Below are 72,089 nucleotides of genomic sequence, written 5' to 3' on the forward strand. Positions count from 1 at the left end.
GGAATGAAGAAGGATATCGCGCAATACGTGGAACGATGCCTGACGTGTCAACAAGTTAAGGCAGAACATCAAAGACCTGCAGGGCCTTTACAACCTCTCCCTATTCCTGAATGGAAATGGGAACGTATTTCGATGGACTTTGTGTCTGGTTTTCCCAAGGCTCAAAGTGGTCAAGATGCGGTTTGGGTCATTGTTGATCGGTTAACTAAAACTGCACACTTTCTACCGATCAAGATGAATTACAGTATGGATCGGCTCGCAGAACTCTATGTCAAGGAGATCGTACGACTACATGGAGTTCCCGTATCCATTGTGTCAGATCGAGATCCAAGATTTACCTCAAGATTTTGGCGGAGTTTACAAGAGGCAATGGGTACAAGGCTAACTTTCAGTACAGCATTCCACCCTCAAACCGACGGGCAGACGGAACGAACAATTCAAACTTTGGAAGACATGCTGCGATTGTGTGTTCTTGATTTCAAGGGGAGCTGGATCCAATATCTTCCGTTGATAGAATTCGCCTACAACAACAGTTATCACGCAAGCATCGATATGGCACCTTATGAAGCCTTGTACGGGAGAAAGTGTAGGTCGCCACTATATTGGGACGAAGTAGGAGAGCGGAAACTACTTGGGCCAGAAATCATCCAAGATACGTGCGAGAAGATAACAGTAATAAAGCAGAGATTAGCAGCAGCTCAAAGTCGACAAAAGAGTTACGTTGACGCGAGACGACGAGAGCTAGAATTTGAAGTTGGCACAAAAGTCTTCCTCAAGATTACTCCTATGAGAGGAGTAATGCGATTCGGAAGAAAAGGGAAGTTGAGTCCTAGGTTCGTTGGTCCTTTTGAAATTCTTGAGAGAGTTGGGGCGGTAGCTTATCGTTTGGCATTACCCCCGAACTTAAGTGAGATTCATGACGTATTCCATATATCAATGTTGAGGAAATATGTTCCGGATGCAACACATGTTTTAGAAAGCGAACCCCTTCAAATCCAACCCAACATGACTTACGAGGAGACACCAACAAGAATACTCGACAGAAAGGATCAAGTCCTTAGAAACAGAAGTATATCAGTAGTGAAAGTCTTGTGGAACAATCACTCAACAGAGGAAGCTTCATGGGAACTGGAAGAAAGCATGCGTAACAAATACCCTCATTTGTTTGAGTAAGTTTCCTGTAAAGTCTTATTTTATGGTTGAAGTACGTAGAATAGCATAATTATTATTTGATTGATGAATATGATAGAATCTAAATTCATGGATATAGTGATAATTAAAGTTTTAATTTCGAGGACGAAATTCTAATAAGGAGGGAAGATTGTAGTGTCCCAGAATTTTCAAAGCTATTTAAATAGATTATTTTGATAATGATGTTATTTTAATATCCATTGTAGCTAAGGGTTTTAATTCTTGGAAAATTTATGAGAGTGGTAATTAGAGAATGGTAATTGGTAAAATAGTATAGGGTTGGTGAAATAGTAAAGTGAGGGTATAATTGTAAATTGAAGATAGAATGAGGGTATAATTGTAAATTGAAGGTAGAATAGTATAGGGTTGGTGAAATAGTATAGGGTTGGTGAAATAGTATAGGGTTGGTGAAATAGTAAAATGAGGGTATAATTGTAAATTGAAGATAGAATGAGGGTATAATTGTAAATTGAAGATAGAATGAGGGTATAATTGTAAATTGAAGATAGAATGAGGGTATAATTGTAAATTGAAGGTAGAATAGTATAGGGTTGGTGAAATAGTATAGGGTTGGTGAAATAGTAAAATGAGGGTATAATTGTAAATTGAAGATAGAATGAGGGTATAATTGTAAATTGAAGGTAGAATAGTATAGGGTTGGTGAAATAGTATAGGGTTGGTGGAATAGTAAAATGAGGGTATAATTGTAAATTGACGATAGAATAGTGTTTGATTTTCTCCTATAAATAGAGCTCTTCTCCTTCAGAATTTTCACCACTCATCTCCTCTCCCATCTCTTGCATATATTCTTCCTTCTTCCGCTTTTTACTCGGTCTTTCTTCTTTCTAAGAGTGTTTACTCAGAACAGAGAGAGAAAGGGCGAGACCAAGCGCTACAAGAAAGAAAGAACACAAGAGATAGCGGACTTTAGAAATTAGTTTCAAAAGTTATACTAGTGGTGTTAGTCATATTGGAGCAACTAGATTCCTTCATACCACTTCTAGTTTCAGTCTAGAGGTAAGTAAATTCACTACCCCTTCTAAAGTTACTTCATGTCATGCTATTTATTCATTCTTTAGTAAATTGTAAATGATTATTTTATTTACGTATTATGAAGTTATGTTGCATGCATGAAGGATTTCTAAATGAATTATCTAGAAAGTTTCTATTTCTTTAAACGCTTTCTAAGTACAACAAGTTTATATTTGGAAAAGTTTCCATTTTAAGAAAAGAAAGTTGAGAAATGATGATGATTATAAGAAAGAAAAAAGATGATAAACCCTCCTACATGTTGCCCTAAGATGCATCAAAAGAAGTACAAAGAAAAGTACAAGAGATGAGATAAATGTTTATGAAATGAGGGCACATGTATGGAGGAGAGTATTTTTTGGCCCCAAGATAAGATAAGATGAGAGTTCGGTACCGATACTCGGATGGAGGCGAAACCACTGAAGGAGGCTATGCCAGAAGGTGGTATTCCATCAACTAGACCGTTGAGTGCACCAAGAAAGAGTTAATTGACGGTCGGGCATGGCTGAGGCCACAGTTCAGTGCCATGGTCACAAGGACCCGCAACCCTCGTGCACAGGGGTAATAGTGTACATGGGCCTTATTATGAGAAAATGATACTATATTTTCAACGATGATATGCTATGATGATTTACAGAGATTATTTATAATGATGCATTATGATGATGATTTATAAAGATGATTTACAACGATGATCTATTACTAGATGTAATAGTATGTATATGTTACGGGAGATGCAACCGTACATACAGATATTATTATGGCTAGAATTATATTTATTTGCGAAAATGATTTTCAAAAACTGAGAACAAGGAGTAAAACTATTTATGGTTGTGGATTTTACTTGCTGGGCCCCCTTTGGGCTCATTCAGTTTTATTTCTTGTTTTCAGGTAGAAAGGATGCTGGAATAGGAGGCCGGAATGGGGACGGGAATAATTATTAATTTTCAAAGTTTTTTCATATAAGTTATTGTAATAATATGATATTCTGCAACTCAAGTTTAATGTTTTCTAATTTCGCTTGTAATAAAATCTCTTGAATAATGTTTTATACATTTATCGTATCCTTTAAAATCAAGTACTCTGATAGACCTTATAGATCTTTGCAAGAATTTTGTTGTAAAAGAAGAAAAGTGGCAAACTCAGCCTTAACGGGCTGGGGATGTTACAAAATCTGTCAAATTGTCACTTGATCGTATCTGTTTGACATCAATATCACCACTCTTCTAGAGCTCATGTGTATAAAAGAACTTTGGTGAAATATGTTTGGTTCTATCACCTTTAATATCCTCATCTGATCTGTGTGATACAAGCAGCATTATCTTCATATAATATTGTCGGGCTATCATTGATTGGGGATAAACCGCATTTTTCTCGAATGTGTTGAATTACTGATCTTAGCCATATGCATTCCCTACTTGCTTCATAAATTTCAATAATCTCTGAGTCATTTGAAGAAGTAGCAACAAGTGTTTGCTTGAAAGATCTTCATGAAATAGCAGTACTTCCACATGTAAATAGATATCCTGTTTGAGATCTACCTTTATGCGGATCAGAAAGAAAACCTGCATCTGCATATCCAACTAATTGTGAATTTGAACCTTTTGAATAAAATAATCCCATGTCAGCTGTTCCACGAAGATAACGTAGAACATGTTTGACCCCATTCCAATGCCTTTGAGTTGGTGCAGAGCTGTATCTTGCTAATAAATTAACTGAAAATGCTATATCAGGTCGTGTGTAATTTGCAAGATACATTAGAGCACCAATTGCACTAAGATATGGTACTTCAGGACCAAGAATTTCTTCGTCATCTTCTCGAGGGCGAAAAGGGTCTTTTTCACATCAAGTGACCGAACAACCATTGGAGTGCTCAAAGGATGAGCTTTCTCTATATAAAAGTGCTTCAGGACTTTTTCTGTGTATGTTGACTGATGAACAAGAATTCCATTTGGAAAATGTTCAATTTGTAAACCAAGGCAAAATTTTGTCTTTCCAAGATCTTTCATCTCAAACTCATTTTTTTTAAATACGTGGCAGTTTTTATGAGCTCTTCTGGAGTCCCAACAAAATTTAAATCATCTACATAAACTGCAATGATAGCAAATCCGGATTCTGATTTCTTAATGAAAACGCATGGACAAATTGAATTATTCCCAAATCCTTCTTTCAATAGATATTCACTAAGACGATTGTACCACATGCGTCCGGATTGCTTTAACCCGTATAAAGATCTTTGTAGCTTGATAGAGTAAATACTTCAGGATTTCGAATTATATGCTTCAGGCATTTTGTATCCTTCAGGGATTTTCATATATATGTCATTATCAAGTGATCCATATAAATATGCTGTAACCACATCCATTAAACGCATATCCAAACTTTCTGTAACTACCAAGCTAATCAAAAATCTAAATGTAATTGCATCCACTATAGGGGAATACGTTTCTTCATAATCAATACCAGGTTTTTGCAGGAAACCTTGTGCAACAAGTTTTACTTTATTTCTCACAATTTCATTTTTCTCATTACGTTTTCGTACAAATACCCACTTGTATTCAACAGGCGATACACCTTCAGGTGTTTGGACTACAGGTCCAAATACTTCACGTTTTGCTAGTGAGTTCAATTCTGCTTGAATTGCTTCCTTCCACATTGGCCAATCATTTCTACGTCGACATTCTTCGACGGTTTGTGGTTCAATATCATCATTACTTCTGGTAATGTCAAATGCAACTTTAAATGAAAATATGTTGTCGACAACAATTTTGTTTCTATCCAATATTTCTCCTGTACTTACATAATTTATTGAGATCTCATTATTTTCAGGTACCTGTTCCTCTTTAGGAGGTTACTCTTCAGGAGATTCCTCTTCAAGAGGTTCCTCTTCAGGGGATTCATTTTCAAGAGAATTTTGTACAGAAAGTTTGGATGAATCAATTTTCGTTGCCTGTTTTGTGGGTAAGGCCTCTTCAAGAGCGCCGATTTCATTTCCTTGTGCTTTTCTCTTCCGGGGAATCTTATCCTTTGCACCAATAGGTCTTCCACGCTTCAGGCGTGCCTTAGACTCATTTGCTGCTTTATTAATTGATTGTCCTACAGGGACTTCTATCTTCGCTGGAGTATTAGCAGCTGGAATGTGAGACTTAATTATTTTCTTGTTGTCATTAAATGCATCTGGCAATTGATTTGCAATACTTAGCAAATGAATGATCTTCTGAACTTTTAGTTCACATTGATTTGTACGAGGATCAAAATGAGATAACGTCGAATTATTCCAAGTGATTTCTTGTCGTGCTTCTGGCAACGACTTTTCTCTCCCTAGTGATGGGAATATGTTTTCATCAAAATGATAATCTTCAAAACGTGCTTTAAAAATATCACCAGTTAAAGACTCAAGGTATCTAATGATAGAAGGAGAATCAAAACCAACATAAATTTCAAGTCTACGTTGAGGCCCCATCTTAGTGCATTGAGGTGGCGCAATTGGAACATATACAGCACAACCAAAAATACGAAAATGAAAAATATTTGGTGGTTGACCAAATGCAAGTTGCAAAGGGGAATATTTTTGGTAAGCTGTTGGTATGATCCGAACTAATGATGCAGCACGTAATATTGCATGTCCCCAAGCAGAAACTGGTAATTTTGTTTTCATAAGCAAAGGTCGAGCAATTAACTGAAGTCGCTTAATAAACGATTCAGCTAAACCATTTTGAGTATGAGTATGAGCAACAAGATGTTCAACATTAATTCCAATTGACATGCAATAATCATAAAATGCTTGAGATGTAAATTCACCCGCATTATCCATTCGAATAGATTGAATTAGATAATCAGGAAATTGTGCTCGTAATCTAATTATTTGAGCAAGAAGTCTAGCAAATGCAACATTACGAGTAGAAAGCAAGCAAACATGTGACCACCTCGATGATGCATCTATTAAAACCATAAAATATCTAAATGGCCCACATTGAGGGTGAATCAGCCCACATATATCCCCTTGAATTCTTTGTAAAAATAATGGAGATTCAAAAATTACCTTAGAAAGAAATGGTTTGATAACAAGTTTAACTTGAGAACATGCAGCACAAAGATAATCACTTGGTAAAGGAATCTTCTGGTTCTTTAAGGGATGCCCATGAGAGTTCTCAATTATTCGACACATCATAATTGTTCCCGAATGTCCAAGACGATCATGCCAAAGCATAAACATCTTTGGATTAAAGCACTTCTGGTGCATCACAACATGTGATTCAATTGTTCTTATTGTTGTATAATACAACCCGGAAGAGAAAGCAGGCAGTTTTTCCAATATGAGCTTCTGGCCTAAAATTATTTAAGTAATATAAAGATATTCGTCACTGCCTTCATTAGTGGTTTCAACATGATATCCATTTAGACGAATATCCTTAAAACTAATTAAATTTCTTCTAGATTTAGAAGAATACAAAGCATCGTCAATACAAAATTTTGTTCCTTTTGGCAATATAATATTCGCTCTTCCAAAGCCTTCGATAAGGTTTGATGAACCTGATATTGTATTGACACTAGCTTTGTTTAATATTAAGTATTGAAAATATTTCTTATCTCTAAGAATTGTGTGTGTTGTACAGCTGTCTGCTAGACACAAATCTTCACCAATCCTCTTGGAATTAATCATTCCATCAATATGACCCATACCTCCATATATAAACAAAATATACATTAAATTTTATTAATAAAAAAGAAAATAACAAAATACAATTAAATTTGACAATGTAAACATATTGTGATTAAGACACAATGAAAACATTTTAATTGTTGTAGGCATATTCATCACCAATCAAAATGTTAGTTTTTGTGTTAGAGTCTACAAAGAAATCATAAACATCAAGATAAATGTTACCCTTTTCATTTAGAGTATTAAGAAAAATTGAAGAATCTTCAGGATTACTGTGATTAGCAAAATTCATTTCAATCTCCTTTTCTTTTATGGAGGCTTGATATAGGTCTACCAGATGTTTAGGCGTACGACAGGTACGTGACCAATATCTTTTCATATCACACATGTAACATTTATTTTCATAGTACTTTGTAGGTTTATTCTGTAAACCTTTGTTTTCATTTTGTTTTGCCTCAGTGTGGTTCCACTTCTGGTGGTATGAAGCATTTCTTTTGTAAAATTTATGAGTACGTTCCTCTTGACCTCTATATTTTTTTTTTTACCACGTCTACGTCCACGACATTGTTTCCTTTATTACCATGAAATGAGGTTCCATTTGCTTCAGGAAATGGTGTAGAACCCGTCGGACGAGATTGATAATTTTTCTTTAATAACTCGTTGTTTTCTTCAGCCACTAGAAGACAAGATATCAGTTCAGAATATCTTGTGAAATTACGCTCTCGATATTGCTACTGCAAGAGCACATTCGAGGCATGAAATGTGGTATATGTTTTTTTTATAACATATCCATATTAGTGACTTTTTCTTCACACAATTTTAATTGTGAGCTGATTTTAAAGAGTTCATAGTTAGTCACTCTTGAAATCTTGCAACTTCAGGTACATCAAATCATAACGAGCTTTTGGGAGGATAACTATCTTCTGGTGCTCATATCACTCCCTTAAATTATTTCACAAGGTCAATGGATCATTTACCGTAAGGTACTCAATTTTTATATGCTTCAGGCATATAAAATTATAAGATATCATATTCATAGCGTTAGTATGATAACATTCTAGTTCATATAAATCTCACATGATCATAATATGCAAATGTTATAATGTGATTCTTAAAACACTAAAAATTTCTAAATAATTGTTAGAATATTAATTAACAAAATACATAATAAGATTACTAAATGTTAAAGAAACTTACAATAAATTGAGAATACCTTACGGGTAGCTTTTGATGTTGAAGATCAAAAGAACACAACAATTAGCTAGAGCTTCGTGCTGATAACGTGTTGTAAAATTAAAGAAAATAACAAGACAAGATAAAATATTGCAATATGTGAAACTAGTTCTTCAGGAACTATGTATTATTCTTCTTTCTTATTGTGTGATTTACATACAACTCAATACTCGCTTTTATAGGCATAGAATCATAATGGGAGGTCAAGGAATATGAAAAGGAGAATATGAAACAAGAATGTACATTAATGTATTATATGGATGTTATAAGAATTCTAAAAGATGATATGAATGTGTAGAATTCCAAGAGATGGAACTAAATGGTCATCTACCAAATACATGAATGCATTCATAACATAATGCTCTTTTATGAAGCTACCTAGTGATAAAAGAAAAAAGAAAAAAGAAAAAGAAGAGAAAGAAGAGCTAGCGGGTGTGGAATGCAAAAGGCAAGACACACCTTTGTCTTATTGAAGCCTACGAAATGGAACATATTCAGCATGCAATGCATAGGAGCCAAAAGAGAAACAAGTCAAGGCTGAAGCAAACGAACATAAAAGGGAAACAAAGCAAATCCTGTCACGAGAAAACGTTATAGGACTGCAAAGAAGAAGCAAAATCGGCCAGCTCTTTGTTACAGAAAATCAAGACAAAGAAGCCAAAGAGGAAGCAAAACTTGTTCTTTCAAATGCTTTTATACTGACAATTTCATTGGAAGTATGTTGTTATGCAAGTTTTATAAAAAAAACCTAAACCCAATGCCTCCAAAATTTCATACAAGATGAAATATGCAAAAAAAAAAACTTGCTCTTGCCTCTTATTCAATAACCATATGGTTCTTATCCAAGACCCCTTACAAAGCTCTTGGGATAATCAAGGATAATTAGGAAAAATATTACATGGAGAAGAAGGATATTCTCCCCATATTTTTCCTAATTAGAGATTACATAATTACTTAATGGAAAAATACTTTATTCTTGCCAACTAAGCATACTTCTCACCAAAATAGACTGTCTTTATTCTTCTTGCTAAATGAGCTGGTGAATAGCTGATCATGCCTTAAAGGGCAAGTGAAGGACTAAAAGAAGTGGGAATCAAAAGCAAGTGGTTTTTCCTTTCGACAACACCACCAAAGGCTTCGGTCATGTCTAAATCCTCTGGTTTCATCTTGTCTGGGAGTTCCCAATCAAACCAGTATAATAGTTGAGCAAGAGGAAGTTCAACATTGGCTATACCAAATAAAATTCCTGGGCACATCCTCCTTCCTGCCCCAAAAGGGATAAATTCAAAGTTAGTCCCTTTATAGTCAATTGAACTACTATCAAATCTCTCTGGTATAAAACTCTCTGCATCATGCCAATATGCAGGATCTCTTCCAATGGCCCATGCATTTACAAAGACTTGGGTTTTGACAGGTATCTCATATCCATCAATTTCACATGCCTCTCTACATTCTCTTGGCATTAACAAAGGAGCAGGAGGGTGTAACCTCAGAGTTTCTTTGATCACCGACTTCAAGTAACTTAGATTCTGAAGGTCTTTCTCCTGGATTTTTATCTTCCCCTTGAAGGCTTGTCTTATCTCAGCTTGTACCTTCTCCAGCACTCTAGGGTTTCTCATCATTTCTGACATAGCCCACACTACAACAGTTGATGAAGTATCAGTTCCACCTGTAAATATGTCCTGGGAAAAAAAAATTAGAAAAATGGTTAAATAATTATTTTGGTAAATTTTTATAAGCTTATTCTTTTTGAACAACTAAAATTTAAGTTACATGTTTCATGGTAGGGCTGATATTGAACAAAGCTAACTGTGAATTCGCTCGGGTTCGGCTTGTGCGTGACTCGGTTATTAAATGAGTCATTTGTGGACACAAAATTAAACTCAATTATTAAATGATACAAATCCATATAAAATTCGACTCGTTTAATTAATAAAAATAGTTTGTATGGTAAAAATCAATATATATTAAGTATAAACGAATATATATTAAGAAACATATAAATATATATGAATTATATACATAAAAATATATTTAAAACAAACAATACACATCCATTGTTATCCGTGTAGTTGTTCACTTTAAATTTTAAATGGTTTCCGTGTTGGCAATCAATCATCCAAGGGTCATATTATACCAAGCTACAACTACCACTCATCTTTCAGATTCTCAACCACTAGATAACTGACACGTAACACTTATGCTGCATAACAAGGGTCCAAGGCAAGCTTCATACTTTCTCACACGGCTAACATTATCTTTTATCTTTTCTTAAGTAAATCTAGAAGGCCACTCTTAGTACACCGCGTGGACAAATTAAATCTGATATGAGGGAGACCGCTTCGGGAGATGGAATGGAAAGAAGTCTTGCGCAAAGTTATCTCTCTTTCTCACTTTCTGATTAGCAGAGTTGAGCGAAGCGCTTGATAAGGTACTCGGCTTGACTAATGGACAAGTTTAGTTCGTACAAGTCTTTTTCCTTAGCAAGCCGAGCCAAGTCAAAATTCTTAAACTCGGCACGTTTATGGCCCAAGATAAAAGAAAGATTCAATACGAGCCACTTTGTAGGTTATATGAATTCTATTCTAATCTACGGCAACTAAGTAAAAAAAGAAAACAAAAAACAAAAACCTTAGCCGGCCATCACATAAATTTTCCTGCATCAGTTAATGGAATAGGACACCATTTTGGGATTGTGGAGATTTATCAAGAAACAGTTATAGCAGAAATTAAAGAAAATACGATGATGAAAACATAAGGGATTGATGATCCCAAGGATTAATCGTAGCAGCAGAAATACTCACAAAAATGACGCCCTTGATGTTGTTGGTCGTGATTGGCAACTCCAGTTTATCACTCTGCTGAAGGCCTAAAAGGACGTCAACAAGATCTTCCGTCTTTGCTGATGAAGTACTCATCCGGTTCTCCCTGTGCTCACAGATGATGTTCTCCAGGATCTTATCCAACTTCGCATGAATCTTCTGTAGCTCAGATTTCATCCGACTAATCAAATGAACAAATTTATGTGAAGGGTACAAATCAGCCAAGTCAAAGCCTGCTGTGTAGGCTACTATTTTTTTGGCCAATGATAGAAATTCATCTTGGTCTTTGCATTTACTGCCGAATGCTGTTCTACATAAAACAGTTGTGGTGGAAGTGAAAATATGTTCACTAAAGTCGATTACAGATCCTGAAGATGAGTGGATGGAGTCAAGGAGATTGTGAACCTCTTCTTCTCTAATAGAAGAGAAGGATTGGACCCTCTTGGCACTTAAGAGTTCCGAAACGCAAATTTTTCTCAACTGTCTCCAGAGCTCTCCATATGGAGAAAAGGAAATGTCAGTGCCACCATTGCTTATAATTTTAGGGGCAAGAAGTAGTGGCCTTTGCACAAAGGCAAGGTCATGAGTTTTCATGAGTTCGCTGGCCATCTTGGGGGATGACACAAAAAGCGTAGAAACTTCACCCAATTTTAGGTGCATAAGGGGTCCATGCTTCAAGGCTAGGTCTCTTAAAACATGGTGTGGTAGTGACTTACCTACCAAGTTGTGCAAGTTTCCTATAATAGGTAACTTCCATGGCCCTGGAGGCAATTTCTGAACTTTGGATCTTTTCCATAACTTTAACAACCAGGCCAAAGAGAGGAGAAGAAGGAAAGTGGTGATAGCTAATGAATATTGGAGCGCCATCAAAGAAAGGATAGAAACAAGTGAGTGTTCCACAAATTTAAGTTGCAAATTTATAGGGGTGAAACATTCGACTTTTCGTACCACCTCTTCACCATCCATTGAAATGAGTCATGCAACACCATAAAAAAACCAAGAAAAAAGGTGACATTGATAATGATAGAGATGTTTTTAGAATAGTAATATGATAGAGAAAACATCTCTATCATAGTAATATCATTTATGTTCAAATGATATTATTTATAGAATAGTGACATTTTGCACGTAAATAGTATTATTATTTATACGTTGACTTTTATGTGTAAATAGTGATGTATAAACAGTAAAACATCTTTAAATTTAAAAATATTGACACCTAAAATTTACATTTACAACAATCATATCATTTAGACGTAAAAATTATAAAAAAATTTCTCTTTCACTCGCACACATAAAATATTTCTTTTAAAATAAATAAATCATTTGGGGGTTTGCTGTCATCCTAGGTGATTTATTTATTTTAAAAGTCATTAAGTCGGATTCCGGTCCGAGTATTTTTTTTAAAAATTTATTATTCAAACCTCGCTATTCATTTAACCTGATTTTTTTTTTAAAAAAAAAAAAGTGATGGGTGACTAGTTAGAGTTACTGAAACTGGTCTAAGTTCTCTTTGCGCGTGATAGTGATATTTCTAGGGCAGTGATGTATAGTAGCGTGACTAGCGTCCAATATTGGAAAATGCAGTGGCATAAATCACGGAAAATCAGTTGAAGATGTTTAATGGCTTTTCAAGACTAGTTGAATAATATTCATATCATGTCAAACTGTCAACTACACCATTGGGGATCTTTCACTTTTCTTAGAGACTCTTCTATTAGCGGCCTTGAATTTGGGGTGGTCAATCCATGTGCTAGGAATGAATTGATCATGTTCGAGTAATTATTGAATCACTCCCAAATAATTTTTGGGGGTGACTTGACCACCCCCATTAGTTTTGGGGTGGCTGATCCACCTCTTGATGGTAATTTAATCACTTTTAATTTAGATATTTAGGGTGACTGATTTATCTTTCAGTGGCAATTTGACTATCTCTGATCTAATTTTTTTTTTAATAAAAAAACAAATTAATTTTGTTTTTTTTTTTTAATATTTTAATATTTTTTTAATTATATATAATGGAAGAAAGAAAAGAAACATATACCTTGGAAAATGCAGTGGTATAAAACATGGAAAATCTGTCAAAGATATTTGATGGCTTTTCAAGACTGGTCGAATAGTATTCATATCATGTCAAACTGTCAACTAACCATTATGATCTTTTACTTTTCTTAGAGACTCTTCCATAAGCCGCCAATTTTCACTTCGGGGTAGTCAATCCTTGTGCTAGGAAGGAATAATGACTATGTTCGCTTAGTCTGAGCTACCTAAGAAATTTTTGAGGTGACATAATCGCTGTTAGGGAGGCTCGACCATTTTCATTAGTTTTCGGAGTGGTTGATCTATTTCTGATTGTGACTCAGTCATCTTTAGATATCTGGGGGGTGACTGATCTACCCTTCGGTAATAGTTTGGCTACCCTAAAGGTTGTTCAAAATTTCTCATAATTTTTTTTTAAAAAAATTGATTAATTTTTTTAATATTTTTTTTAATTATATATAATTTTATAATTTTTACTTAATTTTATCAATTACTATTCAAACATAATTTCAACTCTTTTTTCTCCTTGATATTTACACTAAAAAAAAAACTCATTCAAAAATGAATTGAATTCAAAACCAAAAAATGGCATTTCCAAACAAATAAATCTTTTGAAATATGTATGCATCAGGAAAAGTTGAGAGAAATAAAACAATATGCAAAGCCCTATTTTCTCATAACGCGGACACGTGCTTGGACTAGAGACTTCTGTAAAAGACACTTTTTTTTTTTTTTTAATCTGTAAAAGACACTTTCTATGATCATGTGATGTCCAAATCCTTTGGTTTCATCCTGGATATATGGGAAAGAGACTCCCCACCATACGGTTGGTGCGTAAAATGCCTATTTTATAGTTCTTAATACATTTTTGACATATAAGCTGAACTCATCTTAAATAATAGGATTGAAAACACAGAATTATTTTACAGCCGCTTCTTCTTCAGACGTTCTCAAAACAGCAGCCCTTTTCTTTTTTATCGCTGGCCAAGCCCAACCAAAAAACGTAGCCCCTTTTTTCTTCATCGCAAGCCAAACCCAACAGGAAACGCAATCGAAAAACGTAAACTCAGTCTAAAAATCAGATTTTAATGCCTAAAAAATAGATTCTAATGCCTCAAAATTTATTTTTTGATTCAAAACTAAATCTTAGAAGGAAATGTTAACCCTTTAGGCCTTTAGGAATTTTATCAGCTTAAAGAGATCCACAAAATCTCATTTTCTCTGTTAAATGACAAGGATAAGGAAGAAGAAGGAAAAAGAAGAAATGGGAGAGAAGAAGAAATGGAAGGAAGAAGAAAGAAATAAGAAAAAATTTAGTGTTTTACGTTGTACGATAGTTTTATGCATTTTTTGTGCTTTAAGTGATGTGTCAATCTCCTATCGGCGGCTACAAAAGACTACTTTTATGCCATGACTACATTAAAGTTAAATTCCTCCAATAATGCCTAAGCTAAATAATATTCTGCATGACATCATCCTTTCTGTATATCCCAGAAGGGTGGGATATATTCAAACAACTCCCTTTTTTTTTCTAGAATTTTTTTTTTCTTTTCTAGAAAACCTCCGAACCATAACAACATGCAAGAGTTCTTCCAATTGGGGGGGGGGGGGGGGGGGGGGGGCGGTTGGGATTGAGCAACTTATGTAAATATAAAAAACCACGTAAATACATATAATTTCTTTATACGTGTTTGTGCGTGTTTATATAAAATAAAGCATAAAAGTCTTACATTTAATCTTATATCATCGCAAGTACACAATAGTATAAACAAGCAGCAAAATAGCTGAAAAAAAAAAAACAAAAAAAACAAGCAAAATAGATTAAACACAATCTATAAAAGGTCTTAAAAAAAAAGGTATATTTGAGTGTAAACTTTTTTTTCCTACCAATCAACTAGAGCCCAAATAGCAACAATGTTAAGAGTCAACCCAAACAATTTTGTAATCATAAATGATTAAACCATTTAACTTGTGATGTCAAAAAAGATATTGTAAATCTAAATGATGGCAAAATAACCACTGAAAAAACTGATTGTTAGGATTGTTGATTAGAAGCCACTGAAAGAACTCAAATCTTTTAACTTTTCCTTTCACATATTCAATGAGAGTCCCAAACCAAATTAAGTTTTTGATTAGAAGTGAATTAGAATATAGAGTGAAACTAAATGAATTGGGTTTTTTTTTTTTTTTTTTTTTTTTTTTTTTTTATGTTGAAAGAGGGGGCAAAGTTAAAAAAAAATAAAAAAAATAGAAGGGGACACAAGTAATTTTTTTTTTTTGGGGGGGGGGGGACACAAATATTATTTTGGGGGGTAAAACTAAAAAATTAAAAAAATTAAAAAGGGGCACAAATGAGGGACAAATATATCATTTTTGGAGGAATAAATTTATAAAATTAGTATATTTGAAGGGAATTTATGAAAAATTGAAAAAATTTGGGGGGACGAATCGCCAACAATGGGTCCGCCCCTACTTCCAATTGCCCATGCATTTAACTTTGATTTTGATTGGTATTAATTTCTTATATATCCATCAATTTTGCGTATAGCTCCTTACATTCTCTTGGAAGTAACATAAAATTAGGAGGGTACTATAATTAACCTTAGAGTTTCTTTGAACACTAATTTCGAGTAACTAGATTCTAAAGATCTTTCTCATGGATTTTTTTTTTTTTTTCTTTCCTTTGAAGGCTTGTCATATTATACCACCTAGCCCATTTAAATTCCGTGTTTTCTCACCGTTACACTCTTCTCTCTCCAACTCTTGACAACAAAAAAAAAAAAAAAGAAGAGAAATACTACCCACTCTTATTCTCACAGTCCCAAATGCACATTCTTCAACGTGGTATAGTAAAAATCACCATTGAATACAAAATTCAATAGTCATTCATCCAAAATATATCTAATGTTAAAAATTATGTAGTGTGAGAGGGATGTGTATAGCATTTATCTAAAGTAAACTGTTCTTTTATTAAACAAATCCATAATGAGTTAACTTAGTGATCTCAATGATAAAATGAGATTCAATACAAGCAGGGGTGGACCTACCTTAAACTTTGGGGGCGTCCTTGGCAACCCAAAAATTTTTAAAGACCATGCAAAAATATAATTTTCTATACTATGGTCTTGACAAATGATGACTTTTTCACACCCCTAAATGTAACTTTCTAAATCCCCCAAGCTCATTCTCGGCAGACTTGGAGGAGGAATGCTTCCTCCTCCTCCCCCCGCCCCCCTCTTTTTTCTCTATTTCCTTTTTCTCCCCTCTCCCACCCTTTCTAGCCTACTCAGAGGCTAAAATCATCTCTTTGGAGACCCTATCTGCCTCCTCGAAGGCCTTATCTTTGTCCAAACATTGCAACGGTCCATCCTCCACCTCAAAACCTTCGACCATCACCATCTTCAGTTGCTCCAAGTTTGGGTTTAGTTTTTTTCTTGAAATCTTTGGATATGTTTTTTTTTTCAAAATCTTATTCTTTTGATTTCAAGAAGTCTTGGATGCACACAAGCCACTCCACAGGGTTCCTGGCTGTCTCTGCCTACGCCTGCCACTAGCGATCCGCCCATCCGACCTCCACGCGCCAATGCGTGTCCCCCACGTGCCGGCATGTGAGGCCTCTTTCTTGCCGCTCCACCTCCACCCACCTCCTACGCCAATCTTTTGGTTCCCTCTCCAGTTCGTGGGCCCGAGCGCCTCTGACTTCTCCACCGTTGTTGGTTTTTGGACATTTTACTTTGCTTTTTAGCTTGCTTTTATGTTCTGTAACGCTGTTGTGTTACTATTCTGTAACTTGTTTGTTTTGTTTTCTGTTAACCCCGATCCGATTAGGTTTCAGACTCCTCATAAGTATTGTGGATTTTTTTTTCCCTTTCTTTTCGGAAACCTTTTGTCCACTATTATCGTGCATCTAAATTTCCATAGCTTTTGTGAAAGTCTGTTTAGATGCTTCTATGGAGTATTCGAACTCCTGACGGTTTTGTCCATCAGATTGCGCCGCGACAAGGGTTTTCTCGGACTGCATTCGCAGATGCCTTGCATCTGCACCTTCTTTGAGGAGTTTATAGTTTGGTTGGATTGGGTTAATCTGTCTAAGCTGCTTAGCTTAATGTGTCTGTCCTAACTTTCTTATATTTTAATGAAATTCGGTTTGACACCCAAAAAAAAAAAAATGTAACTTTCTAAAGAAATAATAATAGACGAATTTTATTCCATGAAAGACCGTCATCGAGTATCATTCGAAGGAGATACCAAATTATAATTATTATTATTTTATTTTATTTTTTTATAAAAATTCTCAATAGCAAATTAGGAAAACTTTTATATTCGAAAAGAAAGTTCTTTTTAAACATCACTTTATAGGTATGTAACTTTTATATACAGTTATAACTTATTACTTAATATGAAATTAAGTTTAAGACTTGTCAGTTTTTATTTTACATAAACGAGAACACACACATTGAAAGATTATATCTATGTATTTATCTATTTGCATAGATTCGGACCCGTAATGCAAAAAATCTGGTTCCACTCCTGAATATAAGCCTTTTTATAGCTTACCAATTCTAATCCTAGAAAATCTTTAAAAGCGCATATAAAACAAATTCTAAAATTCTCTATGAAAATCCAAGAATATAAAAGTGCAAAAGTTAATTAGAAAACCAAAAAAATAAAAAAGTCCAAATGTTATTATTAGACCCTGAAAAATAATACACAGAAAAGGAAAAAGAAAATATTCCTAGCCATCATTTATATAACTTTTCCTGCATCAGTCAATGGATTTGGACACAACTTTTGCTACACCGGTGATTTATCAAGAAACATTTATAGATTCTTTTTAATTGAAGAAAAATATGTTAATTCCCAGAGTCGTTGGGAATTATTTATTTTTGAATGATTTGGATTGTAGCAGAAATACTAACCAAAATGATGGGCCTTGATGTTGTTGGTTGTGATTAGGAACTCAAGTGTACCACTTTGTTGAAGGCGTGGAAGGACTTGCTATTTGATGCACTCATCTCTTTCTCCCTATGCTCATGGATGATATTCTCCAGGATCTTGTCAATCTTCCAATGAATCTTCTATAGTTTTGCTTTCAACCTGCTAATAAAATGAACACATTTATGTGAAGGGAAGAAATCAGCTAACTGATCAAAGCGTCCTGACAAGGATATAAATTTCTTGGTCAATGATAGAAATTCATCTTGGTCTTTGCATTTGCTACCGAATGCTGCTCTACATACAATAATAGTACTTGTCAAAGTGAAAATACGTTCACTGAAATTGATTAGAGATCCTGAATGGTTTGATGTCGCCTTACATTTTTTTTAAACCTCATGTATGCATGGTTTGATTAATGCTACTAATATTGCCTTGATTCCTAAGTGTAAAAACCCGAACAATGTTGCTGAATTTAGGCCTATAAGCCTTTGTAACGTGTTGTATAAGATTATCTCGAAAGTAATGGCTAATAGGCTTAAAGTAATTATGCCTTTAATCATATCCCGAATCAGAGTGCTTTCCTTTCAGGGCGGTTAATCACTGACAACATTCTAGCAGCTTACGAAACTATGCATACAATGCACACTAGAATGTGGAGTAAGGTGGGTTTCATGGGGATAAAACTTGATATGAGCAAGGCATATGACCGGGTGGAGTGGCGGTTCTTGGAAGAGGTAATGGCAAAAATGGGGTTTGACGCAAGTTGGATTAAATTGATCATGGCATGCATTAGCTCAGTCACCTATTCCATTATGGTGAATGGGAAACCAGTGGGCAATATCACACCAACTAGAGGATTGAGGCAGGGTGATCCCCTATCACCCTATATGTTTCTATTGTGTGCCGAGGCCTTGAGTGCAATGCTTTCCCATGCGGAGAGTACGGGAGTCATTACAGGGGTCCCAACGTCAAAGAAAGGGCCGCGACTAAGCCACCTATTCTTTGCGGACGATAGCTTGCTATTTTGCAAGGCTAATTCGGTGGAGTGGAGACGCCTCACTAAGATCTTGGATAAATATGAGAAAGCCTACGGACAGAAATTAAACAAGGATAAGACGTCGATCTTTTTCTCACGCAACACTGCTGAGGCCAAAAGAGAGGAGATTACCCGGTTATCGGGGTTACAAGCAACGGACAGATATGAAAAATATCTGGGGCTCCCAACATTGATAGGGAGATCAAGATCCAAAGCGTTCAAGGGCATCAAGGAAAAAGTGTGGAAACGAATCAATGATTGGAAGGTTAATTTCCTATCACAAGCTGGGAAGGAAATTCTGATAAAGGCAATGGTTCAAGCAATACCAACATACTGTATGAGTGTGTTTTTACTTCCTACTTCATTGTGCAAAGAGTTAAACAGCCTTATGCAACGATTCTGGTGGGGTCACAAGGAAAACACATCCAAGATTCATTGGATGAGTTGGGAGAGAATGGGTGTCTCGAAAGCAAAGGGGGGCATGGGATTTAGAGACTTGACAATGTTTAATCTAGCACTTTTGGCGAAACAACTATGGCGAATAATGGAAAATCCTAACTCATTGGTGGCCTGAATTTTGAAAGCAAAATATTTCCCACACACAAAGGTTTTTGAAGCAAAGTTGGGATCGCGGCCCTCCTTAGCGTGGAGAAGTCTTCTTTCTTCAAAGGAGATTCTGCTAAGAGGTTCCATATGGAGGGTAGGAGATGGGAAGGATATCAGTGTCTGGAGGGATTGCTGGCTGCCTACTCCAATGACTTTCAGGGTACAATCACCGAAGAATCAATTGTTGAAAAATTTACAGGTGTGTGATCTTATAGATCAGGATCTTAAAACTTGGAAGAAGTCCATAGTGGAGCGCCACTTTCTCGGTACAGAAGCTTCAACCATCCTAAATATTCCTATAAGTCCATTCCTCCCTAGAGATAAATTGATTTGGCGATGCACAAAAAATGAGGAATTCTCTGTGAAGAGTGCTTATCACCTAGGGTTGGAATTGAAGGAGAGCCAACGGCCAAGCTGCTCGGTAAAGGTAAAAGAGGAGGAGGTATGGAAGATATGCTGGAGTATGGACGTTCCCCAGGCAGTCAAGATGTACATTTGGAGAGCTTGTCACAATCTCCTTCCTACTAAGGCTAACCTCTTCCGCAGAGGTGTGTGTCCTGAGCAGAGCTGCCCAATCTGTCTGAAGGAAAATGAAACAGTAATGCATATAATGTGGGAATGCCCGTCGGCGAATGATGTGTGGGGTAGCAGCATTACCAAATTACAGAAGTGCATTATAGGAGGTGGGACGTTCATCCAACTGTTTTCAGAAGTCATTAGGCGATGTGAAAAGAGGGAGGTCGAATTGTTCTCTGTTCTTGCGAGAAAGATTTGGATGCGCAGGAACAAGTTAGTGCACGAAGGTTTGTTCCAGCATCCCAACCAAGTATTGTGTGAAGCAGAGAGTGGGCTTGAGGAGTTCCGAAGGGCTAATGCCTCTCCCATTCACTAGAAGGTTAACACTGCGATGGCAGAGGAAGTGAAATGGCAACCCCCTCCTCCTAATTCAGTTAAAATTAACTGGGATGCGGCGATGAACCACACAAACAAAGTCATTGGATTGCGTATTATTGCAAGGGACGAGAGGGGAAAATTTATGGCAGCCTTTAGTAAACAACAGGATATTGATACAGAACTAGTGGTAGCTGAAGCAATGGCTGCTCTCCATGCCATCATTTTAAGCCAGGAGATGAATTTCCAGAATGTGGTGTTTGAAGGGGATTCATTACAGGTGGTGCAAGCGGTAAACTCGGTTTCTCAATGTAATAGCATATACGGGCACCTTATAGAAGACATTAAAGTAGGACTTAACAAGATGGCCACGTCGAGTTTCACTCACGTTACCAGAGATGCCAATGGGGCTGCGCATGCTCTAGCTGTTATGGCTAGGAACCATGTCACGGGTATTGTAAAATGGGATTCTATTCCACACAGTATTTGTGGTATTGTAAGCAGGGAGGAACTTAGTTCCACCTACTGATTTTTCTAGCTCAGTTGAGATAATAAAGGTTTCAGAATACATTCTTCAAAAAAAGAGATCCTGAAGATGAGTGGATGGAGTCAAGAGATTATGAACGTCTTCTTCTCTAAGAGCAGAGAATGATATGGACCCTCTTGGTACTTAAGATTTTCAAAACGCAAACTTTTCTCATTTGCCTCCAGAAATTCCCATATGGAGAAAAGGCAATGTCTGAGCCCCCATAGAACATAATTCTAGCTAGGGAGAAGAAAATCTGGCCTCGACGCAAAGGCAAGGTCATGTGTCTTCATGAACTCTTTGGCCATCCTCCCCCCCCCCCCCCCCCCCCCCCAATTTGTAAAATCCAAACTACTATTAGGTTGTGTTGAGTAGTCTTTGGTCTCTCTAGACTTCAAAAGTTAGCTCAAGATGTGAGATTTTACCTCACACTTATAAAGTGACCATTAGCTCATTTCACAACCGATGTGAGATAACCCAACAGGTTGAACATAACTAAGTTGGGTCCATCCAACCAACAAAAAGCATTCATTATTTGGACCAATATAAACTAGTATTTTTTCTCTGTTGAACCCAAATAAAAAAAAAAAAATAAGTCATCGTGTTTTTAAATCTCAAATTTTAAAATCATCATTTTTAGATTACACTTCTTAGAATCGCAAAATTCAAATGGATCCTAATTCATTTGGATAACTAGAATGTAACCCATACAACCCATAGGCAAAAGATTGACTTTTTGGTGCAAAGATATTTAGTATATTGGACCACCACGATGAACTATTGCGTCCCTAAACAATTAGAACACGACAGAAAATTAATTTGATCGTCAATTTGATTATTCTAAAGACTAGCAGATCAAAAAAAGGCTAAAGTTTTTTCTTTTTTACCAACTAATATGCTGCTAATTAATTTGTTATAATGACAAGGCATAATTTCATAATTTATTTTGAATAGGACAAATAATTATTCAATAACCATTTGGGGAAACTATCATTAATTTTACCAAGTTTAATTTAAGAATAGTTTTTGGTTTTTGACTTTGTTTGATAAAACTCAAAAAATAAAAACATTAACAAACAACCAAAAATATAAAACATTTAAGATTACATTCATCTTTACGTCACATTATAATACTTAAAAAAAAAATTAAAATTAAAAAAAGCCCTAAAAAGCCTTAAGAAAAACGAAAATAATTTCTAGACCATCTTCTCAAATAATTTTAGGTGCAAAGCTACTTTAACAATAATGCCTCAAAGGGCAAGTGATGGACTACAAGGAGTAGCTAGGAAACAAATACAAGTTGTTTTTCCTTTTGACATATAATCATGAGAAGATGATTTTCACACATATAAATGACAAAATATAATATACCAAAAGGCTACTCTTTTTCCTTCCCGACAAAAGAAAAATGAGTGTATGAATACTAAATCCAACCCAGAATGACAAAACAACTCCAAATTATATTAGAAACTGATAATACGTGACCCAAGGGCAAACAAATTCAACTGAATACTCATTAAAAAAAAAAAAAAAAAAAAAACATATACCTTGGCATGCATCGTGCCATCCTTAATGAAGATAATTGTCACCGTCAGCATCATTAAGGAGAATGAGGCTTCCCACACAAACAACTGGCGCATACAAATCAGGCACATTCTCAATCTTAACAATTCTGCGTGTCTTCCTTAATTTTTATGTCATACCAATAGAGACAAAAGGATTCAGCTCTAGAGTTTGGCCCTAAAATTTCTCCCGTCAAAACCTCTTCACCGTCGTATGAGAACACAAAAGGAGGGTATTTAGAAAAGGCCGGCTCCACCGTATAAAATAGTGTCCAACTACTGGACACCCCATACTCCTTCATTACCCAAACTTCACAGAGTTGCGGAAAAAATGCACAGAGCCATCCTCCCAAGTCCACCAATTCGAGATCCTCTTTGGTAGAAGAATTAATAGGAAATGCTTGCACTCTGAATTTTTCAGTGCTGAGATCAAATGTGACATGGTACTTTTTTAAGTTCGTCTCATCAGAAGTAACCACCCAATGAAAAGCACCGTTCGAGAAACACGCCTCGTTCGATATTGTATACGGTTCCTCAATAGGCCATTCTTCTTCAACCATTCTCCAAGAGTGTTCTCTGAGACTATATACCTCGAGACTATATATTCTTCTTTCATCCCTTTGACGGTCAAGCCAAGCCTTTGGCCAGAACTTCACAAGCCTTAAAACCTTGTAGTCGTTGTTGACCTGGTCGTATCCAAATGCTGAGTGCCTTCTAGCAATAAACTTTTCTAGAGGCTTAGGAGGTAATTTCTTATATTTTCTGATTAATGGGTTCCATATCACAATCCTTTCGACTGATTCATTGTCGAAGCTCTTTATGCAAACCAGGCCGTTGCAAGAGCCTACAATTTCCGTGCTTTTTAAGTTGTAATGTGGTCGTTTGATCTTCACGGCCGTGCCGAACTGATCCTCGTTGGAAAGCTTTACCATGGAGTAATCATCTGGATAATCGGTTTCTAAAATGAGAAAGCGTTCTTTGGAGCGATTGAGATGCAACTTAATGAAATATGAATCGTTGATTAGGGCGAACCACAGCTTTGAAACACATTGAAAACGAACCAGAGGGTTGACGGGTAGTAAGGAAAGTATCTGAGCGATGAGCTCTTGCGGGAGAGTCTTCATCTTCATCTTTTGGTGAGCGAATTCCTTCTTCTTTTGGTATATATTATTCTTCATCCTTGTAAAGTGAGTTCTTTGAAGTCTGAACTGAACTATGTCGGTGGGTTTCACAGAGGTTTCACAGTGGTGTTTATATATGGTGGGTTTTGATTCTTTAGGGTTTAAGACGAGGCCAAATTAGTGATTCTATTTTTAATAATTAGTAGCCTGAGAAACGGAGTGACGCATTACGCAAGGCAAGTAGCAAAGGCCCTAGTGCCGGCTACAGCCTACAAGGAGTCAGAGCCTCAAAAAAGTAAGCCGAGAAATCCGGAGTTGCTGACAGCCCATTTATTATATTAAAAAAAAAATTCTCTCGAGGGCATCAATTTAGGTTGTGCTATTCGGATCCGGCTTGCGCCCAAAACGATTTCGTTTTGGGCACTAAACTGGCATAAACAAAAAATAATGCGTAAATATTTTTAATTGAAGATTTATTACCAAATTTTCCTTAACTATCCTTAAATGTGCATAATAATTTCTCTACTTTTAAATAACCTAAAACATAAAATTATATTCTTGAATTGTATTAAACACATTCCCTTAAATACAAATTTAATGTATTATTTAATATTAAATTATAGTCTTAGAATTATAAAAGATCTCTACAAATCCAAATATGGAAATGCTAAGAAAAAAACAATTTCCTTATTTAAATAAAATTTGAGTTTGTATCCTTAAATGTTTATAATAATTGCTCAACGTTTAAATAACCTGAACATAAAACTCTATTCTTAAATTGCATTAAACACATTTCCTAACGAATCGCATTGATGGTTATTGATATCTAGTGTTAACGCATGCCCATCTTATCCAATATTGGAATCCGAATCTAAGTCGTTGGCTCTATCATCAGATCATGCGAATGCAATCGACAATCATCTACTAGACATGTGGCGAGAGAGATTAGTGTAGCCAAGGGTGCCGTATCATAGCTTCATTGACAAATTCAAAACGCACTGAGAAACCATAGCCTCGGTCAGAGCAACGGTCGCTTCAGATGTTGAATTGTGTGCCTTATTTAATGCGTGTAGAAGTTGGAATTTGCTTGAAATATTGTTGACCATAGATTTGCAATAGTAAGACCACAATGTTAGATCTAAACCGTTGACGTTGAATAATGGTAAAAAGCTTTGTTGATTAGGTGTGTGGCAAGTCCACCCTCTATTGCAGAACACTTCACATTTATTCACAATTGACGGTCCACATTCCATCATTCTCACACGTGTCGAAGCATCTCCGTGGCTTTTCAAACGCTTGGGTCAGGAATCACACCCTTGAGACCTGTCGAGTTCGTGATGTTCTGCTTGGCGAGATTCAGTACCGTGCACGCACACAAACCATATTACACCCAGTGGTGGAGCAGGAATTTGGTTTCAATTTTTTTTTTTTTTTTTCAAAAACAAAATGAACAAAATTTAATTAAAGAATATAACGAATTACGAAATAAATAAATAATTCAAAATTTTAATTAGTTTAAAACATATAAATATAATTAACAATTTATTTTTTCATTCCTGAAACAGTAGTATAACAGTAAATATTATTAACCATAAATATTCTTAAAAAATTAAATCAAAAGAGCAATTTAAATATAAAAGCTTTAATCAAATGTAAATACACTAATCACAAATAGGGGGGTAAACGAGTCGAGTTTGAGCGAGCTTTCCTTGTTTGGGCTCGGCTTGTTTAAATTTTATTCGAGCTCGAGCTCGAGCCGAGCTTAAGGACGAGTCAAAAAAATCGAGCTCATAATAAATCGAGCCGAGCCGAGCCAGTTCACAAGCTGGCTCTTATATTTAATTTAATTTATTTTTTTATTATAAATTTAAACTTCAAGTATTCTTAAACGGCTCAAGAAGCCAGTTTGCAAATGAGCATTTGCTTAGTCTGGCTAGCGAAGTATGGAGGTCGAGTCAATACAACAAGGCACTTGGTTTCGAAGAGAAAGGATATGCATCATTTTATAATCAAATGATGCTATTAGGAAAAAAAAAAAATCATCAATTTTTAATATTAATATGAAGAATTATGTGAATAACTACCAATTCGAGCTTTATACGAGCTGCTCACGAGCTTAGCCGAGTCGAGCCGAACTAGCTTCATTTAATATTCGAGCTAAGATTTGTGTTCACGAAACGCTTCATTTAATATTCGAGCCGAGCCCGAGTTTTTGTTTGATAAAACTTATAAAATAAAAACATTAACATACAACCAAAAATATAAAACATTTAAGATTACATTCATCTTTATGTCACATTATAATACTTAAAATAAAATAAAAATAAAAAATAAAAAAAGCCCTAAAAAGCCTTAAGAAAAACGAAAATAATTTCGAGACCATCTTCTCAAATAATTTTTAGGTTGAAAGCTACTTTAACAATAATGCCTCAAAGGGCCAGTGATGGACTATAAGGAGTAGCTAGGAAACAAATACAAGTTGTTTTTCCTTTTGACATATAATCAAGAAGATGATTTTCACACATAAATGACAAAATATAATATACTGAAAGACTACTCTTTTTCCTTCCCGACAAAAGAAAATGAGTGTATGAATACTAAATCCAACCCAAAATGACAAAACAACTCCAAATTATATTAGAAACTGATAATACGTGACCCAAGGGCAAACAAATTTAATTGAACGTACACCCATTAAAAATGATAATACGATATCATTATAAGTAGTTTATTCCTGTTAGTATTTTATTTATATTATAAATGCTTGAAGTATCAAATCTTTTACCAAGAGATGAATCCAAAAGGATGTGGAGTTTATTCAATGGAAATGATGAAAGCAATTAATTAAAAGAAATTCTACGAGTATCAATAAATAAGTTTCACATCCTTCTGGTATCCATTTCTTATGTGTTGTAGAAGTGTCACACACACCACCAAGTTCATTATGAAATTAAGTAAAAATTATTATTATTTAGCTCTTGATTTAGAATGTATTAAGGTTCCTCGAACTACTCTTATTTATTTATTATTTATACGTTACGTGCTTGAGCAATTAAGCATGTAACAGAATGTCGTGATTCTTTTTTTTTTTTTTTTAAGGGTATAATTATTAGAGAAATTATTGATGTCAATATTTTCTACCACTTAAAACTAACAAAAAAAGAGTTTTTCGTTATAACAAAAAAAAAAAAAAAAAAGTTTCGATAACTTAAAACTAAGGGAAAACTTCACTAAGGACTTCCAAACTTTCACCCGTTTTGAAATACCCCCCTAAACTTCAAAATCTCTCAATTTAGTTCCCTAAACTTTCAATTGCTCTCAATTTGGACCATTCCGTTAATTTTAGCCTTTAAAAATTCAAAAAAAAGGACCAAAATATCCCTGATTTTTTTTTTTTTTTTTAAAAAAAAAAACGTTTTAGAAGTTTCAATTTTATACAAAAGTTAGGGGTATCAACGTCATGTGACGTTTAAAATATGACGGAGGGGTCCAAATTGAAAGCAATTGAAAGTTTATGGGACTAAATTGAGAGATTTTGAAGTTTAGGGGGGGTCTTTCAAAACGGGTGAAAGTTTGGGGGTCCTTAGTGAAGTTTTCCATAAAAGTAATCACTTGAGTGCCGAATTAGTCTTTGATGATGGTTAAAAGAGGTGATCCGGTCACTTATAATAGCCATTTTAAAAGTGGCTGAACCATTATTTTGCCAAAAAAAAAAATGGATCGACTATCCTTAATTGTTGTTTTGGGAGAGGGGACGAACCATCCTTATTGTTAAGGGGTAGTTTAGCTATCGTAACATTTATTCATTTGATCTCTATTCTCTATGTTGTTGCAATTTGAGCCCTTCATTTTAAATGGACGGTCTAAATAAGAGTTATTGTATGTTAGAGAATATATTTCCTACATTGAAATGAAATATATTAAATTGATATTGTATATTATTTACCTTATATAAGAGTAACTGTAATCAAGTTTGATGGTAATCAAATTAATCAGATTTGATTACCATACTTATCCATTTCAATTCTTCTATAAATAGGAGTATTTACATTGTAATATCAATCAAGCAATAAGAGTATAATGTAGGCATTTGAACTTTATATGTGAAAGTAGGTTATAGATTGAACACGTAAAATCTTTTGTCTCTATTCTATTTTATTTCCATTCCTGGGCACATCCTCCTTCCTGCCCCAAAAGGGATAAATTCAAAGTTAGTCCCTTTATAGTCAATTGAATTACTCTCAAATCTCTCTGGTATAAAACTCTCTGCATCATGCCAATATGCAGGATCTCTTCCAATGGCCCACGCATTTACGAAGACTTGGGTTTTGACAGGTATCTCATATCCATCAATTTCACATGCCTCTCTACATTCTCTTGGCATTAACAAAGGAGCAGGAGGGTGTAACCTCAGAGTTTCTTTGATCACCGACTTCAAGTAACTTAGATTCTGAAAGTCTTTCTCCTGAATTTTTATCTTCCCTTTGAAGGCTTGCACTACAAAAAAAAGGTCATTTCTTCACGTGCCAAACAGTAATATTTTTTTGGCACGTCAGTAAATGCTGACGTGTTAAAAGTAGCACGTCAACAAATTATTTGCTGACGTGTTAAAAGTCACACGTCAACATTTACTGACGTGTTGAAAACAACACGTCAGTATTTACTGACGTGTCACTTTGGCACGTCAGCAAATTTGAACCAAATTTACTGAGACATCATTTTAAAATTAATAAATAATTGGTTGATTTATTTACTGACGTGTCAAATACTGACACGTCAATATTTATTGACGTGTCACTTTGACACGTCAGCAATTAGTGACGTGTCAAATTGACAAGTCAAGAAATATTGACGTGTCAAATTGACACGTCAAGAAATATTGACGTGTCAAAGTGACACGTCAGTAAATATATATATATATAAATTACATATATATAGATAATAGGATTGATCCCAAGATTATCATATTAATTTAATATTGTACAATATGATCAAATTCCAATTAACATTCAATAAAATTAATTTTTAGAAAACAAACACCGACCAGTACTAAAATATATATATACTTTTTTTTTTTAAAAAAAATATATATATATATATATATATATATATATATATATATATATATGATAAAAGGAATTCCTGACGTGCCAAATCTGGCACGTCAAGAATTCCTGACGTGCCAAATTTGGCACGTCAGGAATTCTTTTATGTTTTTTTTTTTTTTCTTTTTCTTTATATATATATTCCTGACGTGCCACATAGGCACGTCAGGATGTGCCTTGGAAGGCCAGCAGGCACCCATCGGCCATCGCATTTGCATTCAATTTTTTTTTTTTTTTTTATCTGGTTTATATATATATATATATATATATAATATTATAAATTACTGACGTGCTAATTTAGCACGTCAGTATTTTTATTTTTACTTTTTTTTTAAAAAATATCAGGTATATATATATTGTAAATTTCTGACGTGTTGATTTGGCACGTCAGCATTTACTGACGTGTCAAAACTAGCACGTCAGAAATTTCTGACGTGCTAAAATTAACACGTCAAAAAATAAAAAAGCGGGACATTCAATTTAATTTTCCCTCTTCTTTCTCTCTTTTATTATTTATTATTTCTCCAGCTACTTTTCTTATTTAATTCCAAATTTTTTTTCTCTCTCTTAATCTCCCTCTTCTCTCTCAATCTCTCTGAATCTCCCTCTTCTCTCTCACTCTCTCTGCACGGCTGCTAGAAGAAAAGCAGATCAAGAAGAAAAAAAAACAAAGGAGAAGCGAAGATCGAAGAAGAGAAGGAGAAGAAAAAAAAAAAAAAAAAAGAAGAAGAGAAGATCAGAAGATCGAAGAAGAAAAAAAAAGAAAAAAAAAAAGGAGAGAAGTCAGAAGATCGAAGAAGCAGAAGAAAAAAAAAAAAGGAGAAGAGAAGATTGCAGAAGAGAAGCAGCAAAAAAAAAAAAAAAAAAAAAAAGAAAGAAGAGAAGCAGAAGAGAAGCAGCAGAAAAAAAAAAAAAAAAAAAAAAGATCGCAGAAGAGAAGCAGCAGAAAGAAGAAAAAAGCAACAAAAAAAAAAAAAAGGAGAAGAGAAGAGGATCGAAGAAGAGAGATTTTTGATTTGAAGAAGCTTTGATTTGGTTTATTTTGATTTGATTTGAGAGATTTTTTATTTTTTATTTGAAGAGAAGAAGATAGAAGAAGGAAGAAGGATAAAGTTTATATTTTGATTTGGGTTTTTGATTTTTTGAAGATTTTTTGGGTTTGAGTTTTTGAAAATGGAGGAAAGAAGAGAGAGAGAGAGAGTGCAAATGGAGGAAGGAAGAAGGCAGCATGGAGAGAGCTGGGGGAAGAAGAAACGTACTTCTTCATACTAAAAAAAATATTTTTAATTGAAAAAAAAAATCCAGAAAAATTTTAAAAAAAGAAAAATAATTTTTTTAATAATTTTAAATTTCCTGACGTGTCAATTTTGGCACGTCAGGAAATTTAAAATTATTAAAAAAATTAATTTTTCTTTTTTTAATTTTTTTTGGATTTTTTTTTAATTAAAAAAATTTACTGACGTGTCAAAATTTGACATGTCAGAAAATTTGTTGACGTGTCAAAATTTGACACGTCAAAAAATTTTCCTGACGTGTTAAATCCAACACGTCAGTATTTTCTGACGTGTTGGATCTAGCACGTCAGTAATTCCTGACGTGCCAAAAATGACACGTCAGGAATTCCCATTTCCTGACACCCACATTCTTCACGACCGAAACACGTCAAGAAAGCCCCGTCAGGAGGATTTACAACCTATGTCAATAAAAATTGTGTTTTTTGTAGTGTTGTCTTATCTCAGCTTGTACCTTCTCCAGCACTCTAGGGTTTCTCATCATTTCTGACATAGCCCACACTACGGCGGTTGATGAAGTATCAGTTCCACCTGTAAATATGTCCTGGAAAAAAAAAATTAGAATAATGGTTAAATAATTAATTTGGTAAATTTTTATAAGCTTATTCTTTTTGAACAACTAAAATTTAAGTTACATGTTTCATGGTAGGGCTGTTATTGAACAAAGCTACCTGTGAACTCACTCGGGTTCGGCTTGTGCTCAACTCAGTTATTAAATGAGCCATTTGTAAACACGAAATTAGACTCGATTATTAAATGATACAAACCCATATAAAATTCGACTCACTCACTTAAAGTTTGTGAACATATTCTTATAAAGGCTCGACTCGCTTGGTTAATAAAAATAGTTTGTATGGTAATAATCAATATATATTAAGTATAAACAAATATATATTAAGAAACATATAAATATATATGAATTATATACATAAAAATATATTTAAAACAAACAATACACATCCATTGTTATCCGTGTAGTTTAAATGGTTTCCGTGTTGGCAATCAATCATCCAAGGGTCATATTATACCAAGCTACAACTACCACTCATCTTTCAGATTCTGAACTTTGGATCTTTTCCATAACTTTAACAGCCAGGCCAAAGAGAGGAGAAGAAGGAAAGTGGTGATAGCTAAGGAATATTGGAGCGCCATCAAAGAAAGGATAGAAACAAGTGATTGTTCTACAAATTTAAGTTGCAAATTTATAGGGGTGAAGCATTTGACTTTTCGTACTATCTTTTCACCTGCCATTGAAATGAGTTATGCACCACCAACAAAAAAAAAAAAGAGGGACGTTTGGAATAGTGATAGTGATGTTTTTAAGAAAGAGACATGCTATATGCATTCTTCAAACATTCTACCCACCATCTTTTAATATTTTATTTTATTCTTTTAAAACAAACCCAGCCTACAACGTACGACCCACCATCTCTTAATATTTTATTTTAAAAACTTAAAATAAACTTAATATTTTATTTTAAAAACTAATATTTTATTTTAAGTTTTGAAAATAAAATATTAAGAGATGGTGGGTAGAATGTTTGAAGAATGCAAAATAGTATATTTCTTTTAGAAAACATCACTAAAACGTAACTTTTTAATGTTCAAATGATATTATTTATAGAGTAGTGACGTTTTGCACATAAATAGTAATACTATTTACACGTCGACTTTCATGCGAATAGTGACGTGTAAACAACAAAATGTCTATAAATTTGAAAATATTGCCACCTAACATTTGCGTTTACAACAATCATTTACAAGCAAAAACTTTGAAATTTTTTCTTTTTCACTCACACACAGAAAACATTATTTTTTTAAATAAATAAACCACTTGGAGTGAGTGCGGGTTTGTTGTCATCCTATGTAGTTTATTTATTTTAAATGTCATTATCTCGGGTTCCGACTGTGGGTTTGTTGTCATCCTATGTAGTTTATTTATTTTAAATGTCATTATCTCGGGTTCCGGTCCTTATAATTAGATTTTTTTTTAAAAAAAGTTATTATTGAAACCTCGCTAGTCATTAAACCTGATTTTTTTTTTTTTTTTTTTTTAAAGTGATGGGTGATTGGTCAGAGCTACAGGCCCTGTTTGCCAATGGCCCTGGGCCGGTACTGTAGCATTTTTTAAGGAATATGTGTTTGATTTTGTTAGTTCTTGTGTTGGCTTAATTCAGTTCCAAAATGCAGATGTTACTGTTCACGGCTCAAACACTGATATAGAATGCTCAGAATCCAATCTCCACCGTTCATAATGTAGATTCATGTGTTATGAACGTCCCTGCAAAATTTCAGCTCAATCGGACCACAAACGCCCATCGATCGGAGCTGTTGATGAATACTGGACAGGCCGGGTCCGGACCGCAATTCCCCGAGTCCGGACCTCATTTCCAAAAACTAAAATCTTGCTCCGCGAAGCCGTGTCCGGACCGCCCATTAACATATCCGGACACCCCGTAAGTTTTTGGAGTCGGCATAGCGTTTTTTCAATTGGTATCAGAGCCAGGTTCACTCTGTTTGAATTAAATTCTTGAGTGAGATCTGTTGACTCCCGTTTGCTATGAATACCTCTCAAGGGTAATATAATCTTATAAACTCATTCAACAATTTGTTGGAAAAATTCACTATTTTGAGACATCAATACACAAATTGTTTGGGGGATTTTCAAGATCTTAAACATGTGAATGAATCTATTGTTAATGAATTGTCTGAATCACATGTCCTAATTGATTCTTTGAAATCTGATAAAGAATCTTTGGCGAATGATTTGTCTAAATCACATATCTTGATTGATTATTTGAAATCTGAGATTTCTGTGCTTGTTGAAAAGTCTTTATCACTTGAGAATGAATTGAATGTTTCTAAGGAACTCTCACGAAATTTCTCTAGTGATAATTTGAAAAGTTTTCTTTGTACTAAAGAATTTGTTCCTAACAAGCCTAGTATGATTGTTGATAATGTTGGTGCATCTACTTCACATATTTCTAATGAGTCCTTGAATCTTGAGCCTGTGAATGTTAAAGAAACCAATGCTAATTTTTCTAAGACTCCTTCAGTTAAACAAACTCAAGGTAAGTTTTTTCCTACATGCTATCATTGTGGGATTGTTGGTCGCATTAGACCAAACTGTTGGAAATTCAAAGCTGCTCCAAAGAAAGAAAATCTTGTAGCTGCTCCGACTCTCCATGGTAAGAAAGGTAAGAAAATTTATGTTAAGCATCATGCATCTTACCCTAAGCTTAAAGTCATGCATCCTCATAGAAAATTACCTTCTAAAATGTTTGTGCCCACTTATCATCATTGTGGAAATGTTGGTCATATTCGACCAAAGTGTTTTGATTTGAAATCCCATAAGCATAAAAGTGAAAATTCCTATTCTAGGAAAGAAAGTGAGGGTTTGGTCATAATGATGAGAGAAGTGCTATCTAGGCTAGATAAGTTTGAGCAAAGTCATAAGTCTAGACCTAAGATTTCTCAAGTGTGGGTTAGGAAGGATGATACCATTCACCCATTGAGGGGAGTGGTAGTGATCTCACCTAAAGTTAGGTGAGTCAATAACATGCCTAGGATTGATTGTTTTGCTTATTTTGTAATATCCTAGAGCATGTTGTTTTTTTTTTCATTGCATTTTTTTTGTTTTTGCTTTATTATTTATGCACTGCATTGTTTTTGTTGTTACACTTTCTGTATGAAGAGTATATACATGATTGTTTTGAGGCATATTCATAAAGGATTTTTCAAGAAATTCATATATCATGATCTTTGAAAAGCTTATAGATGAGATGTTGTGTGCGGACCACCAAGATTTTTGTCTACTTGCTAATCAAATGTTTAGGAATGTGTAATGTCTTGTGAAGACCTAGAAGTAGTTATTAAATCAAATCATTATTTTGTAGTGGGACCTATAAGATGTGATGAAAGTTTAATGCTAAAGGACATTCATGTCTTGCCTGTTGTAATCTCAATTCAAGCATGTTGTTTTGTTTTGCATTGCATTTTTCTTTGTTCTGCATTTGTTTTTCTTTTGTGTGCATTTCTTTTGTGAAAAATTTCAAAAAGACAAAAATATGTTACTTTGATTGTTTCCTTTTCTTTCTTTTGTCTTATGCACCTAGATAGTCCATTAATTTCTCATGTTGCTTTTTATGGATTTAATTCCTTATATCTTGAAATGTTCTTAATATGCATGAGATGAAAATTTGTGTCAATGGACTTGTTTTTGTGGTTACCTAAAGCCTGAGCTTATGTGGTACATTTTGCCTATGCTTTATCCCTTGTGCACATTTAAGCTTAAATTGAGTTTTTGTTTCACTTTATTTGTGAGGTCTATTAGGTAACCATATGAGGTTTTTTACTAGTAATATTTTTCAAATTGACCATATGCTAGTTGAACCTAGAGCTTAAAAATTCCTGCTTTCTCTTTTGTGGTAAGCACCAAAAGTTTAAGGACACTTTCTCAAAGAGAAAAATAAAATCAAAAGATCATATTCCAAAAGGAATTTATTTCACTGTGTCAAACTTGTGCAAAATATTTTACAAAGAGAATTGTATAGGATGAGAGTGGCTAGGCCCTAGTATGATAAGGTTTGACTTTTGATTTGATATACTTGTCAAAATCTCATGGTGGTGAAACTTTCTCCTCATTTTGTAAATTGAAAATTTTTCTCTTTGGATGGCTTACCCACACACCACACAAGCATAGGTTGAATGGAACATTTTCTTGGCTTGGGTTAAACAATATGAGTTTCTAGCCATTTCTAGTCTCATGCATATTTTGCATATTTGGAGCATGTTTGGATATTCATTGTGCAATACATGAGCATTGATGTGTTATCATGTGTGTTCATTTAACTTTTAAGAGGGAGAAACATTCTTTGCATTTCCAGTTTCCTGTTGTTAATTGAGTCATACATTGAGGGGGAGTTTTGCTGATGTTTCTTTATAATCACGCATTCTACGTCATTTTTTTATCATGAGTTTTATTTATGTCTTCTTGTTCCACATATGCCTTGATGTATTTTGTGAAGTGTTTCAGGAAACATGAAGACCTTTTGTTATTCTGTGACAAAAAGGGGGAGTAAATATGGGGAGATGATGGGATTGGCTCGACATTTTGGTTTTGTCACTGAATTGCCAAAGGGGGAGTTTGTTAGTTCTTGTGTTGGCTTAATTCAGTTCCAAAATGCAGATGTTACTGTTCACGGCTCAAACACTGATATAGAATGCTTAGAATCCAATCTCCACCGTTCATAATGTATATTCATGTGTTATGAACGTCCCTACAAAATTTCAGCTCAATCGGACCACAAACGCCAATCGATCGGAGCTGTTGATGAAGATTGGACAGGCGGGGTCCGGACCGCAATTCTCCGGCCTGGTGGAGTAGCAGTCCAGACCATTGACAAACAGGGCCACTGAAACTTGTCTAAGTTGTCTTCGTGCGTGATAGTGATATTTCTAGGACAGTGATGTATAGTAGCGTAAATATTGGAAAATGCAGTGGAGTAAAACTGTAAAACGGAGAAAATCAGTCCATGCATACGAAGATATTTGACGGCTTCTGAAGACTTGTTGAATAGTATTCATATCATGACGGTCAAGTACACCATTATGGATCTTTTACTTTTCTTAGAGACTCCCATCAGCCGCCTTGAATTTCAAGTCCTTTCTAAACAGCGCCTGTTCTTTCTTCATTTAAAAATGGGGAGTGGTTAAATCTTTTGAAATACGTATGCATCGGGCAAAGTTGAGAGAAAAAAAAAACAATACGCAGAGCCCTATTTTCTCAGAGCGCGGACACGTGTTTGGATTAGGGACTTCGGTAAAAGAAACTTCCTATGATCACGTCCAAATCCTTTGGATTCATCCTGTATATAGGGGATTTTCCGATAAGAGAGCTTGGTGTATAAAATGCTAATTTTATAGTCTCTAAAACATTTTTGACATCTTAGCTAAACTCATTTTAAATAATAAAATTAAAAACACTGGATTATTTTGCAAACCCTTATTCTTTAGACGTTCTCAAAACAGCAGCCCATTTCTTCTTAATCGCCGGCCAAACCCATCTGAAAAACGCAGCTCGTTTCTTCTTCATTGCCGGCCAAACCCAACTTCAAAATCAGATTTTAATGCCTAAAAAATCGATTATAATGTCTTAAAAATCGATTTTAATGCCTTAAAACTTTTTTTTTTTTTTTAATTCAAAACTAAATCCTTGAGAGAAAGGTTAATCCTTTAGGGATCCACCGGATCTCTCTTTCTCTGTTAAATGACAAGGATAAGGAAGAAGAAAAAATAGGAGAGGAATTATCGGCAGAAAGGAAGAAATGGGAGAGAATAAGAAAGAAATAAGGAAAAATTTAGTGTTTTAGGCTGTAGGATAATTTTGTGCATTTTTTGTACTTTAAGTAATGTGTCAATCTCCTATTGGGAGCTATAAAAGACCATTTTTATGCCATGACTACATGGAAGTTAAATTCTTCTAATAATGCCTAAACTAAATAATATTCATAAGCACATGCATGACATCATCCTTCCTGCATATCCCAAAAGGGAGGGATATATTCAAACAACTCCCTTTTTTTTCCACTTTTTTTTTTTTTTTCTTTTCTAGAAAACAACTCCCTTTGAAATCAATTGAAATCAATTGAACTACGTACCACCAAGCCTTTATGATATAAAACTCCGAACCAAGACAATATGCAAGAGCTCTTTCAATCTTATATAATTAATTCATTTGGATAACTAGAATGTAACCCAAACAGCCCATCGGCAAAAGATTGACTTTTTGGTGCAAAGATATTGGACCACCAGGATGAATTATTGCGTCCCTAGCTAGCTAAACAATTAGAACACGACAGAAAATTTCATCATCAATTTGATTATTCTAAAGACTAGCAAATCAAATAAGACTAAAGTTTTGGACGGAATTTTAATGGACTCTCTTATCATTATAGGTTTATTTATATATATATATATATATTGGTTTTAAATTTAGAAGTGCCAAATTTAAAAATTTGTTTTAAAAAATATATAAAAAAAAAAGGGCACGGTTTTCATTCTCAATTACAGTGGAAACCAGCCACATGCTTATTCTTGGGATGATTTTCCTCAACTTAAGGAAATATTGGCTGCGGTAAGAATGATGGAAAATGTTTTTCTCCGAATGGATCAACCCCAGAAATTGCTTCGGTATCCATTAGTTGCGAACGGGATCGGAATTCATATTAAAGAAGAAAGCCAGTAAGACGTCCCATGGTATATATATTTATGCATTCTTCTGAGTGTTTTATCTGTGTTTTCGTTGCACTTCAGGAATCCACGTACCTAGATTCAATTCTTTTTGCATTTTTCTTTGTTGGTTCTATTTATTCTAATCAAGGAAATTCCCACCATTTGGGATGATCTATCACTGTTCATGTGACAGAGACACCAAGACTTGTTACAAATTCGATTTACCAGTATGATTGCATTAGTGGTGCTTAGTTCCTCTAAAGCTATAAACCAGGACAGTTTGTTAACCCAATTTTGCGTTAGCATTAATTGTAATAAAAATGCAACTGAAATTATGGTGGTTTTATGTATGCAATCTTCTTCATCATGTCAAAAAGCCGTGATGAAGAACCTGCAACTGCAAGCAAGCGATTAAAGAAGAGTAACCATGCTGACAAGCACTCATTCACACTTAAGCATGGATCACTGTTGGTAATGAGGGGCAAAACTCAACGGGATTGGATCCACTCAGTGCGTTCTTTGATGAGTCCAACTAAAAGAGAATTGTTTTTCATTGGGCTTTAGTCCGTTCGATTCTATTTCCAAACCCTTTGATTCTACAAGATGTGGCATGAAGATCAGTTTGCTATTTTACTGCAGAGTATCCGGGAGTTGTCATCTGCACCAAAACAAAAGGATAAGCATGTACCTTATGGTCACAAGATATTTCCATTGTTTGATGGAGAGGAACCATTGAATTGGTGTTACACGGCTGAGCAGTTTTTTGAGCATTACTCTACACCAGATCAACGAAGGCTGAAAATTGCTTCATTAATTTTACATGGAGGGTACAGCTCTAATTTGGCTCCAAGAATTACCTAAGTTAATTTTTTTTTCTTCTTGGGATGATTTTGCTAGAGCTTTAAAAGAAAGATTTTCACAAGATTCACAGCAACAACAAATAGACGAAATTATATTGTTAGATGATGATTCAAAGGCAGAGGAGTCAATAGGTGGAAATTCAGAAGGTACAAATGACCAGATGAACAATTTTGGGATGTCTGCTTTGGAATTGGATAACACTGACAAGTTGGAACAAGAAGAAGAAGAGGAAAAGGAGTTAAGCCTCTTAGAATCTATCAAAGTGAAGGTAATCCCAAATTCAATTTGTAGCACCAATTTCTTGAGAGAATTCCGCGCCTGTATAGTACCACCAAATTTTTGAAGAAATTTCAACATAATGATAAGACTTATCCTGATGAAGATTACGTGTTTGACAAAATGCTGGAGTCGAAAATAGTGCTAATGATGGATATGTTTTGGGATTATGAGTGGTGGGTGTTTAAGACAAGTTGGAAGCAAAAGACTGCACAGCAGGGTACGAGTGATTTTTGGAGTTCGTTTGTGTTTCAATACTCAAAGGAGGATGATATGTGTTAGAATATATGGAATATATTCCATAATTATGCTAAATTGAAATATTTTTTATTTATGGGTTGATTGTAATTATATATTGGGATTGTAATCAAATCAAGGGGATTTGATTACCAAACTTGTATTTAAACATTGCCCTATAAATAGGGACATTTGTATTGTAGACAAATCAAGTTAATGAGCACAATGTAGCTCTTAGGGGTATTCCGAGTAGTGGATGTAGGTGTCTAACACCGAACCACCCGTAAGTTCTTTGTGTTCTTTCTATCTCTTGCTTCCGCTCAATATTTCCGCATCATTATTATTTCAACATGGTATTAGAGCCACTTTCTTGTGGACTCTAATTATTTCTCTTCTTTTTATTGTTCAATTTAATTATCATCATATTTATTTTTCTTGAGAAAAAAGGTGCTGCCAACGTTGTCCACTATGCCTTGCTTCATTGCCGAGGGTTAGCAACTTTCAAAAAAAAAAAAAAAAACCATTGGCTCTCACGCACGCTGAGCAGTTCTTCAGCCCATACATGAAACTACTCGGTTCAGCGCAAGCGGTCCAATCCAGACGGATCTCCCATGGCGCCACTGTTTACGATCGTCCATCGACGAGTCAGCGGTGCATCCACCGCCTTCTGCGGCCGTCGTACTCCAATCCAGCGCCATCTCTGCCGCAACACAGGTTTCTGCGCAGTTCAGCCGACCTTCTTCAAACACCTATATTAGATGGCAATAGCTTTTGTCTCCGAGCAGATCCAGCCACCGCAACCAGCCACTTCGAGAGCAGCCCCGACCTTTTCAATCTTGTTGTTCCATCTCTCTCGACCACAGACACCTACGACAACAGTCAATTTCTCCAGCTATTCAGCCGCCGTCCATAGCTTGCCGCCACGAATCATCTCCCTACAACCAGTGCTTCCACCACTGCCGGCCATAGTCTTCGGCTTCCGCAAAATATGCAGAGGAAGAAAGAAGGGGACAGACAGGCGTGGAGAAATTGGTGAAAAGAGATAGAAAGAACACAAAGAACTTACGGGTGGTTTGGTGTTAGACACCTACGTCCACCACTCGGAATACCCCTAAGGGCTACATTGTGCTCATTAACTTGATTTGTCTACAATATAAAGGTTCCTATTTATAGGGCAATGTCTAAATACAAGTTTGGTAATCAAATCTCCTTAATTTGATTACAATCCCGATATATGATTACAATCAACCCATAAATAGAGAATATTTCAATATCAGCATAATTATAGAATATATAAAAAATATAATATATTTTCCATATATTCTAACAGCCTTTGCCCGCTGTTGGCCCCTTTTGGATTTTGGCCCGTTGTCGGCCCCTTTTGAATTTTGGCCCGTTGTCGACCCCTTTTGAAGTTTGGCACGTTGTCAGCCCTAGCCCTTTGTCGGCCTGGCCCGTTGTCGGCCCATTTTGGAGTTTGGCCCGTTGTCAAGCCTTTAGAATCTGCATTCACCAACCACCTGCCGCCGTCGCTGGCCGCTCGCTAGCCTCTATCTCCTCCGGCAGCCGCCACCATCTACAGCTCATTCTCGGCTTCCGCCACCACCGTCATCATTGTTTCAGATTTCAAACTCAAGGTTTCAGAATCACTACAACAAAAATGGGTTTTAGTGACTTGTATACTATTCATTAATATCTGCTACGTTACCATTTAGTGACGTGGCAATTAATGACACGTTACTAAAATATTTAGTAATGTGTAAAACTCCACATGTCACCATTTGTTGACGTGTCATACATAACACGTTACCAAGTAGTAACGTGTCATAATGACACGTTACCATTTTGGTAAAGTGCCATTATGACACGTTACCAAAATGGTAACGTGTCATAATGGCACGTTACCAATTGGTAACGTGCCATTATGACACGTTACCAAATTGGTAACATGCCATTATGACACGTTACCAAATTGGTAACGTGCCAATAAACCGCACATTACAATATGGTATTGGGAACTAGCGCCCAGCTGGTTTCCAATATTTTTTTTTTCCCTCCTTTTTTTTTTTTTCTTTTTTTCCCTCCTATTTTTTTTTCTACCTCCCCAGCACAGGCTTCAAAGAAGAGGAAATTTCCTTTTTTCCTCTCCAGCAACTCCTTTCTCTTCTCACAAGCAACTCCTTTTTTCCTTTTTTCCTCTCTCTCCGGCAACTCCTTCCGGCAGGTTCGGCATTTCTCCATCCATCTCCTCAAGTATATATTCCTCATTATATATATATATAGCTTGTGTTTTGCATTAATATATAGGGGTTTAATATATATATAGCTTATCTTTCTATTGTTAGAAAAATGGCTAGGTTGAAACAAGCCAAAGAAGAGGCTGAAAAGGAGATAGCTGAATGTCGGGCCAAAATGGAGCTCGAGCTCCAGATCTACAGATGTTTGTATATGTTGTTGAAACTGATTCAAGGCATTTTGATTTCTATGATATTATTTGATGGTTTATTCAATCTAATTTCATGATATTATTTGAAAAAAAAAAAAAAAAAATCAGATTCCATGATATCAACTGTGCTGGGTTTGGATATTTGAAAATCAAATTCAATAATATTATTTGAAAAAAAAAATTCCGGAAAAAAAAATTTGAAAAAAAAAATTTCAAATTTTTGTCCGGAATTTTTTTTTTAATAATTTTTTAAACTTTAGTAACGTGTCAATTTTGACACGTTACCAAATGGTGACGTGTCAAAATTGACACGTTACTAAAAGTTTAGTAATGTGTCAGAAATTGACACGTTACTAAATCTTTAGTAGTTACGACCAATTTGGAAACGCCCCAGACACGTTACCAATTACACGTTACTAACCTTTAGTAACGTGTCAACAGCCTTGACACGTCACAAATGGTCCGTTACCAAAAAATTGAATTTTTGTAGTGAATATTCTACCTTGAGTTTGAGAGGGGATGTTAGAATATATGGAAAATATATTATATTTTTCATATATTCCATAATTATGCTGATATTGAAATATTCTCTATTTATGGGTTGATTGTAATCATATATTGAGATTGTAATCAAATCAATGGATTTGATTACCAAACTTGTATTTAGATATTGCCCTATAAATAGGGACCTTTGTATTGTAGACAAATCAAGTTAATGAGCACAATGTAGCCTTTACGGGTATTCCGAGTGGTGGACGTAGGTGTCTAACGCCGAACCACCCATAAGTTCTTTGTGTTCTTTCTATCTCTTGCTTCCGCTCAATATTTTCGCATCATCATTATTTCAACAATATGCATGTTATTTTTTTTGAAACATCGATGGCGCTGGAAGAAAAGAATGTGGGAAGGAAGGTCTCGACAACAACCAGTGGATATTCAACTGTAATTGGAGTGTGTTGGCTGAAAACAAATCTTGAAGTTCGGATAGGAGGAATCCTTAGGATGGGCATGCTGGAGCAGCACCTGAATCTGCCACTGTTCGACACCTGTGAACAAGACCAAGGTGTTTTGGAAGAGAAAAGGAATGCAACAAGCCATGTAGGAGAAGAGGTGGCAGTTGCATGGAAGGGCTTGGTGGCAGCTGCATGAGATTATACGTGGCATTTATATGACTCAAAGGCTGCCAGCAAAGGAATTGAGCTTGGCTTTTATATGAGGCTACACCAATGATCTGATTTGTTTGAATGGCTGAGAAGCCTTATATGAGGCTACGTCAATGGAGCTTGGCTTTTATTTCAAGCTCACCTTGTGGGCAAGGTGCTTTGAAGGGGTGAGTAGCGTAACAGCCAAGGTGCTTTGAAGTGGTTAATTAGCTATTTAGTTAGGTTCATTTTGTTATTTCTGTGGTAATTCAGTTGAGTTAATTGGAAGTTAGTTAGAAGTTGTTAGTTGAAGAAGGAAGTATAAATAGGGTCTTTGAAGATGTAATCAATAGCTTTTGGTAGTCAATTGTTCATTTGTGAACTTTGGAGGTTTAAATATCCCCGAAATGCTTAGTTTGTAGGAGACTAGCCATCTCGAATTGCCCTTTTCAATAAGAAGTAGTAGTTTACTGCGGCAATTTGACAATAAAAGTTCAAACTTTTCTTTTGAATGTCAAACCAACCATCCCACAAATGAATCCTTAATAACTATTAACTTTTTTAATTTTTTAACGCTTTGTTTAATAACACTACTTTTTCTTCAAAACAAAAACATTAATAATCATCCAAAACACACAAAACAGAACTATTTCCATATAACTCACATACATCATAATACTTTTTTCAAACAAAAAACTCAATCTAATTAACAATCGAAGCTATATATATATATATCCCCATGTATATATATAGGATGGAAGAAATGGAAGGAAAAAGAAAAAAATCAATGAAAAATTTAGTGTTTCAGGCTGTAGCATTATTTTGTGCATTTTTTGTGCTTTAAGTGATATATCAATCTCCTATTGGGGGCTGCAAAAGACCACTTTTATGTCATGACTGCATTGAAGTTAAATTCTTCCAATAATGCCTAAACTAAATAATATTCATGAGCACATGCATGACATCATCCTTTATGATATAAAACTCCGAACCATGACAATATGCAAGAGCTTTTCCAATCTTATATAATTAATTCATTTGGATAACTAGAATGTAACCCAAACAGCCCATCGACAAAAGATTGACTTTTTGGTGCAAAGATATTTAGTATATATATTGGACCACCAGGATGAATTATTGCGTCCCTAGCTAAACAATTAGAACACGACAGAAAATTTGATCATCAATTTGATTGTTCTAAAGACTAGCAAATCAAAAAAGAGTACTGTGTCTCATTCGTTATAATGACAAGGCATAATTTCATAATTTATTTTGAGTAGGAAAAATAATTATTCTAGAACCATTTGGGGAAACTATCATTAATTTTACCGAGTTTAATTTAAGAATAGTTTTTGGTTTTTGAGAAGTAAACAAAATTTTACAACATTTAATCAAACACTTCCATACGCTTTGTTTGATAAAACTTAAAAAATAAAAACATTAATAAACAACCAAAAATATAAAACATTTAAAATTACATTCATCTTTATGTTACATTATAATACTTAAAAAAATAAAAAGCCCTAAAAAGCATTAAGAACAACGAAAATAATTTCGAGACCATCTTCTCAAATAATTTTTAGGTTCAAAGCTACTTTAACAATAATGCCTAAAAGGGCAAGTGATGGACTATAAGGAGTAGCTAGGAAACAAATACAAGTTGTTTTTCCTTTTGACATATAATCATGAGTAGATGATTTCCACACATCAATAACAAAATATAATATAATGAAAGACTACTCTTTTTCCTTCCCGACAAAAGATGTTGAGTGTATGAATACTAAATCTAACCCAGAATGACAAAACAACTCCAGATTATATAGATACTGCTAATACATGATCCAAGGGGCAGAAAAATTCAACTGAATACTTGTTCAAAAAAAAAAAAAAAAAAGGATATGCATGGAGAAGAAGGATATGCTCCCTATATATATTTTTCCTAATTAGAGATTACATAATTATTTAATGGAAAAATACTTTATTCTTGCCAACTAAGCATACTTCTCACCAAAATAGACTGTCTTTATTCTTCTTGCTAAATGAGCTGGTTAATATCTGATCATGCCTTAAAGGGCAAGTGAAGGACTAAAAGAAGTGGGAATCAAATGCAAGTGGTTTTTCCTTGCGACAACACCACCAAAGGTTTCAGTCATGTCTAGATCCTCTGGTTTCATCTTGTCTGGGAGTTCCCAATCAAACCAGTATAATAGTTGAGCAAGAGGAAGTTCAACATTGGCTATACCAAATAAAATTCCTGGGCACATCCTCCTTCCTGCCCCAAAAGGGATAAATTCAAAGTTAGTCCCTTTATAGTCAATTGAACTACTCTCAAATCTCTCTGGTATAAAACTCTCTGCATCATGCCAGTATGCAGGATCTCTTCCAATGGCCCATGCATTTACGAAGACTTGGGTTTTGACAGGTATCTCATATCCATCAATTTCACATGCCTCTCTACATTCTCTTGGCATTAACAAAGGAGCAGGAGGGTGTAACCTCAGAGTTTCTTTGATCACCGACTTCAAGTAACTTAGATTCTGAAAGTCTTTCTCCTGGATTTGTATCTTCCCTTTGAAGGCTTGTCTTATCTCAGCTTGTACCTTCTCCAGCACTCTAGGGTTTCTCATTATTTCTGACATAGCCCACACTACGGCGGTTGATGAAGTATCAGTTCCACCTGTAAATATGTCCTGGAAAAAAAAATTTAGAATAATGGTTAAATAATTATTTTGGTAAATTTTTATAAGCTAATTCTTTTTGAACATCTAAAATTTAAGTTACATGTTTCATGGTAGGGCTGTTATTGAACAAAGTTACCTGTGAACTCGCTCGGTTACGGCTTGTGTACGACTCGGTTATTAAATAAGCCATTTGTGGACACGAAATTAGAGTCGATTATTAAATGATACAAACCCATATAAAATTCGACTCACTCACTTAAAGTTTGTGAACATACTCATATAAAGGCTTGACTCGCTTAGTTAATAAAAATAGTTTGTATGGTAATAATCAATATATATCAAGTATAAACGAATATATATTAAGAAACATATAAATATATATGAATTATATACATAAAAATATATTTAAAACAAATAACACACATCCATTGTTATCCGTGTAGTTGTTCACTTTAAATTTTAAATGGTGTCCTTGTTGGCAATCAATCATCCAAGGGTCATATTATACCAAGCTACAACTACGTACCACTCATCTCAACCCCTCATATTTGAGATTCTCAACCATTAGATAACTGACACGTAACACTTATGCTGCATAATAAGGGTTCAAGGCAAGAGTAATACTAGGTACCATCTTTTATCTTCTTAAAGCGGATGTGGCTTTTAAAACCACCATTAAATTTTAGATGAATCATACTTGAATTTTGATCCAATGGTAATTTTGAAAACCAGATCAACTTTAGAAAAATTTTAAGAAAATAAAACAATTATACCTAACATTATTCCCAAAGCAAGCTTCATACTTTCTCGCACGGCTAACATTATCTTTTTATCTTTTCTTAAGAAAATCTAGAAGGCCACTCTTAGTACGTACACCATGCGGACAAAATCTGATATGAGGGAGACCACTTCGGGAGATGGAATGGAAAGAAGACTTGCCCAAAGTTATCTCTCTTTCTTACTTTCTGATTAGCTGAGTCGAGCGGAGTGCTTGATAATTAGGTACTCGGCTCGGCTAATGGACAAGTTCAAGCTCGCACAAGTCTTTTTCTTTGGCGAGCCGAGCCAAGTCAGAATTCGTAAGCTCGATCGGCATGTTTATGGCCCAAGATAAAAGAAAGATTCAATACGAGCCACTTTGTAGGTTATATGAATTCTATTCTAATCTACAGCTACTAAAAAAAAAAAAAAAAAAAAAAAAAAAAAACTCTAGCCGGCCATCACATAAATTTTCCTGCATCAGTTAATGGATTAGGATACCATTTTGGGATTGTGGTGATTTATCAAGAAACAGTTATAGCAGAAATTGAAGAAAAATACGATGATGAAAACAGAAGGGATTGATGATCCCAAGGATTAATCGTAGCAGCAGAAATACTCACAAAAATGACGCCCTTGATGTTGTTGGTCGTGATTGGTAACTCCAGTTTATCACTCTGCTGAAGGCCTAAAAGGACGTCAACAAGATCTTCCGTCTTTGCTGATGAAGTACTCATCCGGTTCTCCCTGTGCTCACGGATGATGTTCTCTAGGATCTTGTCCATCTTCGCATGAATCTTCTGTAGCTTAGATTTCGTCCGACTAATCAAATGAACAAATTTATGTGAAGGGTACAAATCAGCCAACTCAAAGCCTCCTGCGTAGGCTACTGTTTTCTTGGTCAATGATAGAAATTCATCTTGGTCTTCGCATTTACTGCCGAATGCTGCTCTACATAAAACAGTTGTGGTGGAATTGAAAATGCGTTCACTGAAGTCGATTACAGATCCTGAAGATGAGTGGATGGAGTCAATGAGATTGTGAACCTCTTCTTCTCTAATAGAAGAGAAGGACTGGACCCTCTTGGCACTTAAGAGTTCCAAAACGCAAACTTTTCTCATCTGTCTCCAGAACTCTCCATATGGAGAAAAGGCAATGTCAGTGCCACCATTGCTTATAATTTTAGGGGCAAGAAGTAGTGGCCTTTGCACAAAGGCAAGGTCATGGGTTTTCATGAGCTCGCTGGCCATCTTGGGGGATGACACAAAAAGCGTAGAAACTTCACCCAATTTTAGGTGCATGAGGGGTCCATGCTTCAAGGCTAGATCTCTTAAAGCATGGTGTGGTAGTGACTTACCTACCAAGTTGTGCAAGTTTCCTATAATAGGTAACTTCCATGGCCCTGGAGGCAATTTCTCAACTTTGGATCTTTTCCATAACTTTAACAGCCAGGCCAAAGAGAGGAGAAGAAGGAAAGTGGTGATAGCTAAGGAATATTGGAGCGCCATCAAAGAATGGATAGAAACAAGTGACTGTTCCACAAATTTAAGTTGCAAATTTATAGGGGTGAAACATTTGACTTTTCGTACCACTTCACCTGCCATTGAAATGAGTTATGCACCACGAAAAAAAAAAAAACAAGAAAAAAGGGGACATTTGGATAATGATAGAGATGTTTTTAGAATAGTAATATGATAGAGAAAACATCTCTATCATAGTAATATTATTTATGTTCAAATGATATCATTTGTAGAATATTATTTACACGTTTGACTTTCACGCGTAAATAATGACATATAAACAGTAAAATGTCTCTAAATTTAAAAATTATTGACACCTAAAATTTACATATACAACAATCATTTACACGTAAAAATTATAAAAAAAAATTTCTTTCGATTGCACACATATAAAATATATTTATAAAATAAATAAATCGTTTGGGGGTGGTTGAGGGTTTGCTGTCATCCTACGTGATTTATTTATTTTAAAAGTCATTAACTCGAATTCCGGTCCTTATAATTAGCGTCTTTTTTAAAAAACTTATCATTCAAACCTCGCTAGTCATTTAACCCGATTTTTTTTTTTTTTTAAGTGATGGGTGACTGGTCAGAGGCTCAGAGCTACTGAAACTGGTCTAGGTTCTCTTTGCGCCGTGATAGTGATATTTCTAGGGCAGTGATGTATAGTAGCGTGACTAGCGTCCTGGAAAATGCAGTGGTAAAACATAGAAAATCAGTCCATGCATACGTATATAGTTGAATAGTATTCATATCATGTCAAACTGTCAACTACACCATTATGGATCTTTTACTTTTCTTACACACTCTTCCATCAGCCGCCTTGAATTTCAGGATAAGGATCCCTCCACTTGAGAAAGAAAATGAGAATCTCATTTTCTCTAATCTCATCCTTTAGATGGATCTCAAGGTTCAAAATATTTTAATCTCAAAACTCAAACACAAACACAATCATATAGAATTTTATATCAAATTTAAATTAAAAACTTAATTAATTTAAAAAAAAAAATTGAAAAAAGAAAAATAAAGGGTGGCTCTGCCCAAGTGTGTGCGCGCCCACCAGTAATTAGCGTCTTTTTTAAAAAACTTATCATTCAAACCTCGCTAGTCATTTAACCCGATTTTTTTTTTTTTTAAGTGATGGGTGACTGGTCAGAGGCTCAGAGCTACTGAACCTGGTCTAGGTTCTCTTTGCGCCGTGATAGTGATATTTCTAGGGCAGTGATGTATAGTAGCGTGACTAGCGTCCAATATTGGAAAATGCAGTGGTAAAACATAGAAAATCAGTCCATGCATACGTATATAGTTGAATAGTATTCATTTCATGTCAAACTGTCAACTACACCATTATGGATCTTTCACTTTTCTTACACACTCTTCCATCAGCCGCCTTGAATTTCAGGATAAGGATCCCTCCACTTGAGAAAGAAAATGAGAATCTCATTTTCTCTAATCTCATCCTTTAGATGGATCTCAAGGTTCAAAATATTTTAATCTCAAAACTCAAACACAAACACAACCATACAGAATTTTATATCAAATTTAAATTAAAAACTTAATTAATTTAAAAAAAAAAATTAAAAAAAGAAAAATAAAGGGTGGCTCTGCCCAAGTGTGTGCGCGCCCACCAGTATATCTGAGGGTGGCGTGCGCCCACCCCATGGCCTAGGGGTGGGTGCGCGTCCACCCCCATGGCCAAGGGGTGGCCTCGTGCCACCCCAGAAGGCCATGGGTGGCCGCGCGGCCACCCATGGCCTTCTAGTGGTGGTCGCGCGCCACCCTTAGATCTGCTGGGGGTGGTCGCACGGCCACCCCATGGGCTTCTGGGGGTGGCGCGAGGCCACCCCTTGGCCATGGGGTGGCGTGAGATCTGTTGCGGCCACCCCCAGCCACCCATGGGATGGCCGGCGGCGGCGGCGGCGAGCCACCCCATGGGGTGGCTTCTCCTCCAATTATTTATTTATTTTTTTAAAAAAAAGCAAATAAATAAATGTTTTTATTATTTATAATCAGGTGTGATGGGTTTATTTTTGAGTTTTGTATTTCTAGATGTTTTAGAACCTTAGATGCTTTGGATGGCTAAGATCTCAAAAAATGAGATTCTCCAATTACTCACAATTTGAGGGGATCCTGATCCTGAATTTCAAGTCCTTCCAAAAAAGCACCTGTCCTTTCTTCCATTAAAAGCCTTGTTTGGGAACCAAGATTTTCCAACTCAAACTCAAATTTTTCCTAAATTCATGTTTGGCAATTTTTTAAATTCAACTCAACTCAACTCAAAATTTTCAATTTAACTCAAAAACTTTCAACTCAATTAATAAAAATTATAAATAAAGATTAAAAAAAATAATAATAAATTTAGGGTGGTCGGAACACCTTAGGTGGTGGCTAGACCACCCCTAAGAATCTGAAAGTGATTGATCCACCCCTGAGGGGTGGATTGGCCTCTCCTGAAGGCAAAAGCTAATGGGGGTGGCTCAACCCCGTCTAATTTGGGGGTGGCAAACCACCCCCAAGTAACGGCTAGGGGTGGCTGAACCACCCCCATCAATTTCGGGGGTGGTCAATCCATGAACTAGGGGTTAATCGGCCATGCCCAAGTAGTCATTGGGGATGGCTCAACCATCCCCAAGCAGTTTTTGAGGTGGCTCAATCACTGTTGGGGGTGGCTCGACCACCCCCATTAGTTTCGGGGGTAGCTGTTACACCCCCTAGTGGTGACTCAGCCACCTTTAGACACCTGGGGGTGACTGATCCACCCCTCGGTGGTAGTTTGGCTACCCCTAGGGGTGGTTCAAAATTTCTCCTAATTTTTTTTTTTAAAAAAAATATAATAATTTTGTTTTTTTTTTTAATATTTTTTTAATTATATATAATTTTACAATTTTTACTTAATTTTATCAATTACTATCCAAACATAATCTCAACTCTTTTTTCTCCTCGATATTCACACTAAAAAAAAACTCACTCAAAAATGAATTGAGTTCAAAACCAAAAAATGACATTCTCAAACAAGTAAATCTTTTCAAATATGTATGCATCGAGCAAAGTTGAGAGAAATAAAACAATACGCAAAGCCCTATTTTAACAGCACGCGGACACGTGTTTGGATTAGAGACTTCTGTAAAAGACACTTTCTATGATCATGTCCAAATCCTTTGGTTTCATCAGACTCCCCACCATACGGTTGGTGCATAAAATGCCTATTTTATAGTTCTTAATACATTTTTGACACATAAGCTAAACTCATCTTAAATAATAGGATTGAAAACACATAATTATTTTACAGCCACTTTTTCTTCAGACGTTCTCAAAACAGCAGCCCCTTTCTTTTTCATCGCCTGCCAAACCCAACCGAAAAACGTAGCCCTTTTTTTCTTCATCGGAGGCCAAACCCAACAGGAAACGGAACCGGAAAACGCAAACCCAACCTCAAAATCAGATTTTAATGCCTAAAAAATAGATTCTAATGCCTCAAAATTTATTTTTTGATTCAAAACTAAATCTTAGAGCATTCCCAATGGAGAAGCCATATTTTTATGTAAAATGACTTCTTAAAATTCACTTTTATCTAGTTTAGCTAAGTCATTTTTAAATGTCTCTACATCCGATTAACTATATTTCTATTTATTCTATTAAAATAAGAAAAGTTTTGGAAAAAAGAGACTATGTGAGAGGAAAAATGGGAAAAGTTTTGGGAAAAAGAGAACATGCAGAGAAAAAGTAGGAAAATATTTAGAAAAAAGAGAAAACGGGTGAGTGAAACAATGAAAAATAAAATAGTTCCCTTGAAAAGTGCTGCTACATTTAGCTTTTTTTATTTTAACTCTTTCAATCAAATATCTATTTTACATTTTTTTTTTTGCTAATCCAATGTAAAAGGTTTTTTAAACATTTGAAGAGTCATTTTAGATAAAAGTAACATTTTGCTCTTCCATTGGGAATGCTCTAAGAAGGGAATGTTAACCCTTTAGGCCTTTAGGGATTTTATCAGGCTAAAGGGATCCACAAAATCTCATTTTCTCTGTTAAATGACAAGGATAAAGAAGAAGAAGGAAGAAGAAGAAATGGGAGAGAAGAAGAAATGGAAGAAAGAAGAAATAAATAAAGAAAAATCTAGTGTTTTACGCTGTAGGATAGTTTTATACATTTTTTGTGCTTTAAGTGATGTGTCAATCTCCTATTGGGGGCTACAAAAGACCACTTTTATACCATGACTACATTGAAGTTAAATTCTTCCAATAATGCCTAAGCTAAATAATATTCTGCATGACATCATCCTTGTTGGAAATAATTTTGAATGGTGCACAAATTCTCATTGATATAAAATAATTACAATATGAATATTAACAATAAAATAAATAAAATACAAGAGATGAAAATAGAGTATGGAAAGATCTCACAATGCTATAGAATCACGCAAGAGCGTTGTCCTTAAAGGTTGATTCGTGCCTCCCGGAGTGTATAACTCGGTGCGATCGGATCCTTTGACATGCAACCTCCCAGGATTAGACTATAGCGTCTATCTTCGTTAAAGACGCACTTCCAAATAACGAAGAGTAATAGAACAACCCAATTGTCAAAGTTGATGAGGGACTTCAAAATATTATTTTGTAGAAAAACCAATAATAAGGCATATGCCATGAAACAAGTGTTTTGCAACACACTATACGACCTTAGCCTTAGATAGAAAATAAGTGATTTTTTCTTCTATCTCTCATATATGTTCTTACCTTCAATGTATTAGTATATCTATATATACAAGTGCTTGAAAGTATGTCATAAAGGAAATCTAATGACCAAACGGTCAAAACGTTAAAAAACTCCCAAGCATAAAACTTGTTATAAAATGCAATAAAACATATTAACTCCAAACGGTTATAAAACGGTAAGGAAATCAATGGGTTAATGACATAACACCAAAAAAAGGGTAAAACATTTGTTAATAATCAAATGGTCAAACTACAATAAAAGTTGTTAAAGACTAACGGTCAAAACTATAAAAATCAATTAAAACTAATTTTTAATTGATTTTGATTAGTATCATAACAATAGTATTTAAACTTATAAGAAGACAAATACTATAAGAGTTTGCAGTATGCAATTCGCATATGAGAGATGAAATCAAATATTTGAGTGGAAAGATTTTGTATTCATTTATCAGAAAAAAAAAAATTTAATTTCTTGTGTAGTTGTTGAAAATGAAAATATTTTGATTGTAAGAGTTTTCAATTATTTGAACTCAATTTATTGATTGTCAAATAATCTTTTATTGTTGGGTTACTATTCTTACAATAAAAAGAATTAAGCCTTTTTATGGATTTTTTAGAACTTAGCATTTTTTGTTATGTTGTGCTAAGCTTGGCTGAAAAATATCTATGTAAATTAATAATAATAACTGTGAGTGATTACTCATTTTTGTAATGGAGAAAATACATAGGTATTGCTAATTGTGTGCAGAGAATACCACTTTACTAAAGATTTTGCAGGTAAGCACATAGTAAGAAGAAGAGATGTGGTGCGTGTATTGAGTCGATTGGTTCTCACGACACCTAGTTGGTATGTAGTGACGACAATCTATTTTGGAAGATCTTGGAGTAAAGCTGTTGGTTCCGTTGTGAGTTTTAAACTCTGAGTCATAGGTCTTATTTTTTAAGATATAATATACATTTCATTTATTAAAATGAAAAAAATAAAAAAATAAAAAATTGAAGTTATGATGGTGCTCCTTGATTGAATTAAAGCTGGTGCAAAATTTTATAATTACATGAATTTCGTATGTGATACGCGGTGGCTTTTATTGATTCATCTATTTCGGAAAAGAAATAGTATCTAACATTTATGTTAGCTATGACATGTTAGATTAACATAACCACTTTAAGTTATTTGGTAATTCCTCATATATATCATTCAGCTTTCAAATTTTTCTGACATGATGGTTCAAAATAAAATATATGTGATTATTGAGGTTCATTTGATACATGATAAATTTATCATATCATAAGAATGATATCATTGACATATTTATTAAAATGAGCCAATAATAGTTGATTATTATTTGGTTGGGCTTGATACTTTGCATATTTATTGGGGCTTTAGTTAAAAAGATTTTTTTTTAAAATCTTGATAAAACTTGAAATATGCAACCCCTATATGTATAATATATAAGGATGATGTTGAAAAATCATAAGTGGTGATTAGTATTTTTAAAACATCTTTAGAACTGTCAATTGACAGAAAAGAAAGAAGAGTAAATGATAGATCATACTTAGAAAAATGGGCTCATAGAAGTTATTTCTTAAAGTTCTTGTGAGCTATTAATGAAATTTTATTTTCTTGTGATTACTTGATTTATTTCATTCAGTATGATAGATTTATACATGTAAATCTTGGCAACACCAAAAAAATGAAAAGAATTGATGAATGATATGATTGTCAAATTTTGGGCTATCCACCAAAGTGTGGGGGGAAGCCTTTATTTTGTTTATCATATTCATAACCATTGTTTGAAATACCTCGAAGTGTGGGGGTATTTGACAAATGTTATGTTACCCAAAACCTAAAATGAGGAAACTTGGTTTTAAAACCTATGATTGTGATTTTATTGGTTTTACATGTAATAGTTTATGCTATAGATTCCCTACTATCAAGAGTGATATTTTAGATTACAATAATATTATTGAATCTAAAAAAGGTTATTATCTTTGAGCATGTGTTCCTTTGAAAAATAAGGAAAAAATTATTTCATGATTTTTTGGTGCTTCTAATAAAATTGTTGATGATGTATAAGAATTGAGAAGAAGCAAGCGAGCTAGAACGAAAGGAATCTCGGTATGGATTTTATTGCTTATATTGTTGATGATGATCCAATATGTTATTGTGAAGCAATTAAATCTATTTTTGATGCATTTTATTTATTTTTAATTTAATTGGTTAGAAGCTATAAATAATTGAAATCAATTATGTCTAACCATGCTTGGGAACTCATTGAGTTACCTCCTAAGACCAAATCAATTGGTTATAAATAGGTGGTTAAGAATAAGCTTAAACCGGATGATACAATAGATAAGCACATGGTAGACTTGGTAGCTAAAAGCTACAAGTAAATGTATATGTTGATTATTTGATACTTATTTTCCGGTTACTAAAATTGCATCTATTGGAATGTTATTTGCCATTGTTTATATTTATAAACTTGTTGTACATCAAATGGATGTCAAAGTTATTTTTCTAAATGATGAAAAGATTTATATGGAGCAGCCCGAGGGGCTAGTAATCCTCGGTCAAGAATATAAAGTGTGCAAATTGGTGAAATCCTTGTATGGATTAAAGCAAGCTCTTAAACAATGGCGTTTGACAAGGTGATATTGTTTAATTTATATTTGATTAATGATGCAAGTAAGTGCATAGCAAGTTTTACAATAATGAATATGTCATTATTTGTTTATATTCATGACTTGCTTATTTTGTGAACTAACATTAATGTTGTGCATGATACTAAAATATTTCTTGCATCTAATTTCGATATGTAAGACATAGGTAAAGCTAATGTCAAATTGGACATTAAAGTTATTAGGGATAATGATTGCATTATTTTATCTCATACATATTATGTTGAAAAGATGCTTAAAAGATTTGAGCACTTTGATTATCCGCCTATGTTTACACCATATAATTCAAAAATATATTTGGTTAAGAATCACGGTGATTGTGTTTTGCAAGAAAAATATGCACAAATCATTAATAGCTTGATGTTTTGACAAACTGTATATGCCTTGATATATATTACATATACTGTTAGTAGATTGAGTAGATATACTCATAATCATGGTATTGAGCATTGAGATGCTATCTTTAAATTGTTGAGAAACTTTAAAGGCACAATTAATTTTGGTTTGTCATATTGTGATTATCCTGTTATATTGAAAGGATATTGTGATGTTAACTGGATTTTTGATTCAGATAAGCAAAGCCTACTAGTGGCTATGTGTTTATTCTGGCTAAAGAATTGCTTCGCAAGGTTTACTATGGAGTCAAAGTTAATTGCCTTGGAGAAGGCAGGAACTGAAGATGAATGGCTAAGAACTTATTGGTTAATTTATTTGTCTTTATAAGCTAACACAGTTCCACCTATGTGTTTATTGTGATTTTCAGGCTGCCAAAACTCGAGCAAATAATTTATAATAAGAAAGTGCACAATATTGTGAGGCAGCTTATTGAGACCGGTATATGTCCATGGACTTTGTGAGGTCATAAAAGAATTCTACAAATTCTTTGACCAAGCCACTAGCAAGAAGGCTAGTGAGAGAAGCATCGATGGGGATAGGACTGATACCCAAATCATGACACTGTGATTGATACCCAACCTCTTTGATTGGAGATCCCATGAATGAGGTTTAATGGGAAACGAAGTCACAAGTGAAATGAGGTATGGTACTGTCAATTTATGTTTATTAACTATCTTGTTGAGAAGATTAGTGATGAGTCCATCCCTATGGTCTAAGACAGTACAAGATGCAGAGTGATTAAGGATGAGCTTAAAGCTCTTAATAGATCCATAGTCCCTACCTGTTGGGATGGGGTGTTCTCTGCACACACTCTTGATGGATACCACCTATATGAGTGTGGATGTGCTATCTCCTATGAGACTTGGGTAGGTCTCTAGAGCGCTCATGAAAGCCATTTTATGGTGTAATAACAAAAGATGCAGAGTAAGTAAGGATGAGTTTAAAACTCTTAATAGTTTCATAGTCCCTACTTGTTGGGATGAGATGTTCTCTACAAACATTCTTGATGGACACCACCTATGTGAGTGTGGAGGTGGTGCCGCCTCCTATGAGACTTTGGCAAGTCCCTAGAGCACTCATGAAGCCCAGAGGCGCATGGCCTGTATAAGGCGCCAACCCACCATAGAACAACCCAATTTTCTTTATTTGATTTGATTTGACTTTTTGTTTATTTGATTTGATTTAATTTTTTGTTTTTGGAGAAAGTTATGTGGATGATAAGTTTGTTTAACTTGTGGATTTGATTAAAAGAGTTTAACTCTACCACGATTCATTAAGTTCCTACTTATTTATCCTAGATGGGGTTAAAACTTTCGAGTACCACATCGATGCATGCTTTCAATCTCCTTTTATTCTAATGTTTGTAACATGTGGGGGATTGTTGTAATATTTGTTACAAACATTCATTTTTAGTCACTTGAAAATGTTTTATCATTTGATATTATCTTCATGAGTTTTTATGAGAAATAAAAATCATCTTTAACCATTTTGGTTTATAATCGTTTATATTTATTACTTGGTTATGACATATAATTTTTATGACCGTTTGTATTTTATTACTTGGTTATGAGTTATTAAATAAAAATTAGTTTTAATTGATTTTTATAGTTTTGACCGTTAGTCTTTAACAACTTTTATTGTAGTTTGACCATTTGATTATTAGCAAATGTTTTACCCTTTTTTTTTTATAAGCTACGGTCAAACTATAAAAACTAAATTAAAGTGATTTTATTTTTCCATAAAACTGTTTTATAACTCAAACGGTAATAAATATTAATAATAAACCATAACTAAATAATAAAGATTGTTTGTAAACAATATTAATGTCCAAACCGTTATAAACAAAATTGGTTAAAGCTATTTTTATTTCTTATAAAAACTCATGAAGATAATATCAAATGATAAAACATTTTCAAGTGAATAAAAATGAATGTTTGTAACAAATATTACAACAATCCTTCCTGCATATCCCAAAAGGGTGGAATATATTCAAACAACTCCCTTTGTTTTCTAGATTTTTTTTTTTTCTTTTCTTTTCTAGAAAACAACTCCCTTTGAAATCAATTGATCGAACTACTTACCACCAATCTTTTATGATATAAAACTCCGAACCACGACAATATGCAAGAGCTCTTCCAATCGCAGGTGGGGGGTGGGGGGGATTTTTTTTTTTTTTTTTTTTTAGGGAGATTGAGCAACTTATATAAATACAAAACCACGTAAATACATATAATCTTTTTATATGTGTTTGTGCGTGTTTATATAAAATAAAACATAAAAGTCTTACATTTAATCTCATATTATCGCAAATACTCAATAGTATAAATAAGCAGCAAAATAGCTTAGGAAAAACAAAAAAAAAAAAACTAGCAAAATAGACTAAACACAATCTATATAAAAAAGGTATCTTTCAGTGTAAACTTTTCCTACCAATCACCTAGAGCCCAAATAGCAACAATGTTAAGAGTCAACCCAAACAATTTTGTAATCATAAATGATTAAACCATTTAAGTTGTGATGTCAAAAAAAATATTGTAAATCTAAATGATGGCAAAATAACTACTGAAAAAACTGATTGTTGGGATTGTTGATTAAAAGCCACTGAAAGAACTCAAACCATTTAACTTTTTCTTTCACATATTCAATCAGAGTCCCAAACCAAATTAAGTTTTTGATTAGAAGTGCATTAGAATATAGAGTGAAACTAAATGAATTGGGTATTTTAGGTTTTTGTTTTTTCTTGTTTTTTATGTTGAAAGAGGGGGCAAAGTAAAAAATAAATAAAAATTAAAAGGGGACACAAGTAATTTTCTTCTTTTTTTTTGGGGGGGGGGGGGGGGGGGGGGGGCGGTTGGGGGAAACTAGAAAATAATAATTAAAAGAGACACAAATATTATTTTGGGGGGTAAAACTAAAAAAAAAAATTAAAAAGGGGAACAAATGATACTTTGGGGGGACAAATATATCATTTTTGGAGGAATAAATTTATAAAATTAGTATATTTGAAGGAAATTTATGAAAAATTGAAAAAATTTGGGGGGACGAATCGCCAACTATGGGTCCGCCCTTGCTTCCAGTTGCCCACGCATTTAACTTTGATTTTGATTGGTATTAATTTCATATATATCCATCAATTTTGCATATAGCTCCTTACATTCTCTTGGAAGTAACATAGAATTAGGAGGGTACTATTTAGAATTTCATTAAACGCTAAGTCAATAGTAATTAAGCCCCCCTTCCCCTCCCCTCTAGAGCCCTGTGAAACCCTAAGCCCCCCTCCAGAGCGCCGCCGCCGTCTCAGGGGAGGAGGGATGTCCATTGCCTGCATCCCTCCTCCCCTCAACCTCTCCGCTCCGGGTGCTAGTATTTTACTTGATGTCCCTAGTCCCGGTGCCCCCTCTCTTCCCCCTCATTCCACCTTTTGCAAGGGTTCCGTCGATTCGGTTGGGTTAGTTTTCGTTTCTCCCTGATTGTGCTTCTTTGCTTTTGTTCTTTGATTTTGCTTTTTTGCTTCCCGGTTTTTGTTTTTAGGCTTGTTTTTGTCTTTGGTGTTTTCTGTTATGTTGTGCTTGTGTTCTCTCTCGGTAAGTACTGCTTTTGGGGGTTTTCACTCAAACTCTCCCCCTCCCTGTTTGTTTGTGTGTGCCGCCGATCTTCTCCGCGCCAGCTTTGCCGCTCATCGCATGCTGTCGGGTCTTTTCACGCGCCCCTCCCGCGCCAAGCTTTTTGTGCCACCTTCCGCGGCGGTTTCCAGCCAGCCCGCGATCGGCCTCCTCTGGCTACCGCTACCCGCTTTGTGTGTTTTTCGCGTTTATTTCCCTGTATTGTTGTTTTTTTTTTTTCTGTAATTTCTTTTCCTGCATTTGTTTTACTGTTCCTTTTATTTCCCTGTATGGTTTTTTCTTTTTGCTTGTAATAAGGTTCTCTCCTCCTACTTTGTTGCGCCCGGTTGCTGTCCGTTATTACTGGTCCAAACCCTTGGGTTGTGGATGTGAACTTTATCCTGGCCTTCGGGTCGAGGAGGGTGAGTATCGGCTTGGGGGTTTTGCTCTCAAGGCCGAGGAATAAGTATCGGCTTGGAGGTTTTGCTCTCAAGGCCGAGGAACAAGCGCTACCTATGCTTTAGATGGTGTCTGTTTGATGCAGATCTGATTTTTAAACCTGATGATTAGTCATAGGTTAGTGGATGTTGTGTTCTAGTTGATTTGGTCTATTGTTGATGACTGTATCTTTAACTTCGGCTATGATTTACTTCAGAACTTTTTGCTCTGTTTGTAAGAGCTTTAGGCTCGCGATTTTTATCAATGAATGAGTATGGTACGTTTAAAAAGAAAAAGAAAAAGGAGGGTACTATAATTAACCTTAGAGTTTCTTTGAACACTAATTTCGAGTAACTAGATTCTAAAGATCTTTCTCATGAAATTTTTTTCTTTCCGTTGAAGGCTTGTCATATTATACCACCCGGCCCATTTAAATTCCGTGTTTTCGCACCGTTACACTCTTCTCTCTCCAACGGTTGACAACAAAAGAAAAAAACAATGAAAGAAAGAGAAATACTACCCACTCTTATTCTCACAGTCCCAAATGCACATTCTTCAACGTGACATAGTAAAAATCACCATTGAATACAAAATTTAATAGTCATCCATCCAAAATCTAATGTTAAAAATTATGGAGTGTGAGAGGGATGTGTATAGCATTTATTTAAAATAAACTGTTCTTTTATTAAACAAATCCATAATAAGTTAACTTAGTGATCTCAATGATAAAATGAGATTCAATACAAGCAGGGGTGGACCTACCTTAAACTTTGGGGGCGTCCTTGGCAACCGAAAAAATTTTAAAGACCATGCAAAAATATAATTTTCTATACTATAGTCTTGACAAATGATGACTTTTTCACACCCCTAAATGTAACTTTCTAAAGAAATAATAATAGACGAATTTTATTCCATGAAAGACGGTCATCGAGCATCATTTGAAGGAGATGCTAAATTATTATTATTGTTTTTTTATAAAAATAATGTACTTCTCTATAGCAAATTAGAAAAACTTTTGTATTAGAAAAGAAAGTTCTTTTTAAACATCATTTTATAGGCATGTAACTTTTATATACAGTAGTTATAACTTATTACTTAGTATGAAATTAAGTTTAAGACTTGTCAGCTTTTATTTTACATAAACGCGCACACACACATTGAAGGATTATGTCTATGTATTTATCTATTTGCATAGGATTCGGACCGCTAATGCAAAAAATCTGGTTCCGCTCCTGAATACAAGCCTTTTTATAGCTTACGAATTCTAATCCTATGGTTACTAGAAAATCTTTAAAAGCGCATATATATATATATATAAAACAAATCCTTAAATTTCTATGAAAATCCAAGAATATAAAAGTGCAAAAGTTAATTAGAAAACCAAAAAAAAAAAAAAAAAAAAAAATCCAAATGTTATTATTAAACCCTGAATAATAATACACAGAAAAGGAAAAAGAAAATCCTAGCCATCATATACATAACTTTTCCTGCATCAGTCACTGGAGTTGGACACAACTTTTGCTACAACGTAACGGTGATTTATCAAGAAACATTTATAGATTCTTTTTAGGGATAACTTCAGAAAACCCCCCTGAAGTTCCAGCCGATTTGAAAAGACCCCCCTGAATTTCCAAAACTCTCATTTAAGCCCTCTGAACTTCCATTTTCTCTCACTTTGGACCCCTTTAACATTAAACTACGTCGTTTTGAATGTTTTATACCAATTTTACCCTTCCCCAAAACTACGTCGTTTTGTGTCCTAAAATTACCCAGCCTAAAACGACGTCGTTTTAGGCATTAATTTTTATTTTTTTTTAAAAAGAAAAAATTAAAAATTTAAAAAAATTAAAATTAAAAAAAAAAAAAAAAAAAAAATTGGGGTGGCTTCAGCCACCCCCTGGACGGTCTGGGGGTGGCCGGACCACCCCCTTGGCCATGGGGGTGGTCCGGCCACCCCCAAAAGGGTTAAAAAAAAAAAAAAAAAAAAAAAAAAAACGGGGGGGCAGGGGGGGTGCATATGGGGTGGCCGGACCACCCCAAAGGGGCTGGGGGTGGTTTCGGCCACCCCATACGGCCGGTATGGGGTGGCCGAAACCACCCTAGCCCCTTGGGGGTGGTCCGGCCACCCCCAAAAACACCCCATCCCTTTTTTTTTTTTTTTTTTTTGGGGCCAAGGGGGTGGCCGGACCACCCCCTTGGCCATGGGGGTGGCTCGACCACCCCCAGATCGGCCAGGGGGTGGCTGTAGCCACCCCCTTGGCCAAAAATGGGGTGGTCCGGCCACCCCATTTTGGCCAAGGGGGTGGCTTCATTTTTTATTTTTTTTTTTAATTTTATTTTTTTTTTATTTTTTATTATATATATATTTTACTTTTTTTAATTAAAAAAAAAAATTATGCTTAAAACGACGTCGTTTTGGGCTAGATATGTGTTGTGATTTTAGGACACAAAACGACATAGTTTTGAGGAAGGGTAAAATGGGTATAAAACATCCAAAACGACGTAGTTTAATGTTAAAGGGGTCCAAAGTGAGAGAAAACCAAAGTTCAGGGGGTCTAAGTGAGAGCTTTGGAAATTCAGGGGGGTCTTTTCAAATCGGCTGGAACTTCAGGGGGGTTTTCTGAAGTTATCCCTTCTTTTTAATTAAAGAAAAATATGTTAATTCCCAGAGTACGTCGTTGGGAATTATTTATTTTTGGATGATTTGGATTGTAGCAGAAATACTAACCAAAATGATGGCATATGAGGTATTTAACCCTAATTTTAAACCTTGTTCTTCTGCTCATCTTCCTTTTACCTTCAGGAATCACACCCTTGAGACCTGTCGAGTTCGTGATGTTTTGCTTGACGAGATTAAGTACCGTGCACGCACAAAAACCATATTACACCCAGTGGTGGAGCAGGAATTTGGTTTCAATTTTTTTTTTTTCAAAAACAAAATGAACAAAATTTAATTAAAGAATATAACGAATTACGAAATAAATAAATAATTCAAAATTTTAATTAGTTTAAAACATATAAATATAATTAGCAATTTATTTTTTCATTCCTGAAACAGTAGTATAACACTAAATATTATTAACCATAAATATTCTTAAAAAATTAAATCAAAAGAGCAATTTAAATATAAAAGCTTTAATCAAATGTAAATACACTAATCACAAACTTGTTTGAGCCTCAATTTTACTGTTTCCATATATATATATATATATATATATATATATATATATATAGTCATTGGGTAACTTAGGTTTAGATTTTTTTCAAAAAAATATAGAAAAAAAAAAAAAAAAAAAAGGGTTTTTAGTCGATCACCTATTGCTGTTTCAGAAAAAAACAAACCAACCATGTTTCAAGATGGGAGGAATGCTTCACTTCATTCTATCCACCACCTTCATTAAAATTTAGGGTAGAATGAAGAGATGGAAAAGAGATTGCGGGTAGAATGCAAAAAAGCATTGTCCCTCGTTAACTGCTTTCAACTTTGATGAAAAAAAAAAAAATACATCCCTCAACTTTTATATTGGCCGGAATGAGGTCCGAACAAAAAGCGAATTTCTCAATACTCACGTCTCAAACTATGCGTTTTCACTTTACATAAACTTTGTGTTCTGTAAACAAAATAAAAAGATTTTCTCCTCTTCTTTCTTGTTACCCTTTTTGACCTAATGTTCAAACGCTGAAACATCAACAGTTGCAGAAAAATAAAATAAAATTACATCTCAGCTGAGGATGAAATTAGGTCCCATTGATCGATGACCCTTAAAAAGGGCAGAGGGTTGGTAAAGAAAGCAATCCAAAAAATTATAACAGAAGTATGGGAGTTTTTTGGGAGGTGAGTGGGCATGTAAACCTGGCCTCGCAAACCTCCCTCCTGCCATCCCCTATTAACCACAGCTCCTCTATATAAAGAGACAGACTTCTCTCTTCCGTTCTCACCGGCAGCATTCTCAACCCGTTCTTTCAATGGCTGACGTGTGGCAATCTTTTTTTCGTGAAGGAAAAGTTGTCCCAAAGAGAGATTGACAGAAGGGAAATCTTCAGTAGTTGAGACGCGCCAGGCGTTCCTCAATACTATTGGAGACTTGCCCCCCTACTACTTAACAGTAAAGAATATAAGAATGTGATGGTGCGATGCCGGAAACAGAGTGATGGTCATTGCAAACTAGTTGTTCGTGGTGATAATCATAATCCACAGAAGTGCCAATATATTCTGCGGCTTACCGATGGATTCATGCATGGTGCAGATTTACCGGTAAGCAAGAGAGTTGAGGCATATTTCAAGTGGAATGAAGAACGGACTCGACTTGAGATTAAAGTCGAACAGTCTTAGTCCAAATTTGGGTTTTCAAGTTTACACTCAGGAGCTTGCCTTACTTGGCATAAAGCAAGGTGTCACCAGAAAAGACTTGAAGGATAAAAAGTTGCTGTTACCTCAGAGAGACTTGAGGAGGAAAGCTGTAGCGCGCTGGTACAACAATGGATGGACGAGCAAAAGTGGTTTAAAATCCAACTCTACCCACCGGGTATGTTTAACTCTGTTGATGCAGAGAAGCTGGAAGCCCACGATCTTGTCAAATCAGCATTTTTAACCACCAACAAATCTTGCTTATATTGATCTCAAGAGAGCACTCCTCCATCGTCCCCGAAACCCCTATTTTAGAGCGCATCTTTGCATCAACAGAGTTACACATACCTGGTAGATAGAGTTGGATGTTAAACCATTTTTGCTCGTCCATCAATTGTTGTACCAGTGCGCTAAAGCTCTCGTAGAAACTCCTCAAGTCTCTCTGAGGTAACAGCAACTTCTTATCCCTCAGATCTTTTCTGGTGACACCTTGCTTTATGCCCAGTAAGACAAGCTCCTTAGTGTAGAGTTGAAAATCCAAATGTGGACTAAAAGACTGTTCGACTTTAATCTCAAGCCGGGTCCGTTCTTCATTCCACTTGAAATATGCCTCAACTCTCTTGCTTACCCGTAAATCTGCACCAAAATCCATCGGTAAGCCGCAGATTATATTGGCACTTCTGTGGATTATGGTTATCACCACGCAATGACCATCACTCTGTTCCCGGCATCACACCATCACATTCTTATATTCTTTACTGTAAATAGTAGGGGCAAGCCTCCAAGGGTATTGAGGAACGCCTGGCGCGCCTCAACTGCCCAACTATTGGAGATTTTCTTTCTGTCAATGTCTCATTGGGACAACTTTTCCTTCACGAAAAAAGGTTGCCACACGTCAGCCATTGGAAGAACAGGTTGAGAATGCTGCCGGTGAGAACGGAAGAAGAACGAGTTGAGAATGCTGACGGTGGGAACGGAAGAGAGAAGTCTGTCTCTTTATATAGAGGAGCTGTGGTTAATAGGGGATGGCTGAAGGCCATCCGATGATGAGAGCAAGAGCAGACGATAAATTTCTGAAGCTTTTTGTGAAAAATACGCATCATTTTCTCTGTTTAGAAACCTGCAATTCTGGAGAAAAATTGGAACAGAGGTCCAGAAAAGAAGAACGATGGAGACTTGTTTTGATTACCAGTGTTGAGAGAAGCGATCGAGTCTGGTTGCCTACAAGGCACTGTGTGGAGAGAAGCGAGAATAAATGCTTTCTGGTTGCCTAAAGGGACGTGTATTGAGAGAGGCGCTTTCTCGTTGCCTACAGGGACGTGCATTGAGAGAGGCGAGAATAAATCATTCACGCCTATTAGTTGTTCGTGATGGTGCGATGCCGGAAACAGAGTGATGGTCATTGCAAACTAGTTGTTCGTGGTGATAATCATAATCCACAGAAGTGCCAATATATTTTGCTTTGTTTGGTAATGAGATGGGGTTGGCCCAAATATTGTTCATTACAATTTCTCAAAAAAATTAACATCAAAATATTTTAATTTTTTCACTTTTAATATCAAATCATTCACTTTTTATTATTATTCAAATAAAAAAATCACTACAAATAGCTTTTGGTAGTCAATTGTTCAATAGCTTTTTATTATTATTATTAATCAATAGCTTTTGGTAGTCAATTGTTCATTTGTGAACTTTGAAGGTTTAAGCATCCACAAAATGCTTAGTTTGTAGGAGATTAATCATCTCGAATTACCTTTTTTAATAAGAAGTAGTAGTTTACTGTTACACGGTACGGCAATTTGACAATAAAAGTTCAAACTTTTCTTTTGAATGTCCAACCAACCATCCCACAAATGCATTCTTAATAACTATTAACTTTTTAATTTTGTAACACTTTGTTTAATAACACTATTTTTTATTCAAAACAAAAACATTAATAATCATCCAAAACACACAAAACAGTCAAAACTATTTTTACAAGTGGTATCAAAGTGGAATCGAACCTTTACTGCAAAGTATCCGGGAGTTGTCATCTGCACCAAAACAAAAGGATAAGCATGTACCTTATGGTCACATGGTATTTCCAATGTTTGATGGAGAGGAGCCATTGAATTGGTGTTACAAGGCTGAGCAGTTTTTTGAGCATTACTCTACACCAGATCAACGAAGGCTGAAAATTGCTTCATTTTACATGGAAGGTACAGCTCTAATTTGGTTCCAAGAATTACCTAAGTCAATTTTTTTTTTTCTTCTTGGGATGATTTTGCTAGAGCTTTAAAAGAAAGATTTTCGCAAGATTCACAGCAACAACAAATAGACGAAATTATATTGTTAGATGATGATTCAAAGGCAGAGGAGGCAATAGGTGGAAATTCAGAAGGTACAAATGACCAGATGAACAATTTTGGGATGTCTGCTTTGGAATTGGATAACACTGACAAGTTGGAACAAGAAGAAGAGGAAAAGGAGTTAAGCCTCTTAGAATCTATCAAAGTGAAGGTAATCCCAAATTCAATTTGTAGCACCAATTTCTTGAGAGAATTCCGCGCCTGTATTGTACCATCAAATTTTTGAAGAAATTTCAACATAATGATAAGACTTATCCTGATGAAGATTACGTGTTTGATAAAATGCTGGAGTCGAAAATAGTGCTAATGATGGATATGTTTTGGGATTATGAGTGGTGGGTGTTTAAGACAAGTTGGAAGCAAAAGACTGTACGGCAGGGTACGAGTGATTCTTGGAGTTCGTTTGTGTTTCAATACTCAAAAGGAGGATGATATGCATGTTATTTTTTTGAAACATCGATGGCGCTGGAAGAAAAGAATGTGGGAAGGAAGGTCTCGACAACAACCAGTGGATATTCAACTGTAATTGGCGTGTGTTGGCTGAAAACAAATCTTGAAGTTCGGATAGGAGGAATCCTTAGGATGGGCATGCTGGAGCAGCACCTGAATCTGCCACTGTTCGACACCTGTGAACAAGACCAAGGTGTTTTGGAAGAGGAAAGGGATGCAACAAGCCATGTAGGAGAAGAGGTGGCAGTTGCATGGAAGGGCTTGGTGGCAGCTGCATGAGATTATACGTGGCATTTATATGACTCAAAGGCTGCCAGCAAAGTAATTGAGCTTGGCTTTTATATGAGGCTACACCAATGATTTGATTTGTTTGAATGGTTGAGAAGCCTTATATGAGGCTACGTCAATGGAGCCTGGCTTTTATTTCAAGCGCACCTTGTGGGCAAGGTGCTTTGAAGGGGTGAGTAGTGTAACAGGCATTAGAAGAAATTGGTTAATTTGCTATTTAGTTAGGTTCATTTTGTTATTTCTGTTGTAATTCAGTTGAGTTAGTTGGAAGTTAGTTGGAAGTTAGTTAGAAGTTGTTAGTTGAAGAAGGAAGTATAAATAGGGTCTTTGAAGATGTAATCAATAGTTTTTGGTAGTCAATTGTTCATTTGTGAACTTTGGAGGTTTAAGCATCCTCGAAATGCTTAGTTTGTAGGGACTAGCCATCTTGAATTGCCCTTTTCAATAAAAAGTAATAGTTTACTGTTACACAATGCGGCAATTTGACAATAAAAGTTCAAACTTTTCTTTTGAATGTCCAACCAACCATCCCACAAATGAATCTTAATAACTATTAACTTTTTAATTTTTTAACACTTTGTTTAATAACACTACTTTTTCTTCGAAACAAAAACATTAATAATCAGCCAAAACACACAAAACATAACTATTTTCATATAAATCACGTACATCATAACACTTTTTTAAAACAAAAAACACAATCTAAAAAGCATTAACAATCGAAGCTATATATATCCCCGACCATCTTCCCAAGTAATTTTTAGGTTCAAAGCTACAGTAATGATAATGCCTCAAAGGGCAAGTGAAGGACTAAGTAAAAGAAGTAGGGATCAAACGCAAGTTGTTTTTCCTTTTGACAACTGCACCAAAGGCTTCAATCGTGTCCAAATCCTCTGGCTTCATCCTGTTTGGGAGTTTCCACTCAAATTTGTATAGTAGTTGAGCAAGAGGAAGTTCAATATTGGCTAAACCAAATAATACTCCTGGGCACATCCTCCTTCCTGCCCCAAAAGGGATATATTCAAAGTGAGTCCCTTTGAAATCAATTGAACTATCAGCAAACCTCTCTGGCATAAAACTTTCAGCATCATGCCAATATGCAGGATCTCTTCCAATTGCCCACGCATTTATAATGACTTTGGTTTTGATGGGTATTTCATAGCCATCAATTTTGCATTGCTCCCTGCATTCTCTTGGGAGTAACATAGAAGCAGGAGGGTGTAGCCTTAAAGTTTCTCTGATCACTGACTTTAAGTAACTTAGTTTATGAAGGTCTTTCTCGTGAATTTTTTTCTTTCCTTTAAACGTTTGTCTTATTTCAGCTTGAGCCTCCTCCAACACTTTAGGGTTTCTCAACATTTCTGTCATAGCCCACTCTACTATGGTTGATGAAGTATCACTGCCACCAGAAAATATGTCCTAGAAAAAATTGAGATTTAATCAAGTATAAATCAGCTTCATGACTGCATCATTCAAAATATCAAAATATCAAAATCTCAGTTCATACTAATTTTGTAGCAGATTCATGTCATCTGTGTTGTATATAGACCATAATCTTCTTATTAAGAAACATTTATAGATTCTTTTTAACAGAAGTGATTGACCTCAAGTTATTGCGAATTAATTCTTTTTGAATGATTATGATTCAAGCAGAAATACTAACCAAAATGACGGCCTTGATGTTGTTGGTTGTGATTGGGAACTCAAGTGCTGTACCACTTTGCTGAAGGCCTAAAAGGACGTCAACAAGATCTTCCTGCTCTGCTGATGCACTCATCTGGTTCTCCCTGTGCTCATCGATGATGTTCTCCAGGATCTTGTCAATCTTCCTATGAATCTTCTCTAGTTTAGCTTTCATCCCACTAATCACAAGAACAAATTTTTGTGAAGGGAAGTAATCAGCCAACTCAAAGCCTCCTGCCAAGGATATCATTTCCTTGACCAACAATAGAAATGCATCTTGGTCTTTGCATTTGCTACCGAATGCTGCTCTAGATATAATGGTACTTGTCATAGTGAAAATATGTTCACTAAAATTGATTAGAGATCCTGAAGATGAGTGGATGGAGTCAATGAGATTATCAACCTCTTCTTCTCTAAGAGAAGAGAAGGACTGAACCCTCTTAGCACTTAGGAGTTCCAAGACGCAGACTTTTCGCATTTGCCTCCAGTAATCACTATATGGAGAAAAGGCAATATCTGAGCCACCATAGGCGAAAATTCTAGGGGCAAGAAATAGTGGCCTTTGAGCAAAGGCAAGGTCATGTGTCTTCATGAACTCTTTGGCCATCATGGGGGATGACACCACAACTGCAGAAACTTCACCCAATTGTAGGTGCATGAGAGGTCCATGTTTCTTGGCTAGTTCTCTGAGAGCACGGTGTGGTAGTGAACCTACCAAGTTGTGCAAATTTCCTATAAGGGGTAACTTCCATGGCCCCGGGGGCAATTTCTCAAGTTTGGATCTTTTACATAGCTTTGACAGCCAAACCAAAGAGAAGAAAAGAAGGACAGTGGAGAGAGCCAAGGAGTATTGCAGCACCATCACAGAAAGGAGATAAACAAGTGATTACTCTACAAATTTCTTTCACCCAATTGTTGCAAAATTATAGTGCTATTAGCAGTTCGATCCCATCAGCCAGTAGGTATAAACATTGACTTTTTTGGTGCAAATATATATTGCACCCCTAAACAAGAACGTGAGAGAAAATTTAATCATTTGATTATTCTAAAGACTAGAAGATCAAAACAGACTAAATGTTTTCTTTTGCCGACCAATATGATGCTAATTAATCTAAGGGCGTGTCTCATTCGTGAAAATGACAAGGCATAATTTCATTATTAATTTAATTTTGAGTATGAAAATAATTATTCGAGGGGCCATGGAGCCAACATTGCAGTCTGAATTACTTGTAGGTGACTGATCAACGCCAAATAATTATGGCATATTCCAAACCAAATTGAGTTGTTCCATGTGGGGAGCAATTTCTCATGACTTCTCTCTTTACATAATATCACATGATTCACACATAATACCTTAGTATTGTAGCAGGATAAATTAGCTTTTTGGAGAATGCAGGGGTGTACAGAGTTAAATAAAAGTACAAATTTGCACATGCAAATCATCCGATGATGATTTTCTGTGATTAAATTTAGGATCATTCACGTGCAAGCAAATCTCTTTTAACACAGTAAAAGCTTCATCTGTAAGCCTAAGTATTTGGCATTTAGATGAAGTATTTGCCCAACATACATATACAAGCAAAGAGGGACAGAGAGGACTTTCCAGGAATCTAGTGATAAATGATCACTTCTTTTTCAAGTTTTCTTGTCCACTTTTGAGTTCACAATTGAAAAACGCTATACCGACTCCAAAACTTGTTTATCACAATTTATGCGGAATTAATATTATGAAGCAATAAACAATTCAATCACCCAAAATATATAAAGCAAATAAGCGGCAGACACAGATATAAAGCAATTCTCTCTCTCTCTCTTCTCTCTCTTTTTTCTCTCTCCAAGTCATTAACACTCATTCCACATCTCTCTCTCTTGAACCGGTTCATATCTCTCTCTCTCTTTTCTCTCAAAGTCTTTCACTCTCATTCAACATCTCTCTCTCTTAATTTCAAAGACAAGGACATCTCTCTCTCTCTTAATTTCAAAGAAAAAGACATCTCTCTCCCACCACACTCCAACATTAATATTCTCCTCTTTTTTCTCTCCATCTCTTTCTTTATCTTTCTCCACTATCCAACATTAACAAAAACATAATCTATTGGCCTAAAAATTCAAATTGGAGGTAATTATTCTTCTTAACCTTTTTTTTTTTTTTTTTTTTTTTTTTTTTTTTTTTTTTCAGACCAACAATGTTTTAACATATTGTAATTTATATAAATTAAACTAAAATTAAAGGTCTAATGTTTTAATTTATTTGAATGTTTATGGATTTTTTTTGTGTAATTTACTCGGATTTTCAAGCATATTTTTAAGTTTTTTTTTTTTTTCTCTCTCTACTTTTGAAAGCAATATGATTTTGATTTTTTTTTTTTAATATTCATAATTATATAGGTTTTATTTGTATTGAAATAAAATAGATGATTTATTTGATTGCATTAAATCTTCATTGAAAGACCAATTTTTTTTAAAGACTAAACCGATTTTTTAACTCATTATTTTAAAAAGTTAAAAGTTAAAATTGAATGGTTCATATTTTTATTCTCTCTCTATCTCTCTTTTTTTCCTCTGTCTCAACGTCTCTCTCTCTCTCTCTCTCTCTCTCTCTCTCTTTTCTCTCCAAGTCTTTCACTCTCATTCAACATCTCTCTCTCTCTCTCTCTTAATTTCAAAGAAAAAGACATCTCTCTCCCTCCACTCTCCAACATTAATATTCTCCTCTTTTTTCTCTCCATCGTTTTCTTTCTCTTTCTCCACTCTCCAACATTAACAAAAATATAATCTATTGGCCTAAAAATTCAAATTGGAGGTAATTATTCTCCTTAGCCTTTTTTGATTTTCTTTTTTGTTAGACCAACAATGTTTTAACATATTCTAATTTATATAAATTAAACTAAAATTAAAGGTCTTATGTTTTAATTCATTTGAATGTTTATGGATTTTTTTTTTTTTTTAATGTAATTTTCTCGGAATTTCAAGCATATTTTTAAGTTTTTTTTTTTATTTTTTTTTATTCATAATTATATAGGTTTTATTTGTATTGAAATAAGATAGATGATTTATTTGATTGCATTAAATCTTCATTGAAAGACCAATTTTTTTAAAAAACTAAACCGATTTTTTAACTCATTATTTTAGAAAGTTAACAGTTAAAAATTGAACGGTTCATATTTTTGTTCTCTCTCTATCTCTCTTTTTTACCTCTCTCTCAACGTCTCACTCTCTCTCTCTCTCTCTCTCTCCTCTCTCTCTTTTTTCTCTCTCCAAGTCATTCACACTCATTCCACATCTCTCTCTCTTGAACCGGTTCATATCTCTCTCTCTCCTTTTTTTTCCTCTCTCTCCACGTCTCTCTCTCTCTCTCTTTTCTCTCCAAGTCTTTCACTCTCATTCAACATCTCTCTCTCTCTCTTAATTTCAAAGAAAAGGACATCTCTATCTCTCTTAATTTTTTTTTTTGAATAAGAATAGCTTCATTGATCAACTCAACATAAAAGGTACACCTTGCTCAAGGACAAGAAGGTCCTTAATACAATCTGGTGGGTCATTGAACCACTTATTTTCCATGCACTATTTTGAAGCCTCCCTTGCCAATACGTGAGCCATGTGATTAGCTTCTCTGTTCACGTTAATCATCTGCCAATGAGAGAAAGATCGAATTTCAGTTCTAATCGCCTAAATTATATGGCCCTTTGGACTCCAATCAGGTTCGTTTGATAACACAGCCTGCACTACCACCTTTGCATCACCCACAAATTGAATCCAGTCATGGCCCAATCTGCTGCAAAACCGGATGGTCTCCAAAGCAGCTATGGCCTCAGCAGCTGTGGGATCTAATACTCCCAATCGAAAAGAAGACTTGGCCGCTATCATCCGACCCCTAGAGTCCCTTAAAATCATTCCCATTCCCCACCAACCTTGCTGTTTGTTGATCGAAGCAT

The 72,089-nt window shown here is 35.1% G+C and overlaps 5 protein-coding genes across 5 annotated transcripts; 1 reads left to right on the forward strand and 4 right to left on the reverse strand.

The window, feature by feature from the left end:
• Nucleotides 1–8,970: 8,970 nt before the first annotated feature.
• LOC132172394 (cytochrome P450 71D8-like) lies at nucleotides 8,971–11,824 on the reverse strand. The gene is made up of 2 exons (XM_059583883.2): nucleotides 10,921–11,824; nucleotides 8,971–9,798 (listed from the first exon to the last, which is right to left on the reverse strand). The coding sequence occupies exons 1-2, from the start codon at nucleotides 11,803–11,805 to the stop codon at nucleotides 9,175–9,177; spliced, it is 1,509 nt and encodes a 502-aa protein (XP_059439866.1). The 5' UTR covers nucleotides 11,806–11,824; the 3' UTR covers nucleotides 8,971–9,174.
• An 8,641-nt stretch (nucleotides 11,825–20,465) lies between these two features.
• Nucleotides 20,466–20,978, forward strand: LOC132170186 (uncharacterized). Its single transcript, XM_059581077.1, has one exon. The coding sequence runs from the start codon at nucleotides 20,466–20,468 to the stop codon at nucleotides 20,976–20,978; it is 513 nt and encodes a 170-aa protein (XP_059437060.1).
• A 1,660-nt stretch (nucleotides 20,979–22,638) lies between these two features.
• Nucleotides 22,639–23,715, reverse strand: LOC132170194 (F-box protein CPR1-like). Its single transcript, XM_059581084.2, has one exon. It carries the CDS (start codon nucleotides 23,713–23,715, stop codon nucleotides 22,639–22,641), a length of 1,077 nt encoding a protein of 358 aa, XP_059437067.2.
• Nucleotides 23,716–44,156: 20,441 nt separating this feature from the next.
• Nucleotides 44,157–47,217, reverse strand: LOC132170188 (cytochrome P450 71D8-like). Its single transcript, XM_088518365.1, has 2 exons — nucleotides 46,314–47,217; nucleotides 44,157–44,940 (listed from the first exon to the last, which is right to left on the reverse strand). The coding sequence occupies exons 1-2, from the start codon at nucleotides 47,196–47,198 to the stop codon at nucleotides 44,317–44,319; spliced, it is 1,509 nt and encodes a 502-aa protein (XP_088374491.1). The 5' UTR covers nucleotides 47,199–47,217; the 3' UTR covers nucleotides 44,157–44,316.
• Nucleotides 47,218–67,281: 20,064 nt separating this feature from the next.
• On the reverse strand, nucleotides 67,282–69,019 carry LOC132172423 (cytochrome P450 71D8-like). The gene is made up of 2 exons (XM_059583922.2): nucleotides 68,135–69,019; nucleotides 67,282–67,890 (listed from the first exon to the last, which is right to left on the reverse strand). Exons 1-2 carry the CDS (start codon nucleotides 69,014–69,016, stop codon nucleotides 67,282–67,284), a joined length of 1,491 nt encoding a protein of 496 aa, XP_059439905.2. The 5' UTR covers nucleotides 69,017–69,019.
• Nucleotides 69,020–72,089: the final 3,070 nt, after the last annotated feature.

This window comes from Corylus avellana, chromosome 1 (assembly GCF_965113065.1).
Source record: "Corylus avellana chromosome 1, dhCorAvel1.hap1.2, whole genome shotgun sequence".
NCBI lineage: Eukaryota > Viridiplantae > Streptophyta > Magnoliopsida > Fagales > Betulaceae > Corylus > Corylus avellana.

Bases quoted from the DNA above. Each gene is read 5' to 3' on its own strand.
- LOC132172394 (XM_059583883.2), bottom strand. From the start codon at position 11,805: ATGGCGCTCCAATATTCATTAGCTATCACCACTTTCCTTCTTCTCCTC. The intron at 9,799-10,920 runs GTGAGTATTTCT...TTTTTTTCCCAG, and splicing joins ACATCAAGGGCGTCATTTTT to GACATATTTACAGGTGGAAC.
- LOC132170186 (XM_059581077.1), top strand. From the start codon at position 20,466: ATGGCAGAGGAAGTGAAATGGCAACCCCCTCCTCCTAATTCAGTTAAA.
- LOC132170194 (XM_059581084.2), bottom strand. From the start codon at position 23,715: ATGAAGAATAATATATACCAAAAGAAGAAGGAATTCGCTCACCAAAAG.
- LOC132170188 (XM_088518365.1), bottom strand. From the start codon at position 47,198: ATGGCGCTCCAATATTCCTTAGCTATCACCACTTTCCTTCTTCTCCTC. The intron at 44,941-46,313 runs GTGAGTATTTCT...TTTTTTTTCCAG, and splicing joins ACATCAAGGGCGTCATTTTT to GACATATTTACAGGTGGAAC.
- LOC132172423 (XM_059583922.2), bottom strand. From the start codon at position 69,016: ATGGTGCTGCAATACTCCTTGGCTCTCTCCACTGTCCTTCTTTTCTTC. The intron at 67,891-68,134 runs GTTAGTATTTCT...AATTTTTTCTAG, and splicing joins ACATCAAGGCCGTCATTTTG to GACATATTTTCTGGTGGCAG.